Consider the following 72,089-nt stretch of genomic DNA (forward strand, 5'->3'; position numbering starts at 1 on the left):
CTATGTCCACACTGGAAAACCCCATGCTTGTACTTAGCCTTCTGCTCTGTGTGTTCAAGCTCATCCAACTAGTACAAACAGAGAAGGGGAAATTTAAACGATCAAACCTATGTCAGAGGTCTTACATGCTTCTCTGGAGGAACAACCTCTTCTACTTGTTGGGTATACGACCAAAGTCCCACATTGACTATAAGTGGGGAGGATCATGGGTATATAAGGATGGACAAATATCTACATTGGTATGAGGTCTTTTGGGGTAAAGCCCAAAAACAAATCCATGAGGGCTTAGGCCCAAAGTGGACAATATCATACCATTGTAGACATATGTGGTGTCAAGAGTCCTTACAAGTGGTATCAGAGCCACATTCTAAGTTAGCCAAGTGGATGAATCCTCGGAATGTCGAACGAAGGTGGTGGGCCCCGGTAATACAAGTGTTGTTCTCTGGATTCTTCATGGACGTGTCCTGGTCCCAACACGATGAAGAGGAGTTGACCTGGGATAAAGCAAGCTCTCGAGGAAGGTGGTGCTTCCATGTAAGGTGTGTGCTTCCAACGCATTGGAGCGGATAATCCTGGTTGGTAGAGAGTGGACGGATGGATAATCATTCGAGGGGAGGCTCGATGGTCCTTTGTTCGAGGGGAGGATTGTTGGGTATACGACCAAAGTCCCACATTGACTATAAGTGGGGAGGATCATGGGTATATAAGGATGGACAAATATCTCCATTGGTATGAGGCTTTTTGGGGTAAAGCCCAAAAACAAATCCATGAGGGCTTAGGTCCAAAGTGGACAATATCATACCATTGTGGAGATATGTGGTGTCAAGAGTCCTTACACTACTCTCAATAATTTGGGATACCTCTTCTACCCAAAAATAAATAAGTTCCTATGCACAGTCCTATTTAAAAAAAATACAAAGGCGAAAGAAGAGAAAGGCTTCCTGTGTAGAGAGGTGAAGCATGCAACTCCACCTGGGTACTGACCAGGCTCACTGGCTGTGGAGCAATGCATGTGTTCCTGCGTGACTCCTATGGGGTACTGTCCAGGCCTTTTGGTAGTGGAGAAACACCAGAGATGAAAATTTATACTTTGAAAATTTTTAACTTGCGAGCCAGCTACCCTTCCCAATTTCAAAACACTATGATCAAGTTGAAACTTTTTGTTGTGTTTGACTGAGTTGGCAAAAGGTGAACCATGTCTACCCATGGGGTAAATGGGGAGGCCAAAGCAACCCGCACAATGATTCAATACTCCCTGAAAGACCAAGGCCCTGTGCTGTCAATGGACCAAAACAAAGAAGTTGGAGTTCAACCAGTGTATTGCCAAGTGTTGTAGCAGCTGCAACACCCTCCAGAATTTTGGCATGCATCCAATTTCAAAGCCTCGCTTGGGTTTTTACTTGATTTTTGCAAGCACTCAGGCTCATCCTGTGAGCTCATGTAGATTATTTTCACCCTCCTCGCTTGACCATTCAAAGGACATCTTTTTCCATGTTGGTCACAATGTCATGCTTGAAGCCATGCTTTGGTCATGCAAAAGGTCCCTCTTCATGTGTAAAAGTTGTAATCGCTATGTAAACATCTGTCGCACTCACACATGAAGTTGTATGCACTGTCGTGCAAGCATCATCGCAATCGTTCAACAATCTATCACAAGTGTCGCGCTTCTTGCTCGCACCATCGGCTAGTCACACTGAGTATATGTTATCTTGATGGTTTGCGGCATCTTATTGTCATGTCGTGTTGAGTGTGTATTTGCAAGATCACGTATGCACGAGTTCACTCACTCACACACTTAGTCATTTTCTGAAGTGCTTACGACCCGATCACCCTCCAACAATCGAACCCTCAGTAAGCTGCATTGTGCAGTGTTAGCGCTCAATGAACACGTACTGCTACCCAGAATTGTGCGAAGCTTGAGGTTGTCTCCCAAGCAGCCTGCATAGTGCAATCTTGGAATCGACCAAACCGGCTATCACCCAAAACATCACAGAAGTTTCTTAGCAAGTGATCTAAATTTGCACTGCCCGCAAGCTAATAAACCAACCATCCTGCTGGTCAACCGGAGAGTTTGACCGGGTAGTGAACCTAGGCCTCACTCCCCTCAAAAATTGCGTAAAAGTTGTAGAACTTGCCCACTCTGTTGAATAAGGAAATTGCACATATAGGTCGAACAGACACCTAATGTCTGTCCCTATCTCCCTCAAAAAATTGCGCAACTTTTCCAGCCAACCACCTAGTTAGTCGACCGGCTCCTCACCCAAAAAACTGTGCATATTTCATGAGCAATCCCCTTAGCTTCCTAGCATCCCACTCAACTCAAAAACTAAACAGAAGTGTTTAGGAGGTCACCCTCCTAGCAATTGTGTAGTTTTTTTCACCTGCAACCCCACAGCCAACTAACTCCAGGAATTGCCAGTTTTTGCTGCCAAGCATCCCACAACCTGTTGTCGGCTCCTTCTAGGAATTGTGTAGTTTTTGTTGCTAAGATTCCTGCAGCTTGCTGCAAGATCCCTCCAGGAATTTCACAGTTTTTGCTACCAAGCCTCTCTGTAGCCCACACTAATTCCCTCCAAAAATTACATAAATCTTCCCTCCAGCCGAGCCAGATCCCACAGACAGTCACTATTGATCCAAATTGTCCATCTCAGTCTCCTAGTGACTTCTGCATAATTTTCACAGTACCTGGAGCCCACATCCCACCTTGAAACTTGGCTTGCACAGTTTCATAGTCTTGTCCTCTCTCACGGTCACCTGCATCCGAAAGCGAACAACCATGCATCATGGTAGACTAGGAGGTTTATGGATTTGATGTCATCTCACTATGAGTGATTCCAGATACACTCACATGAATAATACATGACGCGACGATGGAAAATATGAACAAGGAGGACACATGCAAGGAGATGTGTTTGAAAATGGATGAATGAACAATGCATGCAAGGATATGTGTTCACAAACGGGCAAACAAACGATGCATGCAAGTAGATGTGTTTGTGAATGGACGAGGAGAATTTTTTGCGCATGGACGAACATGTCAAGTATGCCAAAGTAAAAGCAATTGAGAAACACACACATGCAACATCAAGTGAACACCAATGACCATCGAGGAATTTGCACACCTTGCCATGCGGAGGTGAAGCTATGATAGAGAAAGAGGACATCCATCACTCAACAGCACTGTAGCTTGACATGCACACCACCACTAGCATGAACATACCATCATTGTCATGTCGAGTCGTGTCATGAGTCATGTCAACCACATCATGATTGTGGTCCATACTGTTGTAAATCAATGTAATGTAATGTGGAAGTCCAAGAGACCCACTTGTAATCTAAACAGTCTTGAGGGAAGTCGAACAGCCATGAGGGAAGTCGAACAGTCACAAGGGCTAGTTTTACCCTTGGCTATAAATAGCCCTCATTTGTACATGCAAAATACTTTTCACCTTGGATCCTCCCACATAGCCTTGAGACTCCAACACCCCACCTACAGGGTTAGTGATGTATGGTGTGACAATGTATCTTGGAATTTTCGCTTAATTTAGAATCCTGATAATAGGCCAGCACGTCTTCACACATGTGTTGTAACTGTTTGTAAGATTAATCTTATAGACTTGTAATACATGTTGCTTTAACTTGTGCTAAATAATTGAACTCATTTAGTTTCTCTAATACATATATTTATGAAAATGTGTTGTATAAGTTGTTAATGATGTCCTTCCCATGTTGGTTACCTCCCCGAACATTAGACAGAGTTTTTCACGTAAAATTCTTAGAATGATCGTCACACTTGGGCAAACTGTTTGTTGGGTGTTGTACATGCTATCTTCCCTTGTGTGTTGTGTTTGTTGCATTCCATGTGGATTGATCCTCCAGAAGTTGTTCATGTCCTTAGTTGTGTGTTGTGTCTCTAATAGTGTTGGGACTTCCTCCCTTTCGACTACAGACTCACTTCCACCCTCTCTTTTTGCGGTGAAAGAACCTTGATACAAGTAAAACTAGCACTCACCAGGCACGCAAACCTCATTGTTCGAAGACAAAGAATACCACTCTCATGTGCTGAAAAGTAAGAGCTAAGGCATATATTTAAGATAATGGAAACCAAGCCATCGTACGGGATGGGAATCCTACACCAAACAATGTGAGTTCTAGTTGGGACTTCATACCAAGGAGATCCCCTGATGTTGGCAGGTTCAACACCATTAACAGAAGGATATACATGCCATCAGATGAAGAAATGTGCCAATTGATCTTGAGTGAAGCTCATTGAGAAGTTTGCATGACACACCCAGGTGTTAAGAAGATGAGTTCTGACATAAAACCATTATTCTCTTGGTAGGGGATGAAGAAGGACATTTTAAATTTTGTGGTAGGGTATTTAGACTTACAACGAGTAAAGGGTGAGCATAGACATTTAACAAGGTTATTTCCAAAACCATTAAATACTGGAACATACAATACTAGCCAATAGTTATACTGTAGTACCTTGTGGATGTCTCCCTTTTGTTGCCAACTATAGGTGACCCTCTTCTAGTTCAAACTATAGGCACCAATTGTGATCTTACAACTGACAATACTATGCACTTTGCTTGTTCTTGTTGAAAATTGGTAGCTATGGGATGAATTTCCTTGAATAAAATTTCATTTCCAAGTTTTCTAAAGTGACTTTCTGAAAATAGAAAGTGTGTCTATCTTTGCAACCATGACTTTTAGAAAATGGTAAATCACCTTCCATCAATTCATAATCACTTAACTTGTCCTTAATCAATCTCAATTATTTAATTTTTAACTTAATCATCATCATAATTATTATTATTATTATTATCCTCTTTATGATATTATTATATTATTATTAAAAATAAATTCAAGTCTCTTAATCATGAGACTCAATCATGTCATATGTAACTCCCCTCAATTAATGCATATGTTACTCTCGCCACCGTTGGTCTCTTTTGTAATTTCACTATCTATGCAGTAAGCTTCTCATTTTTCTCAATCATCTGATACACCAACCATTGTAAGGCAACAAGTTGATCATCAAATTTGATTGGATTATTGATATTAGCTTTTTCTGCCCCCTGATGCTGATATTCCAGCCAAATCTCTCTTTCTTGTTCTTGTTTCTATTGTAGCTTGGTGGTGTCCTTATTTGTCTTTTTCAACCTTTTCTTAGTTATTTTTACGATATGCTCAATAACTTCAAAAACCTGCTTGTCACTGGAAAGATTTATGTCAATATACTTGGTGCATATATCAACACATTCTTTCTTGATTCGAGTGACTTGTGTGCTAATTGATGTTAGCTCAGAAGACATTGTAGTAATCACAGATCGATGAGTCACTGATGGATTTTTAGATGGATGAGTATAGTTGTTCGATAGATTATTGGATGGATTGGATAATGGATTGGTTGATGGATTAGTCGATGAATTAGTGGATGGTTAATTAGTCGACACTATTTGTTGTTGCTTTGTAAACATAGTCGGTGTTTGCTGATCTTGTATGTTGGGTTCTAGCCATGTCATGAGACTGGGTGTATTCTGATGAATTATCTTGGGAGTTCTATTGATCTGACACATCTTCATCTGACTAATGTTGGTCCTCCTCTTCAATTTGAGTCAAGGAAGTTGGTGTACTATCCTTTGTTAAATTAATTTCAGTGAGTTGGGATTTACCATATGAAATTGTAGCTTGCTTCGACTGATTTTCATACTTGTCTGAATTATCATTATGCTCCTTAGTGGAATTTCCATTTTGATGATTAGAAACATAACCATTTTGCACATAGATTCGACTTAGTGAAGTTTCATATATTTCATACATTTTCTATTGAATACTTTCCTTAAAATCATCCTTAGGATTTCCTATTGCATGTTGTATATGCACATCGACATATGACATTGTTGTTTTCAACTTGTGCAATTGTTTAATTGCCTTTTCTTTTTCTTTAGTAGACTCAACTACCTATCGAACAACTTCATCAAACTAATATTAATGCTCAAAGTCATGAAGGAGAATTTATCATAGTACCTCCTCCAACCTAATTTCTTCAACGGTAGTCATCATGGTTTTCGGATTCTAAAATCCCTTCTGGCTGGACTTTTGTCATTATTCAACCAAGGGAAATGACAAGGAAGCTTTTGTTTCCTCCTTTTTCTCTACATCAGATAGTGGGGTAATAATGTCCTTAGTTGCTTCTAGGAATCCAGGTGGAATAGTGAAATTCATATTAGACTGTCAGTGTAATTCATCAAAGATTTGCATGATAGTGGGTTGATAGGGAAACTCCTAAGGGTCAACTTTGGCAGAGATTTTGTACCAAACTTTAGTGACATCCAAACATAATTGAATATGAGAACAAGGTGGAAAATCTCGATGAATATGCTAAGGGAATATCCACTTATTACAAGAGGACTTAATATGCAATAGATAACTCATCTCCATTATAACATTTACCGTAATACTCTTTAGTATTATTATCATATTAACTTATTAGTATATATGATAATAGTACTAAAGAGTATGTATCAAAATTACTCCTCCTCTCTCTTCATATTAGTAATTGTGATACACACTTGGAAGAAGTCATTGAATACCCTCTTTTTTAGACGTGAAGACCTTCGCAGTAAAAACTTTAAAACTCTTTGTTGGAGTAGTTTTTAATAATCTTGTTGTAGCAGACTTGAAGCATACTTAGACTAGGTTTTGTAGACTTCTTTTGAATTATATTTGAAACTTATTTTAGATAAGTCTTTTTGAATTTTTTGAAGTCTATTTAGAAAGGTTAGACCCTTGGAGTCCTAATTTTGACCAAGTTGGTGCTTGGGTCCATTGAGAGTATTGGAGTATTCATTTCTGACCAAGTTGGTGCATGGATTTGTTCAAAGTTGGAGCCTTGAAGGAGTAAAATATTTTGTTGTATAAGTTGGTGCATGTAACTTGCTTTAGAGGATTTGATTTCTCACTATATTCAATTATAAAATCATTTTTTTTCCATCAATTGTGTTCTAGTTTAATTTGTGAAAAATAATATTACCTAGCATAATATAACAATTGAAATAAATAATGATTCAAACCCCAGCCCCACTAAGTATTTCCATCAAAGGAACATGAAGAAAAATATCTATTGGTGAAATATGAAAAAGAATAAGGCCCTAAATAATAACTGATATATACTTTATCCCTAAATAATTATATTATAACTAGTTGGACATTGGATAAACCAGCGATCCCTATGTGTTTTGTGACATGTGCTTAACTGCCTCTCATGGATCTCTTAACTCTAGCGATGCATCTGTTTACTAACACCTACGGGTTTTGGTTCAACGAAAATTGTGATTCCAACAAGTGGTATCAAATCCAAAGGTATCGAGTTCGAATCACACCTAGTTCGCATTGGGGGGAGATTCTTGGACATTGGATAAACCAGTGCTCCCCATGTGTTTCGTGACATGTGCTTAACCGCCTCTTCTGGTTCCTTTAACTCTGGCGTGCATCCATTTACTACCACATGCAGGTTTTGGTGTAATGAAAATCGTAATTCCAACATATATATATATATATATATATATAGATATAGATATAGATATAGATATAGATATAGATATATAGATAGATAGATAGATAGATAGATATTTGAATCTTCATAGTATTTATAATACATACTATTCACTACAATCTTTATGATTAGGTATCTAAAAATACACTTAGTTTTAAAATGTCAATTTTGATAGACTAATAAAATAATTAATTTTAACTACACTAAATTTAATTATAATCAACTCTTACATATTTAATAATAAGTTATATGAGTTAGTGTAAGGATGATATTGATGATGACCATGATACCTGTCTAAACTAGAACTATTGTAGAACCCATATCCACTACCTTCCCCTATCAGGTGTATGCAAGAACCTTCAATCTCTAACTGTGTCATCCCTATCTGACTTGTTCCCACCATGAGACCTACTTCCATATGCCCCACTAGTCCTGTCCTCCTATCCATAACTGATCTATGGTTTTCCATGTCTCTGAAAGTCTGACAAACTCTAAACGATAACTGCATTAACCTTTTCTTGTTTCTTATGTGCCCTGGCAAGTATTTCCTGTGACTAAATGATCGTGTCATTATCTTCTTTACAACGTTTGATTTATGCCTGTAAACTTGTCAATGTCTTTTATATGTCTGTAAAGTACCCTTCTCTTGGATGCTCATTTGATTTGTAATAAGATTCTTGTGAACTATAATCGAGCGTTTTGCTAGTCATCTTTGGTCTTGTTCTTCTTGCGAACGCACCATGTCATATAAAAAATATATATACATAACGAACATACCTTAGTGAAGTTCAGGGGAGGCTAACTCATTTGCAAAATTAGTCTAGATTAGCACGATACATGTATATACATAATCATATCAATATACCACAATATTTCAAAACTACACAATTTAATTAAAGTTCAAATTAAAAAAATAGAGTATATATCTGTAATTATTTTTACTCACCCGAAGAGGTATTTGATCAGTGTACAATACACAGAGAATGCTATCTCTATGTTCATTCTGCAGCAAGATAAATGTTATTAGAAAATTGTGTAAAATATAACATAACAATAACAATATAACATAATAAATGGTGCAAAAATTTATAGATGTAGTTAGATAGGAAAGTACTTGAAATTTGTGGATTGTTGGAGGATTGACGTAATTGAGATATTCGTTAATATCCATGTTATGCATGTCAATAGAAAATGCGGCAGTAGTAAGAGATAAGAACAATAACCAAATGAGAGTCCATTGACTCCATACCTAACTGAGCCCATCCTCTTTCAAGTACAATATGTCAAAGTGATCTGATGAGGCAACCTGTGTCCTCAGTAATGAACACCATGTCAAATGTTAGCGAAAGTTCTTCAAACTTAAGCTGTGAAATGTATACCTGAAGAAAAATGTTGATATTTTCATTGACCTCTTCCAAACTCTCCCTAATTGACATTGGTAATTGATCTAAGAGCTTTGCAAGTTCCACTTCTTCTTCTTTTATTACTGTTACATACTTAAACTTTTCAATTAAAGAAAATAATCAGCATAGCTCAATGTCACCCATTGTGAGATTTAGATGTTCATTATAAGTAGCCATTGTAAAATGAGTAATCTAGTAATAATTTGTTATGGGTCTTAGATCAGTAACTTTTAAATATCCACTCTTTCGATCATATTTCAAAAAATTGGTTTTTTCCATTGGAAAAAATCTTATGCCTCTGAGGAGGCTTCTTCCACTTGATAATGTATTCTTTAATTACTCGAGATCAAAACTTCCTTTCCCTGGTGGTAACAATTCCTTCTGGTTCTTAGATGAACTTTCCTTCATCATCTAATATCAGAAGTGTTATCTATGTTGATTGGTGTATTCCCAATGCCTTTTGAAGACAAGATACATGGAAAATGTTGTGAAATCCAATAAAGTAAACCCATGGTTCTTGAAAGTGATTGAGAATAGTAAGGGCCTCGACTACTACATAATTAGGAGATGATGATTTTTCATAAAATATGGCTTTGTTTCATGCCAGCCACACCCCCTATGATTAGAGAGAATTCCTTAAAACAATGTGAAATTGTATCTGAAAGCCACCTTCTCTAAGGTTCTTCTAGTGCCGCTACTTCAAGACATTGACCAAGTTGGTCTATTATTGCTTGGCATAATTCCTATATTTGTTTGGTGAAAGAGCAATCCTGGAAAATGTTTATGATCATTTCCTCATTGTTTTTGTCATAAGGAGCACTATCCTAGCCCAATCACATACATTCTTTGAAGCACATCCTAGGTTGGTGTTATAAACATATTTGGGCACTGCAACCCCAATCGTATATGTCCATAAACCAAGGGCTTATAATTCCCTAAAAGTGTTTTTTTCATACCCTAAAGGAGAAAGGTCAGCTGATTACATCATCTCCCAGAAGTTCTCCATAAAAAACTACTCAGAACTAGTCAAAGCAGGACCATACAAATTGCCGAGTGCTAAGGGTGTGATGCATCTCACCTTCAACATGAAAAAAGTGCGATGCATACTAGAAAGCCCTTCTATAGGGTGCGATGAGAGAGAGGAGAAAAATGGCACAAGCAATTTGCTAGGTGGAGACCCTGAGAATATTCTAGAAGCTGCTCATTTGACACTTGCCTCTCTGAATTCGCCCAAGGATGAGTAAGAGATCATGAAATCTCCAAGTGGAACCAAGAACTATCAGAGATATGACACTAATCAAAATCCCAGAAGCTGACTCACCCCCCTGCAAACATCTACATATGGATCCCTCATCCCAGAGATCCAAGGGCTGGAATTTTGGAATTTGAAAGGAAGTGTTGTTGGTTTCTCTTTGAAGACATTGTTGGGTGATCTTGCTTTGTATGAAGTGGAGAGGGCTTTCATGCTGGGAGGATGGTGCTGGGTCAGACCAAGTGGTTGTAATCCTCTCTTCTACTACTTCTATCAATAAAGCTATTTGAGTTTTCCTCCATATTCTTGTATATCTCTGAATCTTTCATTGATATATGTATTTGTATGGTTAATATATATTTGATCCTATATTGTTTATGGTGATATATCTCTATGATTTGATGGTATTATGCTGCTTTGACTCTACAAGTGCTCTTTGAAGTGGGACAAGTAAGGAAGGAGCGGCGAGATTATGTCAAAGGGGAAAGAAAACAAGCAAGAAGCCAAGCAAAAGACTAAGGTTGGTACTCTTTGCTTCTTTCTCATCTATCTCTCGTAGAGAAAAACACAAGTGACTTTAGTTTGTTTGTTTCTAAGATAGCTACCCATCTTAGTGGGACTAGCAGCTCTAAATAGACACTAGTTTTCCCAATAACAAAATGGTGACTTTGCTGGGGAGCGAATAGTTTGATTTCTTGTCTCTATTTGTTTGCTTCATAAACTACAAACGAAGCCTGAAGTTAAGCCATCTAGCCTTTGAACTGCATTTGCTATGCAGGTGCAAAGTAGATCAACGCTTCTTCAGTTAATCTCTGGGTTTGTTTATGAACTGAACAACTGACTTTCAAACATCCTAATTGCCCTAGAGGTAGCTCAAGTAACCTCATTAGATCAGCCCCTATACTTTGTATTTACTGACTATCATTAGCTCGGCCTAAATCCCTGAACTAAGCTGCAAACTGTGACCAAAAACCAAGTTAAAGTCTCATCCCTGGACCATCGCATTGTCTCCTTTTGGCAGACTGGATGCATCGCACCTCTCGTGTGCAGTAGGTGGGATGCATCCCTGTTTCCCTATGTTACAGGTGCGATGATCAGGTAAGACTGTTTCTGCCTCCAGATTTTGGTTTTTTCTTCACTGTCTTCAGCTTTATTCAGGAGTTTTGCTGTCTGTGATCAGTAGACCACTGTTGAAACCCCCTTCCTTTGCATTATTCAGCCTCTATTGTACAAATAATTGTGAATGTTTTTATGTATTTTTCGCCATTTACAGTTCTCCTTTACAAAATAGTAGCTTAATCGCACTGTGGTCTTTTGATTTGAAAGTGTCACAAGTGCCGTTTTCAGTCAAAGAAAATAATCCTCATCTTTTTTATAATCGATTGCACTGTTACTCTTGTATTTGATCTGAATTAATAGTATTTCAAGTGTCGAAAGTAGTTTTCAATTCAAAATCGCAAAGTGTCGTTTTGTCTTCCTTTCCTTTTTTGAAAAGAAAATCGTTAGTATTGTCGCTTTGAAAGAAGAGATAATTCATATTTGTATTTAGCATTCTTTTTGTCATTCACACATTAAGAAAGCAGAAAACAAATACATGCATGTGCATTTGCATTTAGTCTGCTTGTTGATTTTGATTTATGACAATGTATCTAGTGTGTGCTCTCTGCTCTATGTTGAAAGGATTTCGCTTCTCTTTCCTTACTAGCTAGGATTTTCATTGCAAAAAGAAGAGTAAACGATTGTTTATCATCTTAGATTGCATATTTAGGAGTTGTATATCTACATCACGCAGTGAACCCTAAAGGCAAACTTCTTAAGAAAGATCAACTGTAAATAAATTCAATGAACATAAAAAAGCTTTGGAACCTAACGCACAACATCTAGAAGTCTAGGCTAGAGACGTATTCCGGCGTCGTAAAGCCTAGTAACTGTCGCTTTCATCGTAGGTTGGGTGATTCCTCCTCTTTGAGACAACAAGTGCCAGTACGAACTTGTGCTCCCATGTACCATCGAGTATATATTGGTAGACCACAATAGGTTATATCCTTTATCCTTAGGAAGCCATGTCTGCCACCCTATCGATCGCAATGCACTGAACACAGCATTCGGGAAGATTGACTGTTGTACCATAAAAAGTATTCTGCAGTTTTGCGATTGGTTTGTTAATCCCTCTGTCTAGATTTCTAGAGTAGTCTCTTTCATTCCTTTTCAGACTCATTAAATGAAAAGGTCCATCTGAGCACTTGTCACTTCAGGCTCATTAAAAATCGAAGGTGACTAGAGTCATCTTTAGCTTTGTCTCGACTCTTAAAAAATGAAAAAGCAAGTTGTGTCAAAGCGTCTAAAATTTATTTTAATCAGAATAACATCATTGTTCCCTTGTTGATCTTAGGTTGAGAAAATGGAGTCCACTAATCAAGGATTTCCCCTTGGGGGAAATCCTAGTCCTTTCTCCTCTTGGGGAGATGTTGGTGCGCCTCATATGGCCACATTGTCCCTTCCAGGATTGACAATTGGCCTGCCAGTATGGCTCTTCTCGACCTCTGTCGTTCAAAGCACCGTGATTCTTGAGCAATCAAATCAGCAACTAGATGATACTAGAGCTACCCCCCAACCTTCTACTTCGTTTGTTTATGCCTCTCCTTCTTCCTCTTCATTTCATGAAGCTAGTAAAACTAAAAACCAAGTAACCGAGAAGAAGAAGAAAGGGAAGGAGAAGAAGAAGAAGGAGCCAACGGCAAAAAGGGGCAATCGTACATCATCTAGCAGAAATCCACACACTGCACCGTCCAAACCTAAATCTCCATGTGTCATCTGCAAAGGGGACCACTATCATCAAGATTTTCCTTACATCCCACGGATCTTAAGGGACTGGTCTCCCCGCTTGCACAATCTGATGTCGTCAAACTCTGATGATCATGTTGAGAGTACACCGTCAACTAGTGAAAACGAAGTCACTGGACAAAAAGGAAGATATAAATTTCCTTGCAGACTGTGTGAAGGCAATCATGCCCTCCAATGTTGTCCCTTCATGGATGAAGCTAAATGAGTCTTGGATAACCGTCCTGCATCACCGCAGCGACTTCCTCCTGGATACAAGAAACTCTTGCCGAGTCCATTGCTAGTTGAAAATCTGACTGACACACTTTTGTTGTCGGTCAAAGCACATATCATTGAAGATAAACCCTCTGAGTCCACATCGGACCAAAGTCAACAGGTTGAGACGGCAGTGGATCCCATCTTGTCTTCAAAGGATTTACCTTCAGATGATACAATCACCAAAGAGAATGAGAACGACACCGTTCATTTTTCGTAAACACAGACTCCGATGAACATGGGGGCAATATAGTGCCCACTCTAGTTTCCTGACCCTAATACGACATTATCTTAGACACTCTATTCTTCGAGGACCTCAGATTGAGGATCTGGACCCAAGACACTATTATTAGTGATAGAGATATTCATGGTTGTGATGTTTATGAATGATTTCCATTGATATTATGGTAGCATGAATGGTTATGTATCTTATCTATCAGTATTCTGATGATTGCAATATTAAATAGTTAAGTTGGTCTCTATTTGAAATTATGATGAGGGTAGTAAAGAATATGTATGCGCTCTACTAAAAGCATAATGAGGATAAATTTTATGGATAGGTATATTTCTACGATGCTACGATGTTGATTAGCTTAATGAATATGTATGTTTCCATTGATGATTATTGATGATAGCCATGAGGGATGTGTCCCCTATGTTACCTACTTCCTTTAGTTCAGACTTACAATGGACAATGATGTGAATGACCAGGAATTGTTAATGATGCTATTATGATAATTGACTAACTATGAGAAACCTTGTTACTGATGATTATTGAGTATGGCAGGAAACCATCAGAGGCACTCGCATATGACATGTCGATGACACCTGGTTTGATGAAAATTTATATTACTTTATCTTTGAAAGTCTAAGTCGATCTTGGAATCTGCCATATATGTTTAACTATATTCTGATGATATATTAATGGTTGCAGGCACAGATTAGTTTCTTGACCGAATGACTCACATATGGGTGATGGGGCTGTACAAGTGGATGGAACTACATGGGAGGGGTGGGACAGAGTCCCTGATCTCACCCACTAGCACTCCCGCCGTGACTTGGGCTGGAAGGGTTGAAACACCTTCGCCTTGAAGATCACAATGCCATGAGGGCAGGTTCCAAAGTTGGTTCGCTCATGAGGACTTTACCGGGGGGTGTGCATCAAGGCGGATTCCTTGATCCCTGACACCATTAGTCTCACTATAGAAGGCAACATAAGATATGATAGTGGTCTATGATGTTGCACTATACTTTCCCCTCGTAATCACTGGATGCTTGAAGGGCATGTGGTGTGGCACCCTTGGAACTTTAGGGGAATTTCTTGAAGGGCACGACCAGCTTGGCACCCTTGGCATCATAAATAAACTATTAGGTGTGGCACCCTTGGAACTTCTAGGGAAGTTCTTGAAGGGCACAACCAAACTTGGCACCCTTGGCATCACAAATAAACTATTAGGTGTGGCACCCTTGGAACTTCTAGGGAAGTTCTTGAAGGGCACAACCAAACTGGCACCCTTGACATCACAAATAAGCTATTAGGTGTAGCACCCTTGGAACTTCTAGGGAAGTTCTTGAAGGGCACAACCAAACTTGGCATCCTTGGAATCATTAAAAATAAATAATAATAAGTAAATATAAGCAAGGAATGAAAACTAAGTAAATTTACATCAAGGGTAAATGATGATTAGAAACCAATGTAATTAAATCAAAAATAAAACTTGGAATAAGGAGGACCATAGGAAGAATCAAAATAGAGTACCTTAAAAACTCTACCCTTCCCATTTTGGAAAATAATAGGAAGATTATGTGGTTTAATTAGGAAAAAGGGGAAAGACAAACATAATGGTAAGGATAAAGATTAATCCTAAACTAATTTAAACCTAATTAAGAAAAGGGGAAGGTGAAATAAAATGAGAATAATAAATTAAATTTAGAGAAATGTAGAGAAGCTCCATGTGTCAACAACCAACATAAGAATATCCATCTAGGAGATAACCTGAGTTAAATTAGGGAGTAGATTGGGGATAAAATCTTGACTCATTAATTGACTTCAAGTAATGAACACAAATTAAGGAATAAAAGGGGGGAATAAAGAGACAACTAGGAGAAGAAATAGGAATCTTGTTGAGGTGAGGAAAATATTAGTTTTAAATAAAAATTTAAGTAAATAATTTTGGGAGACCCTTGATGTGAGAATGACACATGGGTGGGTGAATAATCAAGCTATTGAATTATAAAAAAATAATTAATTATGCATGACATGACAAGTGTCACCTATGAGGACTCCTATAAAAGAAGGGGCAAGCCATGGGAGAAGGGACTTTTGGGAACCCTATTATTGGATGGATGAGATGATGTCAGAGTAGTGATTACGAAGCTATAGTGAGTTTGGTGAGGTAGAGGATTTTAGAGAGGGGACTCTTGAGCCAAGGTGTGCTCTCCTCTACCAGCTAGTGCTTTCCTCCATTGTACAACCCCATTGCAGCTCGGGGGTCCGCGGGGAAGAAGAGTACCCAAGGAGTAGGCTGGGAGGTTAACCGGTGGGTCTTCGCATTCGTATCAATTGCATCATCATTCACTCGCGGAGGTGACCAGCTACAAGGGAATACCAGCAACAACAGAGCAAGTGGAGTCTCGCCTTCTAGTGAACGGTACATATGTATTTCATTACTATTGATCTTAGTTAAAAGTATGAAAATGTTATGATATGTTTCCTGAAATGAGTGGCAGGAATGTGTGTGCTAAATAAATTTGAATTTCAATGCGTTTCTTTTCTGGGTGTATTTGTTGTTTAAAAAAAAAAAAAAATGTATATAGTCTGGATTAGGTCCTCACAGGGAATCTACCCGTTCCTTTACTGTAGGAAGGAAGTTCATCAGAGATGTATCCAGCCATTTATTCGGTCCCACCTCCAAGCAACCTAGTCGTCTCCTTCGATTGGAATCTACTAGGCAGACCCTGTCTACCATCTAATGTACCATTTTGAATCATAGTGCAAACTTATAGAATGGTCATGGTTGGTACCATCATAGATGAAGGGGCTTCTATGAGTATCCTTTCCTCAACTACTTGGAAAGCGCTTGGTTCGCCATCGCTTTTGCCTGAGATGCGAAATCTGACAAGCTTCGACAAAGGAACCAGTCGACCATTAGGGATCCTTCCAAATTTTCCTATAAATTTGAGAAGGAAAATCATTTATCTGAATGTAATGGTAGTCCAAGGACCTTTAGATTACAATCTACTCCTTGGGCATGACTACATTTATAGCATGGGAGCTATTGTTTCCTCACTCTTTCGAGTGATGTGTTTTCCACATGAAGGCAGAGTGGTCCAGCTCGTAGACCAGATTTCATTCCCTGGTTCACACATAGCTAATAGTCAAATGCCATCCCTAACAGGTCTTTTTGTGCAAGGAATGTCTCATCAATCTCTAGTCTGTCCGCCTGATGAGCACGAGTGATTCGGTGGTTGTGACTGAAACCCATGGGGCATGCACCCTGGTTTGCTTCGGCAGGAAAACTTCAGGTATAGGGTGGGTGTTATAGACATTTTTGGGCCCTACAACCCCAAGCATGAAATGTCCATAAACCAAGGGCTCCTAAGTCCCTAAAATTGTTGTTCTAACCCCTAAAGGAACAAGGTCAACAGATTACAGCTTCTCCCAGAAGTTCTCCATGAGAAACTGCTCAGAATTGGTCAAAACAGGATCATTGCAGCTGCTCCACTGGCTAAGTGCGTTGCATCTCACCCAAATACACTGTGAGGGTGCGTTGCATTTCAAAATTCCCTTCTGTGGGGTGCGATGGGTGAGAAATGACAAATGGCAATGTCATTCCGCAAGGTGGAGAAGCAATGGAAGCTTCCAGAATCTTCTCCTATGACACTTGCCTCACTGAATTCGACCAAGGATGAGTAAGAGGCCATCAGTCTCCAAGTGGAAGCAAGAACTATCAGAGAGAAGACACTAATCAAATCACAAGTTGACTCATCCCCCTTACAGATATCTGTATATGGATCCCTCATCCCAGAGATCCAGAGGCTGGAATTTTGCATATTGTAAGGAATTGATGTTGGTTTTTTGAGACAAACATCAGATTGTTGGGTGATCTAAGCTTTGTTTGAGGTGAAGAGGGGCTTCTTTGCTGGGAGGTTGTTGCTAGGTCAGAACAACTGTTTATAACTCCTCTTGGCGTTTTTCTTGTTTATCAATAAAAGCTATTTGAGTTTTCCTCCATGCTTTTGTATCATTGATGCTTGTTACATTTGTATGGTCAATTTACATCTGATCCTAGATTGCTTATGATTATAGATCCATGTCTTTGTATAGTGCTATGCTTCTGTGATCTTACAGGTACTTTGTGAAGCTGGTCGTGCAAGGGAGCAGGTAGCTGAGGACTATCAAAGAAGAGAGGGATCGAATCAAGAGATTAGCACAAGACAAAGGTTGGTCTTTCTGTTCCTCTCTATCTATAATTCATAAAGGAAAAACAAAAGTAGCTTTTCTCTGTTTGTTTCTAAGGCAGCTGTCACACCTTAGTGGGATAGAGCAGTTCTATATAGATACTTTTCCCTGTAATAGTGGGTTTCCACGGATGATATATGACTAGTCTGACACAACCGTCCGTTTAGGAAAACAGGATTAGACTAGAATAAGATACCTCCGTCAGAAGGTATGCCTTTCCCAAGAAAACAAATGTTTTGTCTGCAAATTGAAGGGCAACCTGGAAACTCTACTTCACTATACTTGGGGGCATGCAAACCTTTGTGCATGAAATGGAAAAGCGATCATTTATTTTCTTAGTTTGTAGGTTCTTAACCCTTTAAACCCGTAGGATTGGTTGTTCCTAGCTTACATAATAAAAGGAGTCGAAGCAAAGTTTCGAATGGTGCAAGCTCCCTAAAAAATGAACCTATCGATGAGACATCCTTATTATATGACTAGCACGAGCAGTTTTACGTGAAGTTCAAGCTCGTTAAAAAATAAACCTAGCAATGAGCATATGTTCCACCAGAGTTTAAGCTTGTTAAAAATGAACCCACCTTCGGTAAATAACCATTGCGATCGCATTATTATCAGCTTTTGAGCCTTGGTCGTGTTCTTACCATCACCTCCACTGTTTTTTAGCCGATCATACGCCTCCATTTGATTGTTTACCCCTTTTTGAGGAACAGCTGCGATGAGTGATCCTATTATCCACCTTCTTTACACTGTCGTGATTGAAAAGTCCCAAACATCACTTGGAACCAGCTGCTATCCAAAAACATCACCCGTTCCTCAAGAAATGAGTCTCCTTTAAGCTCTTTTTATCTGACTCATAAAACATGAAAAGATTGCTGAGTAATTGGCTTCTCCAGCTCGTTAAAGTGATTGGAAGTGCCATCCCTCCTCTAGATTTTATTCTTTTTGGACCTGAGGGATTATTACACAAAAAGATCGAGTGTTTGTCTTGTTCGGCTCGTTAAAATTATCAAAAAGTCATCCCTTTCGCATTGTTTTATGCTTTTTCGGACTTAAGGGATTATATTACAAAAAAGGAATATTGGAGTTTCCTTTCTGTCTCTTTTCAGACTCTCTAAAATTGAAAAGAACCGAGTTATCCTTGTCGTTAAACTCGTTAAAACAATAGCGACAAACTTTTCCATTCAAACAAGAGCGAATCTCACTCTCGCTAGGCTCGTTAAAACATAGTGACGAGTTTTCCTGAAGGGAAAATTATAGAACAAGCATATGTTATCCTCCTCTAGCTTGACAAAAATAAAGAGGTACTGGTCAGAAATGACTAGGGAAAATTGGGAAGAAAACTTGAAGAAATTTTATTGGTCGGAGGTCGCTCTTGAACATGACACTTTCGCTCCATCACCATGATTGAGTCGGGTTGGGTTATTCCGTTCACCAGTCATATCACCATTGGTCCACCTTACCATCCACTTTTGGGGTTAACGCTACCAATCCATTTCAGTGTCACTGATACGTTAAAGAGAAGTCGCACAGAGAATTCGCCTACCCAGCTTGTGTGTCATCCACTGCAATACCTTCACGCTTCATTCTTTCATGACCGCCACCCTGAACCTTGTATCATCAGATCATTTTAACCTCCACAAAATCATTTGCTCTGTTCCGTGTCGTAGATGTGGTATTCATTAATGCCCTCCTACGACGGGTCACTTCTTTTCAACATCAACTCATTATCCAAGAAGTCAACCTAGGAACAACCCTTTCAGTACTTTGAAGCTTGCATGCCTCAATGGCAAGTTTCTCACTTCCGGTGACAAGTTTACATTAATGGTCTTCAACCAAAATATTTTGCGTGGTGTTTGACATCGACTCATGTATTCACACCACGTGAATTGTACTGCGGTACCCTGAGGGTCATCATCATCATCGGTGATTCCTCTCACACCTGTTAACAGCTTACATCATTAGCTAGTAATCAGGCAATGTCTTTCCATGTTCGACATCAGAACATCTTTTCACATGGACCGACTTGTACTTTCAGGTGAAGATTGAACGAGTTTTGAAGACCCTGGATCTAGTTTCATCCATCCGGGCTGCGATATATTCAGGAAAATAAAGACATCAAATGTACATCATTGCTGCATAGATAATCATCTAAACTAAAGGATGATGGCTCTACCAGAATCATCAGTCTACTACACAGACGGTTATCTATCCTATGTACATAAAAATGAATTTATAAAGCTGAGCTTGGGAATGCCCGCCTCAGCTAGATCATGAAAATATTATGAAGATAATGTATTGTATTGTATCTTATTACAGGTCACCTTCCAGTTCGAAAAACCTCAGATCCTCATTATAAAGCATTTCACCCGACATCAGAATATTTACGACCTCACACTTTAGGGGGCAATTGTTATAGACATATTTAGGCACTGCGACCCCAACCGTATATGTCCATAAACCAAGGGCTTCTAAGTCCATAAAAGTGTTGTTTCATACCCTAAGGGAGCAAGGTCAGCTGATTACATCATCTCCCATAAGTTCTCCATGAAAAACAACTCATAACTAGTCAAAGCAAGGCCATACAGACTGCCCAGTGCTAAGGGTGCGATGCATCTCACCTGCCACATGCAAAAAGTGCAATACATACTGGAAAGCCCTTCTGTAGGGTGCGATGAGCGAGAGCAGACAAATGGCACAAGTAGTTTGCTAGGTGGAGACCCTAAGAATCTTCTAGAAGTTGCTCATTTGACACTTGCCTCTCTGAATTCGCCCAAGGATGAGTAAGATATCATGAAATCTCCAAGTGGAACCAAGAACTATCAGAGAGATGACACTAATCAAAATCCCAGAAGCTAACTCACCCCCCTGCAAACATCTACATATGGATCCCTCATCCCAGAGATCCAAGGGCTGGAATTTTGGAATTTGCAAGGAAGTGTTGTTGGTTTCTCTTTGAAGACATTGTTGGGTGATCTTGATTTGTATGAGGTGAAGAGGGCTTTCATGCTGGGAGGATGGCGTTGGGTCAGACCAAGTGGTTGTAATCCTCTCTTCTACTACTTCTATCAATAAAGTTATTTGAGTTTTCCTCCATATTCTTGTATATCTCCGAATCTTGCATTGATATATGTATTTGTATGGTTAATATATATCTGATCCTATATTGTTTATGGTGATAGATCTCTATGCTTTGATGGTATTATGCTGCTTTGACTCTACAGGTGCTCTTTGAAGCGGGACAAGTAAGGAAGGAGTGGCGAGATTCTGTCAAAGGGGAAAGGAAACAAGCAAGGAGCCAAGTGAAAGACTGAGGTTGGTACTCTCTGCTTCTTTCTCATCTATCTCTCGTAAAGGAAAACAAAAGTGACTTTAGTTTGTTTGTTTCTAAGATAGCTACCCGTCTTAGTGGGACTAGCAGCTCTGAATAGACACTAGTTTTCCCGATAACAGTTGGGATCTTTATCTCTATTAGGCACCACATGAGAAGTTTTTCCTTGGATGGGCACTTAGATTTCCAAATTGTTTTCCACCACCACTTTAATTCTTCAGTGACTTAATTTGCAATTAATGTGGTGTATCCAAACATGGGGACATAGAATCCAAAATTGAGAGGTACTCTAGATAAGTTTGTCCTCTCTGTCAATTAGTCTAATATGCTTAAATTTGCAAGGAAGCTCCAACCCCCACAAATTTTATGCAGGCTACAACCCATAGGAGGCTCCTTCTTCAACAAGCTCTAACATGTTCTTTATTAAGATACAACTTGAAATGGACTACAATCCCTGATACATACAAGAAACAATATATTGGTTTACTTGGTCTATAACTCTACATACCTCTGTCTCTACCTCTACTTCTTGTTTTCCTCAAATTTGTTTCACATTTTCTCTATATGTGCCAAGTAACTAACAATTCAATTATCTCTCGCATTCTCTAATTCTCTAACTTTTATTTTCAATCTTCCAACCTCACACGCTTTTATAGAAAATCTTTAATGGTCATTAGTATTCCATACAAGAATCTGAAACGATAAGCCTTGTCTCTTCATTCCAAGGGTGTCTATTCAATTTCAACCCTCTTTTAACCTTTGAATAATATAATCCATAATATGAATTTGAAACATGCATTATCACGAGCCAATTTTAATAATTACAACAACCAACAAAAACCAGCACACAGGAACATGGTTTATCTAAAAAAGTATATATCCCTAACTATAATATTAATATAGTATACTTTATCCTTAACTAATAACTTATAGATACTTGAGCATCTATTATTTTAACTTGAGACTACATGAGGAGTATAGCTGGCAAAATTGTGTCTGCAAACTGAAGAGTTATAAGGAAATGTTCAAAATCCATACACATCTCCCTACAAATCATGTGTGAATAAGCAGTAACAAACAATTCCAACAAAGCATCCACAAAATATAGGAAAACAAATTGTAGTGGATATCAACCATATGGTACAATGTTTAAGAGAAGTATGCATTTAGGCTACAAAGTATCCAATTTAAACAAATCAACATTTCAGCTTAGAACAGAGCATCAAGGCATAATGTAATTATTGATTATCACCAGAAAATAATGTGTAATTTGGCTAAGTGCGGGGACAAAATGGATTTGATATAATATATAGTAACATGTTTTAAAACTCGGAATGGTTGAATTCGTTTTTAAAAAAATGATTTTAAAAAATATAAACTTTAGGTTTACATTAAAAAAAAAAAAGAGGTCCACAGGGTCTTGGATAGATGGTGATTGGGTTCTCCCTTGATGTGGAGTCACTGGCTCAATTCCCCACCCCGATCATGGTGATATATTGGACATGATGAATATGAACAATTATCATGATTCATTCCTCAAAATCTTAATTTCATAGATTATTTTTTATTTTTTTAAAGATCAGTAAATTTCATGGGAACATTCTAACATTTTTACAAACCATAAACTATAAAGTTATGTGAGACACCATAGCTCATTGTAAGCCATAGTTCAGATATTTATGTAAAAACTAGAAATTCATAATAAACACATATATGTATTTATGTAAATGAAAACAATATTGTGATTGATACAAACCTAGTAACAATTATCATCGTGATTAATTCCTCAAACATTGTTTGTGGTTTCAACTTGAATGATATTACTTTGTGCTTTCATCTTTAGATTCCCCAACTGAAAGTCACTCAAAGTATCCTCACTCAATGAAGCACTCAACAACAATCACTCCCATCCACATAACATTTTGTTTCAAAAAAATTGTGCGCCACTACTAAGCTTTTAATTTTGGACGTGGAGGTGACATTAAATGCATGAAATAGAACTTGAGGGTGGAAAAACATGAGAAAGTAGATACGAGCCAAATAAAGTAAGGTGTAATGGAGACAGAGTTGGGGGCAGTAAGAGAGATAGAACAGACCCATCAAAGTACTCAAGATAGAAATAAGTAGCAGGATAGCCACTGACAAATAACAAGCGCAAAAAACATAAAATAAATAGTCAACTTGTTAAACTACACCAAAACAAACATTAAAATAACTTCCATAAATTTGTTGATCCAATCATTGACTCATCATTTGAATATAGTAACGAAGAAAGAACAATAGTACAAAACATTAGATATTTTCACAAACCATGTATAGTATTTTGCTAAACATTAAATTAAATATATGAGTTTGTTGTTAGGATTTTCCAAAAAATAATCATTCTATTAATAATAAAAAATAAGCATATTTAACTTCTAAAGCTTATGTTTGGATATTCCCACACATAGTAAATAGTTAAGTATAACTTGGTCTAGTGTAGGGTTAGGTAAAGTGTGTTTGTTTACTATGTACCTTTGTAAATTACAATCCGATGGTCACGATATGTTCTAAACATGAAGTGATCCGACAGTTCATTCTCTCATCGTTATTACCGAAACTTGATTCGTGGCTTAACACCCAATTGATTCATGATCTGTATTTAAAGAGCGTGGAGGGTCATTTGTAAGGTGACGATTAATGAGAGAAGATTATGTGAATTTTCTTTCTTTTACATTAATAAATTTCCTGAAGTGGCCATGTTGGCTCAGGCCATGGACTGTTTCCCTCTTTGAGGGTTTTAATCACGTTAAGAATACTATTATATTGATCTATGATCTGTTTTTGAGTGGTGTCCTTTGGTGTTCTATCTAAGGAACTTACCTTGTAAATTCCTACATGGTATCAGAGCAATTTGAGGGCCACATCCATTGGTGATCCAAATCCGAAGCCATTACAACTGCATTCGACTGTCATTTCCTAGATCTATTGTTTATAAATTCTTTCAAGCTGAGAGGGCTGCTCTATTGTGTAAGGAGAATCTGTTCTAGTGAGTAACCACTTTCGTTTCACGCGAAAAGGTTTCCGGTAGCCCTAGCTACGTCATTTTTAAGATCTGGAGGTATACAGTCTTTATTTGCAGTTTTAGTTATTTATCTTTCTGTTTATTTTAGTTTATTTATCTCAATGTTTTTAATTACCGGATCCATACCTTTCATTTCTGCATATGCTCTTTTCCCCGCAATTTTGTGTGATCTGAGAAAATCAGAAACAAAAAGGAAGAATTTTTCTCATGCATATGCTCTTTTCCGTCGCTCTTTAGTGTGATCTCAGAAAATCAGAAACATTGAGGAAAATATTTAATTTTCGACGAGATCTAACTTCAAGCCGTGAGGTTTGGTTTTTTTTGCATGTCCGTTTTGGGTTGTGTAGTTTTTGTTTTGTTGGAAAAAATGGTTTTCTCAAGTAAGCACGCACTCCAAAGCTTCAGTGATGAAAAAAAAAACTCCCGTCCTATTTTCCAAAAATTATTAACATTTTAAACTAGCTCACTTGGTCCAAAGTTATTTTAAGAGAGTAAAGGTCTTGGGTTCAAGTCTTTGCTTTTGTTGAGTTACTTTTTCAAAAAGCACATGTAACTTATGTTTAAAGTTACTTTATGTAAAAGTGTTATGAGCCATTATAAAAAGTGAGTCACTTATAATTCTAAAGTCTCTTTATCTTTTATTTAAGTTACAATTTAGTGAGTAGTTCATAAAGCACCATTGTCAAAGTCACTTTCACTTATCTATAAAAGTGGGCCACATTTTTTTTTTAAATGAGCTAATTAGATTAAGTTTTGAAACAGCGGGTTTTTTTTTTAAATATAGCATTATCATTCACTTCCGCACATTCACTACTTCGTCAGCATCTTCAATAACTTTTCTTCAAAAAGCCATAACTTCTTCATCCAAAAGCCGTTTTCAGAGCCGTTTTTTTTAATCGGCCTAATTTTTCAAGATCTTTCCATTGAAACACTTAGTTTCAACATCTACAGCTTCATTTTATGTTAAAACAGAAATTCCATGCCAAGTTATTCTTGGAAGCACCCACTACTTCCAATGGGTGTCCTACATGGAGCATTTACTTAGAAGTAAAGGTCTGTATAGAATAGCCTGAGGCCAAGAGTCTAAACCTAAAGATGAAGATAAGCAAGTCAAATGGGAAAATAGAAAAGATCAAGCACGTGGGTTGATAGAGATGTCTATTTCTCCAAACCTTAAGTTCTATATCACAAAACTTGATACCCCTAATGAAGCAATGAAACAATTCAATAAAGTTTTTGGAATTAAAAATGAAACTAGATCCTATCAACTCGAAAATGAGTTGCTTATATTGGACCCCAATAATTTTTCTTCCACTGAAGATTTTTTTTCCAAATTCAATACCCTTAGACTTCTCTTGGAATGTGTTAAGGTTAAGAAAAAAGTTGGTAGCCTTATCTATTCCATTCTTACCAAGTTGGGACCAACCTACACTATGTTTGTTTCCACCTTCCATTCTACTAGAGAAGCCTTTATTTCTCAAGCATAAGACTACAAGTTCCCCTCTTTTGATGCCTTTTGTGATTCTTTAATAAGAGAACAAGAAAAATTCTTACATCTTGGTCTTCTTAATCTTCGAAACTCTTCTAAGAAAGTCTTATCCGCCCAACAACAACCAAGTTCAAAGAATCCTAAGAAGCAACATCCTAAAAAGAATGGTCCTAAACCAACCAAGGGTCCTAAGCACTTTCAGTCTCAAAATAAAAAATCAATTCACAAAAATGATAAGGAAAATAAAAACAGAGGGAAAAACACTGATAGACATTGCAACTTTTGTAATCGAGATGGCCACTTAGAATCCAAATGCTTTAAGAAGATGGAAGCCTTGGAAGCACCAATGAAGAAGCATAACATCCATTTGGAGCACTCTTCAACTTCAACTTCATCTTCAGGAATAACACTTTCTGCATGTGGTTGTCAAGCATCTCGGTCTGGTTATGCACTAAATGTATCTTCTTCTTCTCATTCTCATGAGTGGCTCATTGATTCTAGAGCTTATTATCACATGGCCAAAAATAAAGCCATGTTTTCTTCTTTATATGATTGTAACACCAAAAATATATATGTTGGTGATGATATATCTCTTAGTGTTGTAGGGGTTGGAACTGTTTATGTAGACAATGGTCAATTTAATGATGTATTATGTGTTCCAACCTTATCCTGCAACCTTCTATCTGTATATCAGATAAACTCATTCAAGTGAAGATAAAACCATTGAATTTTCACCTCACGATGTTGTAATTAAGGACCTAAGAGATCCTAGACATATTTTAGCTACTGGAATTGTTGATGATTCTACAAGGTTGTATAAGTTTAACAACATTAGGTAATCAACTCTTCCCTCGGTATTTGTTGCTCATAATGATGAAGTGAGAAAACTTTGACATGAATGATTTTGTCACTTAAACTATCCCTCCCTTCAAAATCTATGTAAATAAAATATGGTGGCATGATTTCCTATGGTATCTTGTAGAGATGGTGTTTTTTCCGGATGTGTACTCGGAAAAAATCATCATGATAGATTTGAAAAATGTGCCTCTTGGCACGCCTCAACCCCTTTACAACTTGTGCATAGTGATTTATGTGGTCCAATCCCAGTTGTTTCATTCTCTAGCTACAAGTATTTCTTAACTTTCATTGATGATTTCTCCATACTCCCTTGGGTATACTTCTTAAAACTCAAGAGTGAATTATTTAACATGCTTTTGGCCTTTAAGGGCTTTGTTAAAAAACAATATGGACATTAAATTCTTAAGCTAAGATCTAATAATGGCGGAGAATATTCAACAACAAATTCATCAACTTTTGCATTGAGCATGGAATTCAAATGCTACATATTTTTCCATATACTACACAAAAAAATGGTGTAGCCGAAAGGAAGAATGACACCTTAAAGGAAATGGTTAATTGTATGCTTAAATCTAAAGGACTTAGTCTTAATTTTTGGGCAGAAGCAATTAACTATGAAAATTACATAGTAAATTACACTCCTACTAAGGTTTTAAAGAATATCACTATAGAAGAAGCATGGAACTCAATTAAACCATATGTAAGTCACTTTTATGTTTTTGGAAGTGAAGCATGGGCCCATATTCCAGATGAGAAACATAAATCCTTAGAACCTAAGAGTGAAAAAGTTATTTTTGTTGGATATTCTGAAGATGTCAAAGGATATAGACTTCTTCCACCTAAATCCAAAAATGTTATCATTAGAAGAGATGTAAAGTTTACTAAAAATACATCGGCCTACAATCTTAGTTCAGTAGATGTGCCACCTCTCTCTATCCCTTCTACTTATGGAAATTATAATTCTTCAGATGATGACAGTGAGGATGGAAATCCTCCCCCACCTTCTCAGGATCCTCCTTTAGCTCCTCAGCTTCCAAAATGGTTTTGTGCTACTCAGGATGTAGCAGGTGCTCTTGCAGATGATCCTACAGATCAATGTCACACACCTTTTCAGTTTGATAAAGCCTCTTCTTTACTGGCTCAAGCTTCAGCGAATTATGATCCTGACACCTTTGTAGAAGCTTCGGGCCATCCAGATTGGGACACAACTTTAATGAAGAATATCGTTCATTATTGGCAAATGATACATGGGATCCTATTCCTCTTCCAAAGGGATGAAAACTTGTTAGATGCAAATGGGTTTACATAACCAAATTTGGACCATATGGAAAACTTTATAAACATAAAGCTTGTCTTGTTGCTAATGGTTTTTCACAAGTTGAAGGAATTGACTATACTGAAACCTTCTCCCCTGTTGCAAAAATAAACTCTATTCACCTTGTTCTTTCCCTTGCTGCCTCTTTCAAATGGGAAGTCCATCAAATGGATGTTAAATTTGCCTTCTTGCATGGGGACTTGCATGAAGAAATATATATGGAGCAACCCCCTGGCTTTATACAAACAGAATCCAGCCTTATATGTTGGCTTAAGAAATCCCTTTATGGTCTCAAGCAAGCCCCTTGGGCTTGGTATCCCAAAATGGATAGCTTTCTTTTAGATACTGGCTTTTCTAGGTGTTATTCTGACAATAATGTCTACACCAAGAAAGTGGGTAAGGCTCTTATCATTCTTGTTCTTCAGGTTGATGATCTTATCCTTACTGGTAGTGATCCCAACCTTATAAACCATGTGAAGTCCAGCCTTAAAAATAGTTTGAAATGATAGACGTAGGACACTTGCATTATTTTATTAGTCTTCAAGTCTTGCAATCCAAGGAAAGTATTTCCCTTTCCTGGTTCAAGTATACCTGTGATCTTCTACGCCAATTTCACATGGAAGACTGTAAACTAACCCCTTCTCCCTTTCAGTCTAGTGCAAAAATTTAAATCACTTGTACTTCCCCTAAAGTTGATGCTATCTTATACTATCAGCTTGTGGGAAAACTTTTGTATCTGACCCATACCCATCGTGAACTTTCCTTTGTTGTTGGCCTTATTGCTCAGTTTATGCAAAACCCACATGAAAGTCATTGGAAAGCAACTAAAAGAATAAGTCATTATGTTCGAGTTACAATTCAGTTTGAGATTCATTACAGTGCAGAACCATCTCCTCTATTAGTTGGTTTCACTGATTCCAATTGGGCAGGTGACCCTGATGATCAGAAGTCTACTGCAGGTTATGTCTTCACTCTTGGTTTTGGACCTATTACATGGGATTGCAAGAAACAAAGTTCGGTTTCTCTTTTTTTAGCAAAATCAAAGTAGCGTGGCACCATAGAAGCTAGTAAGGAATCCCTGTGGCTTTGTCAAATCCTGTCAGAGTTTGGATTTCAGTAGCTGCATCCGACTACACTTCGATGTGATAATCAAAGTTCCATTCAAATATGAAAAGATCCAGTCTAACATCAGCATAGAAAACACATTTAACTACGCATGCACTTCATTATAAAGCTCATTTACGACCATGTTCTTGAACTGCAATAGTGTTCAACCGATAATCAAGTTGCAGACATCTTTACAAAGGCTCTCAAAGAGGCGAAGTTTACTAAACTTTGATTTATGGTTGGAGTTCAGGAAGTTGTCACTAAGGGGGGATAAGCTCTAATGCCTCCTTCCTTCTCCTATTGTGTGATATTTGTACATCCTTCAATCCTATCCTAAGTTGTTCTTAAGGGGGGATGTTAAGATATTCCGACACATAGGAAATAGCTGAGTATAACTTGGTCTAGTGTAGAGTCAGGTAAAGTGTGTTTCTTTACTATGTACCTTTGTAGCTTACAAGACAGTCACAATATGTTATAGACATGAAGTGATCTGGTGGTTCATTCTGTCCTCGGTATTACCGACACTTGATCTATGGCTTAACACCTGATTGGTTCATGATCTCTATTTAAAGAGCATGGAGGGTCATTTGTAAGGTGACCATTCATGAGAGAAGCTTATGTAAATTTTATTTATTTTACATTCATAAATTGCCTGAAGTGGTTGTGTTGGCTCAAGCTATGGACTGTTTTCTTCTTTGAATATTTTAACCATGTCAATAATATTAGTGTATTGATCTGTGATCTGTTTGTGAGTGGTGTCCTTGTTAGCCCTACCACATACATTGATGTCTTGAGGGTCAAATGCAAGCTTGGCTGTATGGTTCATACTCAAAGAAGAATTTCCATCGGTCATCTTCATGCTTCTCCTTTATCCCACCCACTCTCTTCCACCCACGCTGCCTCCGTTTTCCTCTAAAACTCTGCATAAACCCATATCCCCTTAGACCCAGAGCATGGAGCTTAAACCATCATGTAACCATGTCCACATGAACCCACACTCCCGCAACCCTCTGTTGTGATCTTAGCCGTTGATCTCCGACACCATGATCCAACAGCCCTCCCGTCACATCAAACGAACTAACCCACGCACTTAAATACCCACCGTTCAATTGCATCCACCACAATCAAACGGCATCCGCTTCCCCCGCGACCACAACATGTCGGCGCTTTAACGCGCGATGGGAGGGTGGTTTCCCTTTCCCCGTCGCCATGCGTTGCGCTCCGAGTGGGATCGCTCGCCCTCGTACGATTACCGCCCAACCCTCAATAGTGGTGCGAGCAATACCGCTTATCGCTCAAGCCCGCTTTTCCTGCCCGATAAACTTTGTGCATCTTTGGCACCCGGTGACCGTCGGATCTGCCTGCCCAAGATCCAACGGCCTGTGATCACCCCACTCCCACCTCCTCTGATCTCCCTGTTGGCTCATCTCCGCCATTTATCCGCCTGATCCAACAACCAATATTGCTCTGCCATCTGACTACTTCACCCACTGTGCAATCCACGTACTATAACCATTCTATGCTCTCGAAAGGACGAAGGTAATCAATTTTTCAGTACCAGATGCATTTCATCTTCAACAACTACGTCCCATGGACAACATGGCCGAGAAGGAAAAGGATAGAGCAGAGCAGGGAAATGCATTCAACAGTTATGGGACTTCATCCCATATAATACTCCACCTGCCCGAGAAGGACAGCAGAGCACCCGAGAAGACCAAATCATTCACTGAAGCAGGAAAATTGCACCAGAGACTCCATCAGGCAGTTAAAGCGGTTAGTGGTTGATTATGACCTCCTCATACTTAGAATGGACCAGTGCCTTTGTATTCAAACTCTATGAATACCCAGAAACAAGATGTAATCAAGGCTGATGGTTGTTGTTTTGATGTGAGGTTCAACTTCTGGAGACTATAACTGCTTTGATACTTACAGTGTCTCGTCTTCATTTTCAGCTAATACAAGCTTCTTTTGTTGTTAATTGCTCACTTTCCATTCCTATTCTATTCCAGGTTGTGCCTGATATGCAGTCTTCCTGAACTCTTGATGTATGGCATTAGAGGAGCTGTCATCCTACCTTTGTGTTTAAATCTTGCATGTATCATTGAATGTGTTAATCAGGTTTCTTTTCACTTAGAGACGGAGAGTTGTCATCCTGTCTGTACACTAGGGAATTAGATTTGCAGACCTCTTTACTGGTTGTAGCCGACCATCACAAGGTCTTGTGCATCTGCTGGTATGGTCAGTATTCTCCATATTCACCCAATCTCTGAACTATGAGTAATTGGTGGTCTAAAGCCTTGTAGTCTGGGGGTGTTCATGCATGTCTGAAGTCAAGCAAACTAGAAGTGGTTATCTGGCTTGAACAAGCATCATTCCTTCCATTCATCCATTTCCATCATTAAGTTGAGTTTGTAATGTTCCCGAGCATCTCCGAGCTACAACCTAAGAGAGTTTCTTGGGGTGATAAAATTAATTGGTACCGCTGCCGGGGAGAGGAGATTGAAGCTCAGCTTCCCTGGGAGAACGACACAGTTCCATGCTTTGCTGATAGACAAGGCCTGGACACATTTCTAGTTGTAATAATCTATCTGGCGACTCTACTGGAGAACCAACCTAGTGGCGACTCCACATTTCAGTTCTGCCTCAATTTGTGAGGCATACCCGGAGAAATCATCAAAAATCACCAACTGACCCAGTGCCTAACCCTGAGAAGATTGGTAAGAAAAGGAAAACATCACAGAAAGGAGCATCAAGATTAGGTAAGCCTAAGAAACCTTATGCATCTCTAAAAGAGAAAGTTATAGTTGAGGATGTACAGTTTGAAGATTTAGAGCCTAGCATTGTTAGTAAAGAAATACCTTCGGAGATTCATAAGGCTCCTTGTTCAGTCAGTTCCCCTTTGGATATCGGTCCAAAGAAAGCCTCCCATATAGCCCATCATATTCCTGTGTGTCTGTCATCTATTTCATTACTTCCTACCATTCAATGTGCCAGTATCCTTCCACCTATCCTAGTCATGGTAGGCCAACAAGCTCCCACGAAGCTGGAAAGAATCATAGCTGCTAGGTATGGACCCCTGGTCTTGCCTGTTCCTTTGAATGCCATGCCTGCAGGAGAATATCATAAATAGATGCCCAAGTTCACTGCTACAGAGGGAGTAACAGCTAAAGAACACCTTGAGTCTTTTTATAGCTATGCTGATAACCTAGATATCAGTGAGGATGATGTGTGGATGAGAGTGTTTGTCCAAAGCCTTGATGGAGAGGCTAGAAAGTGGTTTAGAGAATTTCCCCATAGGTCCATTGCAGACACTAAAGCTTTGGATGATGCATTTCTGAAGCAATGGGGGGATAGGAAAGATTTGCTCTATTACCATACAGAGTTTGGAAACCTAAAGAGGGAAAATGGGGAATCATTACTTGATTTTAATAAAAGATTTAACCATATGTATAGTAAGATACCAGCTGAAGTAAAGCTTACCCCCACCTCTACCAAACTCACTTATGCCAATGCTTTTGACTTAGATTTTTGCCTACTTTTGCGAGAAAGAAGATGTGCCACTCTCGCTGATATGAAAGATGCAGCACTGGAGGTGGAATCAAATATTATGTTTGTAGAGAAGCTTAAAAGTCACGCTGATAGAGGAAGGCAGAGAGGTGAGGCTTCTTCTTCCTCTGCTTCATCTTCAGAACCTAAATTAGATAAGATGACTAAAATGAGTCATTGGTTGCTGAGATATCTAAGCTGAAAGTTGCGCAGAGCTTTGGAAAAGCAAGGCTTCCAAACACATTTGCTCCACAAAATCCAAACCCATTCAAAAGAGCAAAAGAACAATTACAAATCATTCAAAGGGGTAAAGAAGCAAATGAAGAACATAAGTTTAAGGCTCCGTTCTAGAATGTAGTCATGGAGGAGGAACAGTTTGAAGAAGAGGATGAAATTCATTGCATGGAAGATAAAGGTAGTGCTACCTTTTTGACATTGACTGCATATGAAGAATCATTGCTATAGGACCAAAACAGTCAAAGGTGGGACAGAGAGGTTGTTCTACAAACTAATGAGCAGCAAAGATACAATCTAAGATCGAAAGAAAACAATGTCAAGGAGAATCCTACCCAAAAAGCTTCTGTCCAGACAGAGTCAGAGAATATCAGACAGAAAAGACCAGCAGCTGATCCAGTCATCCTCAAAGCACCAGCTCAAGAGGTAAGAGGTCCTGACAAGTCCCCTTCCCCTTTCAGCTTTGAATCAGAAGTCCAGAAGTTAAAAATATCTGTACCTCTGATAGAACTGGTAAAGAGTGAAGTTTTTAGAAAGCCTATCCTTGAGGCTCTTGAGCTGAAAGCCTTACAAGCCCCCACTGACTATGTCAATTTGCAAGATGATAAGCCTACAGTTGTGCTTAGCCCGATGACTGAACCTGCAGATAATAATTCACCATCATTCTATGTATCCTTGACCATTCATGACAAAGTCCTCCACAATTGCCTGCTAGACACCGGGGCCAGCCACAAATTGATGCCTAAAGTTGTCATGGAAGAGTTAGGCCTTGATATCACCAGACCATATCATGATTTATTCTCATTTTATTCCAGGAAGATAAAATTCCTAGGATTAATCAAAGACCTGGCCACTACCATGAGTCAACTGCCCATGAAAAGTATGATGATGGATATTGTGGTAGCAGATGTCCCTCCTAAGTTTGGCATGTTGTTGTCTAGAGGATGGATTAAGAGACTAGGTGGGACACTACATAATGATCTATCTTATGCCACTATCCCAGTTTTTTGAGGAGAATGCAGGAGATTGTACAGAGAAGCATAGCTGGCCTACATCATCAGTGATGAGAGGAATCCCTCTAATCATCCCATATATGTTGTGGACATTGACTTTGGAGCTTGTATTCTCCACATTGAAGAATCCTAGAAGGCTTCCATGCAGATCCAGAAACCATTGAATCGGGCCGAAGGAGAGGAAGGAAGTCAGGTTTGGGAAATGTTCTTTGATGGAGCATGTTCTAGGGAGACTGCAGGAGTAGGGGTGGTGCTGATATCTCCAAAACAAGAAAGCACAAATCTGTCTTTTAAGCTGGCCTTTCAAGTCACCAACAATATAGCAGAGTATGAGGCTCTGATATTGGGTCTCAATGCAGCTAAAGACAGAGGAATCAGAAACATAAAGGTGTTTGGAGATGTTGATCTTATCATTCAACAAGTAAATAAAACATTCCAAGCAAAGCACCCAAGGCTGAAAGCATGCAGAGATGAGGTATGAAGACTGAAAGATTCTTTTGATAATTTTTGCATCTCATATATCCCTAGAGTAAAAAATCAGCTTTCTGATTCCCTCGCTGTGTCTGCTAGCATGTTTATTCCTCCCATGCCTCCCAGACTAGTTTATGAAGTCCAGATGAAATACAGACCATCCTTGCCTGATAATGTCCAGCATTGGAAAGTTTTTGAAGATGATGATGAAGTGAATAGGTTTCTGCAAGTCATTGATGAATTTTCTAAAATGCAAATTTACCAAGAGAATGAAGCCTTGGAAGAAAATCCCCAATCCCAGCTTAGAAACAGAATTGGTAAAGATAGCATTGTCCAACTGCCCAGCAATCATATACCTAAGGGTTTGGTTTCATTAGAAAAGTTGTTTGACCAAAATGATGTGCCTTATAAGGCTGCCCAAAAAGAGGACCAATCTGTAGTCTGTAAGCATAATATAGGGAGTCCAGATCAGCCTAGATACATAAATCTGTCCAATCATCTATCTACGGCCCAAAGTGTTGAATATTGCAATTTAATGAAGCAATTTGTTGATGTCTTTGCCTGGGAATATAGTGACCTGAAAAATTATGACAAAAAGATCATCCAGCATAAAATTCCTTTAGATAAAGACACCATCCCTTTCAAGCAAAAGCTGAGACCAATAAAACCTTTGCTCCTCCCTCTGATTGAAAAAGAAATAAAGAAGTTACTGGCTTCCAAAATCATAGTCCCTCTCAGATATTCAAGATGGGTAGCCAATTTGGTAGTGGTGAGGAAGAAAGTGGAGAAATCAGGCTTTACGTTGATTTCATAAACTTAAACAAATGCTCTAAGAAAGATAATTATCCTCTGCCCAATATGGAGCATTTGCTATAGAAGGTCTCGGGAGCCAAAGTGATGTCTTTCCTGGATGCATTTTCAGGATATAACCAAGTTGTTGTACATCCATATGACCAAGAGAAGACTGCATTCACCACTCCTTGGGGCACTTTTATGTATTCCAAGATGTCTTTTAGGCTGATGAATGCTGGAGCCACCTTTCAGAGAGCTATGGATATAGCATTTGTGGGGTAGAAGGATAAGTTTTTTCTTATCTACCTAGATGATATAACAGTGTACTCCAGCAGCCATCATGACCATTTACAACATTTGAAGAAAGAGTTCCTGAAGTGCCGAAGGTTTGGGATTTCTGTCAATCCTAAAAAGTCACAGTTTGCTTTAGAGGAAGGCAAGCTGTTAGGACATGTTGTTTCTGCTAAAGGTGTTCGAATTGACCCAAAAAGAGTAAGAGCAATACAAACCTTGTCTGTCCCAAGATCAAAGAAAGATATCCAGTCCTTTCTGGGTAAGATAAATTTTGTGAGGAGGTTTATCCCAAATTTTGTAGAACTTGTAAAGCATATTACCTCCATGTTGAAAAAGGGGTCAGAGATTAAGTGGACTGATTCAGCAAGAAAATCCTTTGAGTCCATTAAGAAAGCTATTATGGAAGCTCCTACGTTAAGCAGTCCAGATTACAACAAGGAGTTCCATATATTTTCATTTTCCTCTGATGACACCCTTGCAGTAGTTTTATTGCAAGCAGATGAGGAAGGCTCAGAGCATCCAGTGGCATTCTTCAGAAAAACCTTAAGGGATACTGAGCTGAGGTATGATATCATTGAAAAACAAGCATATGCTCTTATCAAGTCTTTGAAAGCATTCAGAATTTACATTCTGCATTCCAAGATAATTGCATATGTGCCCTCTGCTTCAATAAAGGATGTCCTAATGTAGCCTGATGCTGATGGAAGAAGGGCTAAATGGATTGCAAGGCTTATTGAATTTAATATAGAACTGGAGCCCACCCAACGTGTCAGAGGTCAGTGCCTTGCCAAATTATTGGCTGAAGAAAATTGCAGAACGCTGGACATAAATCTCATGAGCGCAGATGCAGAAAATGGTCAAACAAAAGAAGAAACAGTTGAACAAGAAAAAAACAGTCCTTAGCAGAAAATCTAGCTTCTTGTGATTGGTACTCTATGATAGCCCAATTCTTGTTGAGGCTAGAAATCCCTTCAAGCTTTAGTTCAAACCAAGCCAGAACTATTAAGCTCAGGGCAGTAAGTTATTGCATTCATGAAAATCTGCTCTACTGGAGGGACCCTCTGGAATTCTTTTGAGGCGTCTGGACAAAGAACAATCCATCGAAGTCATGCAGCAGTTTCATTCCAGCATGTGTGGAGGACACCAATATTGAAAAACTACAGCCCATAAGATTCTCAGAGCTGGGTACTATTGGCCCACTTTATTTTCCAATGTCTTTTCATTTGTTAAATCTTGTAACAAGTGCCAAAGATTTGAAGGGAAACAGCAATTGAAGTCCCTGCCCTTAAAACCAATACATGCAAGTGGCCCTTTTCAGCAGTGGGACTTAGACTTCATTGGAAAAATCAATCCACATTCCAGTGGCCACTGATTATTTCACTAAATGGATTGAAGCAATCCCTACCAGAAAGGCTAATCATCATGTGGTCATGAAGTTCTTGACAGAGAATATCTTCACCAAATTTGGGTGTCCACATAAAATAATCACAGACAATGCAGCAGCCTTCAGGGCAAAAGAATTGGTGGGCATGTGTGACTCAATGGGCATTAAGCAAGTTCATTCCACCTCATACTACCCTCAAGGCAATAGTCTAGCAGAATCTTCCAACAAAAGCTTGATAAGGATAGTCAAAAAGCTATTGGAAGATAACAAAAAGAATTAGGATTCTAAGCTCAGGTATGCACTGTGGGCTGACAGAGTGACCACCAAGAAATCCATAGGTAATTCTCCTTTCAATCTTGTATATGGCATTGAGGCTGTATTCCTGATTCAGTTAACCCTCCCTGTGGCAAAGTTCCTACAACAAGAGCAGAATGAGGAAGAAGATATGGCAAAAAGGATCACTGATTTAGCAGAGGTACACCAAATTAGAGAATAGTTGGTTGAAATGTTTGCAGCACATCAAAAGAATATTAGGGAAGTCTTTGACAGAAGGACAAAAACAGATAATTTTCAGGTTGGAGACTTGGTTCTCAAGTGGGATGCACTGAAAGAGAAGAAAGGCAACCATGGGAAGTTTGATGCTTTCTGGACAGGGCCTTTTATCATTTCTCATATTCAAGGGAACAATACCTTCATACTGTGAAGTATGGAAGGGGAGACAGTTTTTGATGGCCCAGTTAATGGGAATTTTCTGAAAATTTATGTTATTTAAGGTCTTTTGGCCTTAAAATTGTAAATATGTTGTTTTATCAATTTTAGTGTAAGCTCAGTTAGACTCCATGCCCAATGGAACACTAGGAAATTGTGCTAATTTGTTTTTCACAATAAAGGAAATGATCTGAAGTTCTTGAGACCTCACAGGGAGGATCTCATCCCCAGAAGGAGCCAGTGTTAGCTTTGCCACATACATTGATGTCTTGAGGGTCAAATGCAAGCTTGGCTATATGGTTCATACTCAAATAAGAATTTCCACCGGTCATCTTCATGCTTCTCCTTTATCCCACCCACGCTGCCTCCGTTTTCCTTTAAAACTCTGCATAAACACATATCCCCTCAGACCCTGAGCGCGGAGCTTAAACCATCATGTAACCATGTCCACATGACCCCACGCTCCCGCAACCCTCTGCTGTGATCTTAGTCGTTGATCTCCGACACCATGATCCAACGGCCCTCCCATCACATCAAACGAACTAACCCGCGCACTTAAATACCCACCATTCGATCGCATCTGCCGCGATCGGATGGCATCCGCTTCCCCTGTGACCACAACATGTCGGCATGTTAATGCGCGATGGGAGGGTGGTTTTCCCTTTCCCCACCGCCACGTGTCGCGCTCCGAGTGGGATCGCTCTCCCTTGTACAATTACCGCCCGACCCTCAATAGCAGTGCGAGCAATACTTCTTACCGCTCAAGCCCGCTTTTCCCACCCGATAAACTCCGTGCATCTTCGGCGCCCGGCGACCGTCGGATCTGCCCGCCCAAGATCTAACGGCCTGTGATCACCCCACTCCCGCCTCCTCCAATCTCCCTGTTGGCTCATCTCTACCATTTATCTGCTCGATCCGACAACCGATATTGCTCCGCCATCTGACTGCTCCGCCCACTGTGCAATCTACGTACTGTAACCATTCTATGCTCCCGAAAGGACGAAGGTAATCAATTTTTGGTACCAGATGCATTTCCTCCTCAACAACTACGTTCCACGGACAACATGGCTGAGAAGGAAAAGGAAAAAGCAGAGCAGGTAAATGCATTCAAAAGTTATGGGACTTCATCCCATATAACACTCCACCTACCCGAGAAGGACAGCAGAGCACCTGAGAAGACCTAATCATTCACTGAAGCAGGCAAATTCCACTAGAGACTCCATCAGGCAGTTAAAGCGGTTGGTGGTCGATTATGACCTCCTCATACTTAGAATGGTTGAGTGCCTTTATATTCAAACTCTATAAATACCTAGAAACAAGATGTAATCAGGGTTGATGGTTTTTCTTTTGATGTGAGGTTCAACTTCTGGAGACTGTAATTGCTTTGATACTTGCAGTGCCTCATCTTCATTTTCAGCTAATACAAGCTTCTTTTGTTGTTAATTTCTCACTTTCCATTCCTATTTTGTTCCAAGTTGTGCCTGATATGCAGTCTTCCTGAACTCTTAACGTATGGCATTAGAGGAGCTGTCATCCTACCTCTTTGTTTAAATATTGCATGTATCAGTGAATGTGTTAATCAGGTTTCTTTTCACTTAGTGACAAAGAGTTGTCATCCTGTCTGTACACTAGGGAATTAGATTTACAGACCTCTTTACTAGTTGCAGCCAACCATCACAAGGTCTTGTGCCTCTGCTGGTGTGGTCAGTATTCTCCATATTCACCCAATCTCTGAACTGTGAGTAATTGGTGGTCTAAAGCCTTGTAGTCTGGGGATGTTCACGCATGTCTGGAGTCAAGCAAAGTAGAAGTGGTTATCTGGCTTGAACAAGCATCATTCCTTCCATTCATCCATTTCCAACATTAATTTGAGTTTGTAATGTTCCCGAGCATCTCTGAGCTACAACCTAGAAGAGTTTCTTGGGGTGATAATAGTCCTTTCATGTTCTATCTAAGAAACTTACCCTGTAAATTCCTACAGTTTAAGCCTATATTTATTACAAAACATTAAATATAATCACAAACCTAGTATAGTATTTTGCAAAACATTAAATTAAATATATGTTTGTTGTCACGATTTTCCATCATCTTTTGCGTTAAAAAAATGGAGTAAATAAATCAATCATTTTATTAATAATAATAAATTAAAACTTATTTAACTTTGACGTATAAGTTTGGAAATTTTATAGTAAATCTTTACTATTCAAAAGTCAAACAAGTTTGATTGTGAATGGGTTAAAATACACATTGCAAATATTAACTACGAAACACTAAATGCAATCATGAGAAGGCAGGTTAATAGTGTGATTACATGTAAACAATGATAATTAAAAAAATGTATTATATTATATTTTTTTTATTATATTATAAGGTTTAATGCGAAAGTGAGAAAATTAATAAATATAAAAATTATAATCAAGTTTATTTTTTCAATCATAAAAATTTTGTTGGGATCTCTTTTAGAAATTCTAATGACATTATTTTAAAATAAATCAAATTTGAAAAGTTAATTTTATATAAATAAATATATAGAGAGTAAAGAGATTAATTTAGAGTTCGTCTTTTTTTTTACTTAAAGAAATAGGTTAATGGCTCAAGACACAGAGACATCTCGCAAGAGTGAAAGCTTGCCATTTTATAGACTAATATTAGAGTAATTATAAGTGACATAGTTTTTCTTGAATAATAGTGATGAGTCAACGTACATTTGTGGATAACCCTACTATTGGTTTGAGCACTAAGTTATGATGGTTATCCAACTGTGTAAAGAAAAACATTAAAGTTGTAAAAAAAAAAAGCTAATTAAAAATATAGCTTCAATCATTTTTTTTTAACTTATATTATTTAAAAAGTACAAATTAAAAGGATAACTTCCATTGCTCTCTTAGTCTACTCTCTTGATTATCTTGGAACATCTTATCTTTAACAAATTGCAAATTTAAACCAACCTAGATCCATCTTAACCCTATATCTATTGAGTGTCAAGGAATCAAATTTCTCAATGTATAAACTTCTTTTTTAATATAAATTCGAAAAAAGAATCATAACTCCAAAAATTTGATCTAAATTAAAATGAATCTATGTTAATTCTTTATAATATTATTTATAACTTTATATAAAATTCAATATAAAATTCTTAAATATAATTACTACATATATAAATCATTTTCCATCATAATTCTAATTTATATAAAAAAATAGATTTATAATTTATACCCCCTCCCCCCCCACCACACAACACACACACACACACACATATATATTATATTTATCCATATAAAAATAGTTTTATTTCTATTGGTGTTAACAATTTCATTGTCAGGTTCTATTTTGGGAGTGTCAACCATAACAATATTTCACCAACTTTTAAAACATGTAAATAAAAAGAACAACATATTTAACAACATCATATTTCAAATTTGATAACATAATTCATAGGTATATTATTTCATTTAAAAGAATTTTTTATTTTTAATTTAATCATAATAACAAGAAGAAGAATAATTGGTAACGGTGGCTATGTTGTGGTGCTCTTGTTGGGAACTCCAAACTAAATATGCCACCCTACAAACTAGGTAATCCTATCTGACTTCCTAGCCTAGGGAACCTCCACAAGTTCTCTAGACCTTCAAGCCCAAGTTCAAACTATAACCATAATGTGTCTAAAATCCCCATGCCAATGCCCCTCTAGTGGTCAACACCAAAATCAATCCCTCCCTCTTTGTCCCACTCCATAACTTTTCCTATTAATACTTCACCCCAAATCTCTCCATTTACACATGTATGCCTACCCCTAGTTAATAGCACCAACCTCCCCATTATGTCACCAATCTCCATCCCACTCTGATAGCCACTCCGATAAATTACTAAATTAATAAAATAATAATATATACTTTTACAAGTTCGTCAAGTCAAAATAGACTCTCAGAAAGCCTAATTGGAGTTGTCTATATGTGAGACTTTTTGGAGTTTCCGATGGATTTATGCCTAGAATCCAACAAAAAATTTGTGGTGAAATAATGATTTGTGTTGTTTAAACTAGTTTTTTGACTGCAAATATGGATTCATGATTAATGATTAACCAATTAATTAACCACTACTCAAAATTAACTATTTATAAAGTTTAATATTAATCATAGGATACTAATGTACTATTGCAGAGGTGTGGGTATGATAACAATAAGTGATATAGGTAGGATAACAATATATTTTAAAATAATAGAATCAAGAATAGGACATTACATTCATAATACACATAGTTAATCAAAGTTTTACTAGATATATATAAAGCTTAAAAGATAATATACTTTATATTTTAAATTTGTATATGGTTACAAATTAAATTTAAACATAAATTCTAAAATATCAACCTTTTTTTTAAATTAAAAAACCTATGTTACCTCAAAAAACCAGAGTACATCATAGGCATCCAAGTGGCCAAAGAGTGGAATAGCATCTCGACCTATGTTGCCATATATAAACTAAAACTAAAACCCCAGACAAGACATATACGCTTTAATCCCAACATAGATAATGAAAACATTTTTTAAATTGACAAACTATATGAAGAAACCGAAGCAATGGAGAAAGTGAAGGCTCCAAGCTTGAGACTACCACCACAAAAAAACACGAGAAATTGGCTCAAAAGTCACACTAATAAAACCCTCAATCCATGTTTGATCTGCATTGAGCACTAGCATAGGAGGTGACCCTGATTCATCCAAAGCATCACACCATTCACCAGACTTCATCCATTTATCACTTTGGAGACAAGAATTGGCCTCCACGGATGAGACACGAGACTGCAAAAGGAAAATCAAAGCCCACAACCGTGAGCCCTTTAAGTCATCGTTATCCGTGAATAGGTATACTACCACAAATTTCATCAAAAAAATCGAGGAGAACCAACAATAATCCACCACCTTTTACCCTTGCTAATTATGCTCTAAGGAAGAGATGGTTTCCAAAGCTCGTGCACTAGAACACAGGGCATCTACTTGCTCCCCTGCCTCAAAATCATAGGGTATGTGGCTCTCCACAAGCACCAATCAGGTCAGTATATTGTCCACACAAAACCTCAGGTTCCTTAACATTCTTTTCATATCTTCAATGGAGGTGAAGATGTTATATTTTTCCATTTGCTTGTCTCTTAAAACCAACACCAGAAGCGTTTTCATCTGCCAGTGGAGCACCACTAAATTCAAGGATTGCTTGTGCCTTCATTGAGTGTTTCCAGGGTATGGAACCCATGTTCACATGTTTTCCGACAATTCTGAGTCTGAGAGAGATTGTCTCTCTTCACTTGCTTTAATCTCCAACTCACAAATCTCTCTGTACATATCGGGAGGAATGGCATTAAAATATGATGCCATTGAGTCATGAGCAAAACTCTTGGCACCATGTTGACCTAGTTGAGCTCTAGCTCCTCCTCCCCTCCTGCTCCTCTCCCTCTTCCTGGGCAACATAATAAGAACAAAGGAGGGGTATTTCGCTTCCTTAAAAGGGTTGCTTCTACTTGTAAAGAGAAAAAACCATCAACTCGACTTGACCCTGGAAAGACCTAAGTACCACCAAATAATTTCGTCACAAAAACATTAACCATAAGAAATGACTTTCGACACAAACCCACCAAGAAAGGAGATGGATAAATCCTTATCAACTAGAGACTTGACATTCTTTACCATTGATCACACTAGGTAAAACCCTAGGATCCTAACAATACAACACTCAAAACCCTGAATATATATAACCAAACGCCTCCTACAACACAAGGAAAACTTTGTAACCAAAGGCACCTAGAACACCCTTAGACTCAAGACTTCAAATTCAATTTCTCTAAGGGGACACCAACTCAACATCCAAGGCCCAAAATTGTTCACAGAGCCTCCAAAGACCCTTATAATAAAAATAAAAAACACATTCAATAGTTAAGACACTAAACTATGAATTCTTATTTTCTCACAAGAACTACACAAAATCATTAATTTAGAACCAAACGAGGCCAAGAGAAGCACACATAAGTAATTCCCACAAAAAAATTTCGTCTCCTCCCTTCGACGCAGTCGAGCCAAGAAACTCCCACCAAGTGACTAAATTCAATATGCTTAAGACTCCAGGCCTCCCTTTTGAAATTGAATTACTATGCAACATAAGCTAGGGATTCACCATCTTTTCTAGGGTTTTGCCACAAACACTTTCTACACAATACCTATGGAAAAACGACAAGAGACTCCCACCCTCGTCCCATACTTTGCAAATTCCTTCGATATCCTCCTCCATCAATTCATAATCCCCACACCAACTGGTGGGTTGTATGCTCCTACATGCCAAATTCAAAGTGAAAACACCCTTCATCAACGCACAATTAATATAATGAGGGTGGTGGGAATAAAGTGCCAAACCCCTCTCCTCTCATCATAACACCCCCATCGAGAAACCACACATCTCCATCCAATAAGTGATTGAGGCCCTCTTTCCAATCATAATCCATGTGGGGGGGGCAACAAACATCAATATCCACCTCTCTTCCTTGACAATCAATCTTAGCAATAAAATCTGCCACCTTTTCCCTAGACCTTATGAAATGATAAACGATGATGTACCCAAAAAACTAATCATCCTCTAAATACTCTAGATCAATGTTTGTAATCTCCATATCTTTCCTACCTTCTACAGGGGTTGACCTCTTATCAACTCTGTATGTAGTTAATTACTAATTGTGAATATCTATCCACTTGTAATGATTTGAAACCTTCTCTTAATGCTATTAGGATACCTCACTCAAGAGCTTGAAATTTCATCACGTTGTTGTTGGTGGACCCATAACTTTGGCTGAACAATCTCAGTTCATTTTCATTGCAATATCTAAGCACACCTACCAAACCTTCCAAAGCCAGGTTTCCTTTCAATGCCTCGTCAAAATTTATTTCAATAAAACCAACCAAAGTGGGTGAAAAGCTTCTCACATCACAACTGCTCATCTCCAGAGAAGGCCTCTTTCTGAGAGAAATTGTGCCTTGATTCAAGTCAAAATCCTCAAAATAATTGTGTCCCCGTCATTCATTTTCTAATCATAATTGAAAAATGAAGCCACAAAACAATTTCTATGATAATTTTTTTAATAGTGTTTCATAACTCTCATGCCCTTCTTCGTCTATCCTTAAAGATACTCACATTTCTCTCCTTCCAAATTGTCCAGAACCAAAAACCCCTTGCCAATTCCCATGCTCTATTGGCTATGGGATTTGAAACTTAATTCTCTTCAAATGACTGAGAAGGAGCACCACATCATCCTTCTTTCAACTCAATTGGCCAAATATTATTAAAAATGACCTCCAAACCTCCTTCGCAAATTGACAGACATTAAACAAGTGATCCATTGACTCCTCCTGTGATTGGAAAAGGAAGAAAAAATATGGGCCTAGGAATCCCTTCTTATGTGTTCCCATGTCAAAACTTTTCTGATCACCATCAACCAAAGGAAGTGCCTTATCTTAGGTCGAAGGTTACGATACCATGCCACCTTCCAAATCAAATCCTTCTCTATCTTCTTATGCCTTTCCAAGACAAAATAAGCTTACTTCAAATAAATCATACCAATAGGTTTATAACCCCATCTCAATTTGTCTTGATAATGTGTTTTCCATATTTTTCTCTCAAATATTTCTTCATTAAAACTTTCCCATGACAAGTCTACCTACTGGTATCCCCAGTCCTCCTTTAATTTCCCAATCCTCCATACTAGTAATCATGATTTTCTTTTGAGAAAGCTGCCACCTTAAGGACTCGCTTGACTTAGTAAAGTTTTCTATCGCCTCCCATTTAGGTCTTACCTTTAATATTGAACGTTGCTGCCATGATTCCTCCTAGAACCTAGCCATCTCTCCCCTCCTTACTTCTTAAAATTCATGATGTCTTACTGCCTTCCTACTTGCTTGCACCCACATCCAAATAGGGGATCCAAGACAATCATTGAGGTCTTGAAGATGATCTTCTTGAGAAGACTGAGGCTTGTACTTTCTCTCCTATATTTTCTTCTATATTTCTTTACCTCCCATTACCCATCTCCACCATAATTTTGCCCCAAGGGATTTACTCAACGTTTCAAGATCTCTTAACCCTAGGCCCCTTTCCTTTCTAGGAAATCATAATTTCTCCCACACCATCAACGCCCATTTCTTTGTTCTACTTGCCCTCCTCCAAAGAAAATTCCTCCAACAAGCAATGATTTCCTTGGCAATCTATTTCAGAATAGGCATCATTGCGATTGATATATAGTGGAATATCTTGTAACACTGATTTTGTGAGCACCACTCTCACATCAAGGTTTAGAGCTATGACAACCTAGTTTTGAACCTTATTTGATAATTTCACTATGACCTCATGCGAGAAAGATGATTTATTCGGATTTGGAGCAAGCGACACTCCCAAATATTTCGAGGGAAGGGCTACAACTTGAAAATCCATAATCCTTTCCAGGTAGCTTTGAACCAAGGCCTTGCAATTAAATATATATATATATATATATTTCTCCTTGTTTATCAATGTGCTTGAGCCTTCCATGAAGACTAACAACATAGTTTCAATTGATTTTGCTTCTCTGAGAGTTGGCCACCTAAAAACACACACATCATCAACAAATTGTTGATGAGTGATGGGGAGGTCTTCTCCAAAATCCCTCAAACCTTTATGAGAGCCTCTAGAGATTGCATATTTGAAAATCCTTCCTAGCCCTTCTACAACCAGAATAAAAAAAACAATGAGATAAAGAATCTCCTTGGTGGAGACATGTTGATGGATTAAAAGTGAAATATGGAGAACCATTAACGAGAATAGAGAAAAAAGGCGTAGAGTCAAGAGATCTGATCCAAGCAATCCACTGCCAAGAGAAGGAATAAGCATATAAAATCTAGAGAAGGTAGTCCCAACTTAACTTGTCATATGCTTTTGAGAAGTCAAGTTCAACCATCATACTTGGGACCTTACTAGATCTGAGAGAATGAACAACATCCTAAGCCTTAATTATTCCATCAGATATTTTTCAACCTTCGACAAACCCATTATGTTGAGGTCTTATTAGCAAATTTAGCATGTGATTCAATATAATCACAATAAAAGACCAAATTATTTTATAAATTAAATTACACATGTTATTGGTCTAAAGCCAATAGAATCTTCAGGCTTTCTAGCTTTAGCGGTAAGAGTTATAAAGGTAACATTTATCCCTTTCCAAACCTTTTGATATTTCCTGAATTCCTCCACCACCTCATAAACCTCTTCACCTATGAAGCTCCAACAAGCTTTGAAGAAATCTGAGGTGAATCCATATGGGTCTGGTGCTTTATTTCTCTACATTTTCTTCACCACATTTTCAACCTCCTCCAGAGTAGCCTTTCTCATTAAGGCCTCATTTTTCTCCTTAGTAACCATTCTTGGGATGCATGTTGTGATCTTGTTTATAACTTGTTGTCTATTTTTTGGTGGTTCCTATAGAATATCTTTGAAGCAATCCACTAATTCTTCTTCAATCTCTTCATTAAGGAGATTCCTCTTCCCATCCTTACCAGTGAAGGAGAATATCCTATTGTGATGTCTATATTTAACCATAGATTTTTGGAAGAAACTTTTATTTCTCTCCCCTTCTTTTAGCCATTGGACTCTTGATTTTGTTTGCATAATAGTTCTTCCTGCTTTCTTATTTGTTCAAGGTTGAAAAGAGTGGAGCCTTCTTCCTTTACTAACTCCTCTGATCTGCCTTCCATTATTATTATTATCTTTTGAATTTCTGTCATTTGATTTTCTAGGATTTTCTTCTCTTCTAAAATATCTTCGAACTCCTCCTTATTCCACTTCTTGATTTTAGCTTTCATCTCTTTTAACTTCAACTGAAACAAGTGCATCTTAATTCTTCTTATCACTCTTATCTCTTCCCACCAAGGCCTGACCTTCTCTATAAATTCACAATCCTGAAGTCAAAAACCTTCAAACCTGAAAGGTCTATTTTTTGGAGCTTCCTTCAAGTCAATGTCTAGGAAGATCGACCAATGGCCAGATCCCAAGCACGAAAAAATTGGGGCCTCCAAAAAAATGTATTTCCCTACCTCTTCTTCAGGGATTAGAAACTTATCCAACCTACATACGACCTAGTGCTTTCCCCCTCTTTGATTATTCCAAGTGAAATTGTCATTATTTGTAATGATATCTACTAAGCCCAAATCCTAGATACACTTTGCAAAAGCTATTTACTCTAATTCTAACCCTCTTATGCCTCCCTTCTTCTCTTCTAACAATTTAGAAATGCTGAAATACTCACCCCGACCATTTGAAGCCTTCATTTTTTTGTTCAATCCAATCAAATTCTAAAAGGTGGAAAAAATTGAGTGGAGAAAGTTAAGCGGTGATTTCACTTCGTGTACTTGCTAGCTTCGTGTACTTGTTGGTTGATAAGAAATTTTCATGTCACTATTGAGTTGTGCCATTTACACCCCCATCGCCTCTGCTCAACGCCTCTGTACCATCATCGTCGCTCCACCGACACCACTACTTCACCTGCAGTCAACTTTGTTTGCTTCTCTTATGTTGGAACAACTATAGATGGGAAATAAATGACCCTTTCATGAATTCAGAAGTATGAAATATGGGATCACTATAATATTTCCCCCACACCATCAGCTGGAAACTTACAAATTGAAAATATTCTTCGCTCCAATTCCATAACCAACCTAGACAACCCTCTACGAGTCGATCCACATTCCCTCTCTATAATGCCCTCCTCCCACATCTACCCAAGTAACTGGCCAACTAGGGTAAACATGTGACGAGAAGTTACTATGATATGATTTGACTCCCTAAGTTTTAGTTAAGGAAGTGGAATCAAAGGAAACCAACAACAAAAACCATTTATATCTACTACAGGACTCCTAGAAGCCTTCCTAGTCATCCTCGTGACAAGTCTGTGGGTCCCACTAAGTTTTAGACCATTAAATCCCTCAACACTCCCTTTATATGGACAATGGTGCATCTGGGAGGCTCCAGGTGCTTACACAACAAGGCATGCGTGCATTTGGGGACTTTTCTCCTCATACCTATGCTTGCGGCTTTGGGATTTGTGCCACTTTTCAAGCTCAGAATCCAGATCACTACCTAGAGACCCCTGTAGCTTTCAGAATCCATAATTTACATAATGACAAGACTTACAAATAAAAAACTAACTCTAGAACTAGGCCTGACCAACCCCAACCAGGACTGATATTCTGTCAAACACTTGGCATCAATGAAATCTACAGGACATGAATACAAGAATTAGCCATTTCACTAGTTATTCAGAAATAGATCTGTTAATAAAACAAACTACATAGAATTAAAGCCCATATCCTATTTCTATTTCACACATTGTGTCTTCTCAAATTCAATTTCTTGGGTTTCAAGAACAAAAAACACACAAAAAATGGAAAAAGATGATGAAAATCCCAAAATTATTGAAAATTGCCAATCCTGTTCCACATTCTCTCTGACAATTACAATGTTCCAAAAGCACGAAATAGGAAATTTGAGAAGAAGAGAGGATTGCCACAGATATACTCACTTCCCTTATCCTCTTATCTGCAAATTCAAAGCTACCTTGTTTTATTGTGCACTAAAATATTTGGAATTAGATTATACTATGAAGCTTGTGCTTATGGAATGAAGTTGTTGAATGCGTTTGTTGGATTTGGGCTAGGACTAAACTTAATGATTTTTGTGCCTAGATGCCTCCCACTTAAACTATCCAAAGCGTTAAACAAGAGCCACATGTAATCCATGCAGATAATCTCTCATATGCGCCACATGACACATTCACTCTATGTTACACCGAGGTTCTGAGAGGCATGACACATTTGAATTTGCATAAGAATTTGGGCATTTTTGGTTGAGGAAAGTGTGACACAAAAAATGGGGAGTATTATGTTTATTTATCATATTATTTTCTTGAACTTTACTGGGTCTACTCAATCAAAGAGATTTGTCGGTCAAATCCAATACTGCCCATATCAAAGAGATCAGGTAACCTACTCCAATACTACGCTTTTATCCGGTAAACAAACTCAATAAAATACCTGAGGAATGATTCTCACAATGTTACCAGATAAGCATACCTTAGTTAATTTCTGATTGAAATTACCTTGATATGATAACAAAACCTCTGACATTTATAAAGTTTTGTGAACAAAAATTTAACTTGTATTTCACCAAAATTCTACAAATTAAATAAAAATGCATTATATGTTCACTCTCTCTCATGTCGATTTGAGATTTTGAGTCGAATGGCATTTAATTATTTTTCCATAAATTTCTGCTCATTTTTCTAATGGTCCATCCCTTTCTATGATTAAAAGACAACCAGTGCATCCAGTGAACACATGCATCTCTTCATAGTAGTGGTTGGAGGAGAATATTCTCATGGTATATTGGATGATGTTCAAGTAAAGTGTGATTGCATTTCTTCAACAATCACTAAGACATGACATACTATTGTAACAGTTCATCTATGCAATTATGCTTATGATCATAGGTTCGGTGTTTTATTGTTAAGAGTCTATTTATCTTTAATCATTTCAAGCTTGATACATGTTTGAAAATTTGAACATGATTTGTTATAAAATTAATGAGCACATGTAAGTGCTCCATAAGGGAAAACTCTCTTACAAAGTTATTGGACCAACAACCCAAGCTCCTACTAAAGAGGATTTATCAAACGCAATACCACTTCACTGATTTCCTGAATTCAAAAGGAATAGTTGGTACATCCAATATATGGATATGCATTTCCTGAATCCAAAGGGAATAGTTGGTGCATCCAATATATGGAAATGCATTTGGTACACTATGCAGTACATGTGGACAGTAATGTTTTCAAAGTCAATAATTAGTTGGTTAAGGCGATGCACTTAGCTTTCAACATTTCAAAGAGTGTAATGTATTTGATATCTCTTGGATATTTCTTTTATCATATTTAAAATTTGTATTTATTTTCATTTAGTGTTAAATGTTTTCGAAGTGGACAATAATGTTTTCAAAGTCAATAATTAGTTGGTTAAGGCGGTGCACTGAACTTTCAACATTTCAAAGCATGTAATGTATTTGGTCTATCTTGTATATCGCTTTTTAGCATATTTAAAATTTTTATTTATTTTAATTTAGTGTTAAATGTGATAATAATCATCTTTTTCAATTAAGATAAGGAATAGTATTTCTAATAAATGTATTAATTATTTGATGTTTTTGTAATTTTTTTTAATATATTCTTTATTAGATTTTATTTAAATTTTACTGAATATTTTTTAAAATAGGAAATGTGAGTTCTATATGAAATATTTTTTAATATATTGTATTAATATACTATATTTTAAATAATAAAAATTCACAATTGAAAATTTATATTTTATAAAAATTCATAATTGAAAAATTATTAATGAAAAAATGGATTTCATCTTTGTGAAGTTTGGCGCAACTATTCTGAACAAGTCACTAGCGGGTCCCCATGGCCACTTTGGGCATGAGGTTTTTTTTGTCATCCAACTTTTATATTGGCCTCAGGATTGGGAATTTGTCTCATGTGTACATTCTCAAACAACATAATTAAGTGGTCCTTTGATTGGCCACATTGTTTTTCTGCAAACTAAACATAATTTGGAGCCAATCAGGTGGTTCTTGCTCTGCGCCGTCATCCTATCCACATTCCTTTGCACCTCTGGATGCAATTACTAGTTTATTTATTTCAACGGTTCTTACTCTGCACCATCCTCCTATCCACATTCCTTTCCACCTTTCAGTGAAATTGCTAATTTATTTAGTCATTTTTTTTGTTTTTTAAGATAGATTGATTCAGTGTTCCATTATAGCATCTTCTCTCATTCTGAAATAATAATAATAATAAAAAGTTCTAAACGCAGTAATAAAATGATTATAAATTGAAATTGCTAAAACCCTCAACCACTAAATTACCTTTTCAGCTCACGCTATCATGACAATGGAGGAATCTGCAATCGATTTAAACGAATATTTTTAGACTCAGCATGACTGGAAAACAGTAGAAACCTTAAATATTTTCTTATCTGGTGGAATCTACAATCAATTTAAACTCATATTTTTTAGCACAGAATGTTAGAATAATGTAGAAATGGAAGTGTCTAGTAATGTGATAGGTTTGTTGAGTTGTCTTCTTAGATGCATGTGAGTTATGAGATGTTCTAGAAGTCATCAATTTCCAGTGTAAGTGAGTTGTATCTGAGTCATAAACTCTACCTTCCATGTTGTTATAGTCTAGTGATCCCATCATTATATAATGGGACACATTGTGATGTATGTGCAAAAAGTGAGTGTGCAGGGTTAGGCCTCAATTAATCAAGTGTTCCATTGTGTCAACTATATATTTTCTAATATGGTATCAGAGATCATGGTGTGGAGTTGAGAAAAAGTTGAGGGAGATGTTTGTTACGATGTAAAGCTTGTGCTTGTTCTGGTAAGGAGGCACTATTGTGCGTGTGGTTGGGCCAGAAGTATAGCGCGTGTGGTTGGGCTAGAAGGCTAGGCGAGAATTATTGTGATTTGAATTTGTTGAAGAAATTTGAAGGCTCACAAATCTCAGTATGTGAAAGAACTGATCTGTTGCACGAGGAGTCACAAAGCTTGACGCTAGAGTTTAATCCTGTGACAAAGTGTGTAGATCAAGCAGCGTGGGGTGTGAGCATTGAACAAGCTAGAACTCACAACTTGAACAAAAGCCTAGGTCTCCACGGATAGATATCTGAGAGCGAAAGGATAGAGATCTAAGTTTGATCCATGTGTTGCCATTGTTAAAGGTCGTATATATGAATTGGTGTTTTGATCCGGAGCGGGCAAAGGAGTTAAATTTGGGACTAAAGTGTGGTTCATTGTTGGAGTTGTGGTGACTGAGATCATGTAAAAATATTTTGTTTGGCTGAGATCGATCTGCATACCAAATTGTGAAAATTTGTTGAGCCTTGATCATCTATAGTTGCTATCAAGTGAAGGAGCCATTGCAATTAGAGCTGAGCATATTGGTGTGAAGGTGTGTTTCGGTGCTAAATGTGGTTGAGTGTTAGAGCCGTGTGGATTATCATTGAATCTTGCTTGTGGCTATTGACATTATTGAGTGAGGTGGCTTCCTGTGATTTCGACAGGACTTCGTGTGAATTAAGCAGAACCGCAAAAGTCATCACAGAATAAGGAGATACACCTTACATCACTGGGGAAATGAACCAGTCATCCTCTTTGTTGTAATTGTTTTGTGGAATCTGGACATGAGCGAGAAGTTTCCGTGGAGTTCTTTTTTGTTTGTTTGTTTGTTTTTTTCTTTCAGACAAAGGAATCTGGGAAGAGAAGATCTGTTGATGAGGTGCGGATCTGAGGTGGAAGGGTTGTTCCAACCAGTGCAAGCCGTGGATTTTTTTTGGGGTGTGAAAGAATCGAATCAATCGATTGGTTGCATCATTTTTTTTAAACCAAACGAGCAGATGCAGAGTGTAACAATTTTCATTGGAGGCCCTGCATTACAGTTCATGGGAAAGTGAATATTTTATGCATTACAATTCACGTGAAAGTGAATATTTATTCACCACTATTCTTGCCTCGGTGTTGCCTGAGTTCAAAGGTATGATTCGATTTTTAAAGGAAGACAAGACAAATGTTCCAAGTTGTTTTTATGGAGTAAAATTGAGATTTTTTGTGCACATGGGTTAAAGGAGACATAAGGAGTTAATTTTGTGAAATATTTTTTTATTCTTAATTGGTCAAAAAGTATGTTTACCAGTTTTTTTGGGGGGGGGGGGGGGTGAAGAGAGTTTAAAAAATTGTTATAAAAAGTGTCGGGTAATTTTTTGGTGGAAGTATTTTTATGAAGTAAATTAAAATAAAAAATATGTATTTGATTAAAAAAGGGTGAAGAGCAGCAAAGGGGAGGAGTGCTAGAGCAAAACTATTTGGGTATTGTAGATGTGGTAAAATTTATGTGTATGATTTGGAAATATTGTGTAAATCAGAGTTGTGGAAGTGTGGTGAAAAAGTGTAAATCTGTAGGAGTGTGTTATGTTGAGGAAATAATTGATTGGTGAGTTGCCCATGAATTTGTAGTTGATTGTGGGCAAAGAAAATGTAAAAGTGAAAAGGAGCATGCATATCAGTCATGGGTCACCAAAGGAGAATTAAACAGTTCCAAAGAGAACTAAAGCGATTGAGGCGAAAGAATCAAAGGGAAGAAGTTGCAAAAAAAATTGGAATGTTTCCAACAAAAGAACCTATACATGAGGATCAAAATGCAGAATTGGGCCAAATCAATGAAGAATTTGAAGAAACTGATGCAATATTGAAACGATTAATGCCAGTTTTGCCATCTTTCTCAGGTAAAAATTTTGAGCTTTGGGCAATTAAAATGGAGGGTCTACTTGGTTCAGTAGATTTATGGGAATTTGTTCAAGAAACTTCTATAAATTCTCAAGATAAGAGTAGAGGTGCAATAGCATTGTTTCTTATTATATCAGCACTGGACGATAATATCTTGTCTAGTATTTTGCATGAATATGGTGAAATACATAATGCAAAAATATTTTGGGATATTCTTGAAATGAAGTACAATATGAAATGGGGTGAGAAAGCTTACAAAGATGAAGGTAGAGCTTTAGTAGCAGATCTACAAAAAAAAATTAATATTGCTGAGAGAAAAGTTTTGGACGACTTAGCAGCAACAGATGAGTTGAAGAAAGTGAATAACCTATTTGAAGTAGGCTTGGTGAATTCAACAACTATGGTTACTAATGTTAAAGAGGAATTTGCAAAATTTGATGATGGATGTTTGTTTTATGAAAATGAATTGCAGGTTATATTTGAAAATAATTTGATTGATAAACTATTGTTTGTTGTTGATAAAGTGGAAGAATATGAAGAGGAAATTGTAGCTGCAATTAAAGGGACAAGAAATTTTGAAGATGCCAAAACTGATTATGATGCCGAGATAAAGTTTATTGAAGAATGGGTTGAGAAACCTTTTGAACAAATTGATGCAGGTCTCAAAGCAGTAGCCGGAATAGTGAAGGCTCTTGAAAATGAGCACAATGGTAAATCAATGAATGATTCATATGATATGGAACTAGAACCAGTGGAGGACACACTTGAATAAGTTCCTGGTATTTTAAGATATTTGAGCCCAAAGGAAATAAAACATTATTATGGATTGATGAGGCAACAACCAAGTAAGCATGAAACTAGTGATTATGAAAATGAACTTGTTGAGAAAGGAGTTGAGATGGATTGGTTTCATCCTACTTGGAATAAGAAGAAATATCCATACTTCATGATCTAGAGCAAGAAGAAGACTAAACAGGTTGAAAGTGTCAGAGTTTGGATCAGCAAGTCAAAGAAGAAGTTTCATCAATATGTTGATGCAAAGAAAGTTAAAATGAAGTCATATTTGTAAGTCTAGATGAGACTCAGACCAACAGGTATTGTTATGCATTGTTGAAAATCCATTTCTCCATTAAGGGGGATGTTAGAATAATGTAGAAATGGAAGTGTCTAGTAATGTGATAGGTTTGTTGAGTTGTCTTCTTAGATGTATGTGAGTTACGAGATGTTCTAGAAGTCATTGATTTCCAGTGTAAGTGAGTTGTATCTGAGTCATAGACTCTACCTTCCATGTTGTTATGTTGATTGAGTCTAGTGATCCCATCATTATATAATGGGACACATTGTGATGTATGTGAAAAAATTCAGTGTGTAGGCTTAGGCCTGGATTAAGAAAATGTTCCATTGTGTCAACTTTGCATTTTCTAATACAACATGCCTCGCAAACAGTGGAAACCTTAAATATTCACTTATCCAAAGTAATTTTGAATAAATTAAACTGCACTATATGGCGTGCTGTCAGAACAAATGGTGTGGCCATGATGGGACATGGATCAGACCAGAGGGGTTGAATGATGGGTTCCCTTTTCTTTGGCTGCAACTTGCCACGTTATATTAACCTTTCGGCACAGTAAAGGGGCATGCCTCTTACACAGTAACATGATGCCAAAAGAAGTTGAAAAAACATGGGCTGAAGATGTTATTAAAGATCAATTGGCCTCCATTTTCTCTCGTTGACACCCTATAGGATTCATCCAGGATCGAGAGTTAGTCCGAGAGCTGAGCATCAATTCTCAAGTATCTTTCTTTCCTCCTCATCCTCGGTGTCAAGTGATCATATTTACTCATTCAATTCAATGCATTTCAAAGCCTAGAGAAATTTGAAGACCCAGGGTGTCAATGTAAGATGACATTGATGTCATTATTGCATTTGGATGGACATTGCAAAGATTGGTTGTTGTTGCTAGAATAGGAGGGGTAGGAAAGATATGTGTGATTGCTTCAGAGGATATGGATGCCTCCTCCATCTTCTGAAAGGCATGGAATTCATGGAAGACTTGAAATACTTCATTTATATTGTTAAGTACCTGGTGACGAATTGGAACATTTTGGGCATCTAACACTCCTGCTACTACTAAAGCTTTTAAACATGGTGGGATTGTTCCTACAAAAGCAAAGGCTGTTCATTGATTCTACATTGGTCCAAATTCAGGTTGTGGTTTGATGACCAGGTCATCAGGTTTTATGCTTGCACAGCGCATCGGATATGTGACCAAATTCCTTACTGGATGAGGAGGGAAGCAGGTGTGCTCTTTGGGGACCTAGGTGGAAAATTTGAAGCCCCGTATGGTTGTGAAGGGAAATGTATGGCAAGTCATAGGTAGATGATAATTATTTCATGGTACTGGTGTTAGATTACAATGTTTCTAGTGCAGATCAAAGGGGATTGGAAAGGATTTCTAATCTAAGATGCATGTGCTTGTCAAAGGACAAAATGTGCGCTGGGGAGTTCCCATAACCTATAGGGCTTTCTAGAAGTAGTTTATAACTGTTTAAAAACATCTCATCTCTGATAGTTGGAGGGTGAAACAATGCCAATGTGGAAGAATTTGTGATTGAGAATGTGCAATCGGCTACAAGTTATGCCCTAAGCATTACAAAGGTTGAAGAGCCTAGTGGTAACTTGCCGATGATAGGAAGAGGGTCTGCAAAGAGTAAGTGGCAAAGTTAGTCAGAATAATGTAATCTAAGGAAAGAGATCGGCTGGTGAGATCGTTCAAGTGGTTAAATGCTTTGGGTCTCATGTAAAATGGTATCAGGACCTATTCTCCAAGTTAGCTACTTAATACAGGTATTATTTAGTGTCCTTATTAACATAGATGCTACATGTACTACAAGTCTTATGTATTGTCCTTATTCAAGTAGATGTCACAATACTAGTAGATGCTACCAGGTCTTATTTATTGTCCTTATTAAAGTAGATGCTACACTACTAGCAGATGCTAGCATTGGTAGTGGTACCCTTCCCCAATACCGGAAAGTACACTAAATTTTCCCATGAGCTTCTCCCTGATATTTTCCCCAAAAAAGGTTAAAAGAGAAAATTTTATAACTCTTTATATCTATCTTCTACTTGTCATTATTTTACATGATAAACTAGACCATTATTTCCCTTTAATGTAAAGAGATTTTCTTCATCCATATTATTTGCCTCAAAAGGTTGAGACATTTGCTATGCAGATAGTGTTATTGTTTTGTATATGTGATCTTTGAGAAAAAACTCATTTTGAAACAATTTGCTTTTCAAATCTTTTGTCATTTCATTTCCTCATGGGACCATCCCTAGCCTCTTTGGTGGCTATAATTGCTTTTTGTGTCTTTATCTTTAAGTTTTTGGTTAAGTAAATCAAAGTCACTTTGTTAATCTTGGACCCACTTTAATGCGATGACTTTTTAGCTACATGTTCTATGTAAATTTTAAAATAATAAAACAAGCTATGATATGGGAAACTATAATATAAAGTTATAATATACTATATATATTTATAATGAGTTAAGGTGGAAATGTGAGATGGAATGAATATAACTTATTATTTATAGGTATTATAACATAATGGAATTTTGAAGTTAATCTCAAACATATACATAATAATGATGATCTAAAAATGTGACATTGTTGCACTCAATTGGAACCAACTTAGATCCATCTAACACCAAATCTATCATGCGTCGAGAGGGATCAAATCCCTCGAGGCGCAAACCTTTCCTCAAGTTCTACATTCCAAAAATAAGGTTTTCACCTCAAGGATTGCTTTCCTTGAATGGTTTGTACATTTGTTTTTGGATGTTTTGAGTGGTTTGTATTTACATGTTTGGATTTGGATGGTAGTGTTTGTGAATGTTACAATTGTTGTGGAATATTTTTATATGTGTATGTAATGATCTATTTATAACTAGTTGATGATGAAGAAGAGAGAGAATATTTTCAATAATTTGCAAGAGGATTGATAATAAAAATCTATTTCATTTAATTTTAGGTATCACAACTTCTCACAAATAACTAATTCTTAATAGTGTCCCTCTAGGTATTACTAAATATATCTTGATGAGTAATTTTAAGAGTTTAATGCATCAAGATTACCCTTGAAATAATTTGTTTCTTTGCTAATATTAAGGTATACATGATGATATATGACATAGAGGTTGTGATTGTCCACTAGGTATCTGAGCTGGTGTGTTGTGAGGAGGTGTGAGTTACGTTGAAGGAGAAAAGAGCCATAACTCCATTTGAGATGGTGACTTGAGAAGGAGGTCCACCAAACCGTGCCACCATTTGAAATTTTGCGATAGAAGTCCACCTTTTCCTACTATTTTCAAGGTCTGTGAGAGCACCAAGACCATCGGTGATAACACATGTCCAAGGATATCTCCTGTGAATCGTTGGTTTACAACAGTCTCGTTTAGGCTCAATGGGAGACTGCAATCAGTGGATTGCTAGAGTGCTTCGCTAGAAGAGAAGTGGTAGTTGTGGCGATCAATGCCTAAGATCTGATTTAGCTGGAGAAATATGGTTCGACCTACCGGATGTAGAAAAATATATGGTATAAGTTGTGAAAGGAGCTATTGTATGAGATCGATGGAAGTGAGTGTGTTAGTGGCGAGATTATTCTTTTGATCACTCTGCTTGTGTGATAAAAAAGTTGTAGAAGATGAGCCACCATGAGATAAGTTGCTAAATTACAACTGAGATCTAGTGACTGAGAGGTGAAAAAATGTGTTACTTATACCTTGATGTTGTACAGAACTGGTGACAGAAAGATGAAGTTGTGGAACCCGTGCCAGAGCTCGTGTGATAAAAAAAAATCAAAACCATTTTGTTTATGTAGGTAAATTTGATACCCATGGTAAATTTTCCCTTGTTATGACTTTTACATTGGACATGTGGTTGAAAAGTCAAGTGGTACAAGTAATATGTTATTACTATGTACATATTTATTTTGATTAATAAAAAAAATGTTTTATGTATTATTACATTTGGAAATATATTTAAAGGTTGTGATGTGAGAGATTATAGTCCTGAGTGCCATGAAAATAGTTGGAATGAATTATGTTGAAGAAGGGGGCAAGAATTAAAAATAAAAATCATCCATTTTCCATATTGTTGAACTTTTGGATAAGCAAAACACTAAAAAGAATACATGGCTAGAGATATTTCATGGGTGGAAGTTGTTTTAGGAAGGACCGTGGGAGATAAACGCAATTAGAACAAAAGAATTTATATATAGATATAATAATACGTTGATATGAATGGGGTGCTTTCACATCAAGAATGTGCTTGACATGTTTAATATGAAGGATTCCAAGCCAGTTGGTACACCCCTTGCAACCCACTTCAAGTTGAGTATTGAGTTATGTCCTAGTGATGAAAAGGAGAATGAAGAGATGAGAAAGATGGCTCCCTACAGAATGTTGATCTACACACAAAGACAACAAATTTCACACACTGAACTAATCTATATACAAATAACCAACCCTCAAGGCTCCCTCATCATCCTAGCTCTCCTGTGAAGGAGTTAAGCTAGTACTAGCCCTTATACCATGTTAGAAAATAGAGAGATCAGATAGTGATTACACACAACACCAAAAAAATTCATTGTATTTTATTGATCTCAATGGTTACATATTTATAGTATATAGATCACTGACTATGACACATCTAGAAAGCTATTAAAACTCAGACATAGGAAAACAACTAGTTCTAGATTGATGCCTAGGGACTCATGATGACAACCTACAAATCACATGACACACATGAGATGGAAGAATTATTTCCAATACCTAGTAATACATAGATCATATATGTTTCAAACTCCAGAAACTCTTCACCATTTAACTGGATGCACCTAGTAATACAAGGATCATATATGTTTCAAACTGAGGCTCGAAAACTATGACGAAACAAAGGTGAGCTTTTAATACATGTATGAATGGTAGTGTTTCATAAAATACAAGGGTTGATAGATTTCTTTCCTTTTCTGAAGATCTGAGCAATGTTATTTCATGAGAAAAACATAACGTAGACAACTTTGTATTAAAAAAAATATATATGGTGTGGAACTACTACTCTCATATGTTCAACCTCAATGGTCCATAGCAATAATGGTCCCTCTAATTTACTATGATAAAGTATATTTGGAATATGGAAATAATTGTCCTGGCCTTCATGTTCTCTATGTAATCATGTAACTCAAAGAACTTCTTTATCCCAAGTAACCATGTCTCTGCATCTTGTGGTTTTTTGAACTCTCCATCGAATCTAGGTGGCCTGGCTTTATTGAACTCATCTGGAAAATATCCCCTGTGAATCCTCCTATAAGGATGATATCGATGATGACCATGATACCTGTCTAAACCAGAATTAGCGTAGAACCCATATCCACTTCCTCTCCTATCAAGTGTATCCAAGAACCTTCAATCTCTAATTGTGTCATCCCTGTCTGACTTGTTCACACCATGAGACCTGCTACCATATGCCCCATTGCTCTTGTCCTCCTGCCCATAACTGATCTGTGGTTGTCCATGTCTCAGAAAGTCTGACAAAATCTGAAGGATAGTTGCATTAACCTATTCTTATTTCTCATGTGCCCTGACAAGTATTTCCTGTGACTAAATGATCTTGTCATTAAAGAACATTTTGCTTTCATTAACATAGATTTAATTACTTAACATTTGATATGTTGTGTATCTTTCATTTTATATGAAATGTGTATACATATGATGGAGGTTATGTCCTAATCAACTTTGTTTCTAGTACAAATAATAGACAAATAATAAAAAAAACACAAAAAAATATTAGAAACTTCAACAATAATGATAGGAAAAGCACCCAAAACAAATAAACTAAGATCCTAGAAACATCTATGTGAATCACGTACCCTTAAACCTAGTTATGGTAATCTTGGTGAGTCATAAGTTACAACTAAACCCATTCATGTCCATTTTGTCTCAATGCCACCAAGGAGGAAGATAGTCACCAAAATAGACTAGAAACGACAATTATGCCTAATAGGAGAAGGGAAAGGAACCAATGAAAAGAATTTAATCTCATATTACAGTTAGTCAACCCAAGGCGACCTATAGATGAGGCAAATGTAGGAAACAATCGTACAAGAGGCTAAGAACTGGAAGCATATAGATTGCAAGGTTCTAGAAATGGAGAACAACACTTTATCGGAAAACATTTCTAAAGTATTTGACCTACTTGTGGATGACAACAAGGATATATAATATATTAAATAAGTTAGGGATATATTATATTATGGTAGACAATTATCTATACTTGAACATTAATAATTTATTAATAATATTATCCATAGACCTTATATATATCTATTATTAAGCATTTATAAGTTAGTGATATGTGTTCTAGATTGTGAATTGAATTCTGTAGAACAGTACCGTAGATTTGAGTATTGTGATTTAGTAAAATTCATGAGCAGTTCCAGATCTACACATAAATTCTATACATTGGTGGATCATCCTAATATTCTATTTTTGAAACCATGAAAGTGAATTACTTAAAGTGTGAAGAAAATATAATATCTTAATCCTAGAATTTTAGTGGAGACTTATTTGAAATGTTTAACATTTAGATATAAAATGTCACAGTCAATTTTAAAGGAATTTATTTGATGTATGTAGGAGGTTCCCCCAAATTATCTTTTCGAATGATGATAATTAGTGTATAGACTGTAGTTGGGTAAAGAAATTTATGGCATCGATATAAGTATTTCTATGTAGTATATTACACTATCGTGTGCTATGGTTTGAACCACTAAATGATAAGTTTAAGCTACATCAAAGGTTAATCTTGACTTCTACATGGTTTTTGAATTTCCTCTAATAAATTTTCAAGTGAATGCCTCTCTACATCACTTACCTAACAAATGAATTGTAGTAGATTAATGTAGAGCTTGGAGAGGAAGTTATGTTTAAATGTCATGGTCATGTACTTTTCATGAATAGCCATCAATAAATTATGAGCTTACTTATGAACCTTGCTTACAAACTAGCAAGTAATTATGGGTACTATTTCCAAGAAGATTCTTTGGATGATTGCACCATAGTTTAGAGATATAGAATGTTGGTTACATTATTGAGAACCCTTGGGATAGGGAACTCAAGCACTACCACAGTAACCATGTTATACCTCTTTTAATATCAGTTCATGAGTTTTTTGAGTGACATCGATATAGATACATATATTGCTTTATACATGATCCATGTGTGCCAAGTGTTGAATGACATGTAAGAAATAGGTTAAAACTTATCTAAATATTTATATGGAAAAGAATTCAAAAATCCTATTAAGGGTTTTTTCTTAAATTGGACTTGTTTGAGATTTACATACTAAGAATCCTTTGAGTTGGAAGGCTAACTTGAAAATCTTTAGATAAGTAAATTTTACAGTAGAAGATAAGGTTCTAAATGGTTTCTATGGTCTTTTGTCCCTTGGAATTTCTAGATTTTCTTTCGAAGGACATACATATATATACATATATGTATGTATGCATGTATATATATCTTATAAGCTTGAATCCTTAGAAACATGACCACTCTTCTTAAATGAAAACCTCATTTTATGCCTTACAGGGGTCAAGGGGAGAATTATAATAGTGTTATCCTGAGAGAAAAACACTTGCTTCCAAGAGAAGCCTTGGTTGAGGCTAAATGAACAATTGAATGTTATGTTTGAGATCCATCGTGGCTACATTTTTTATGTTGCACTAGTTGTTGATACTTATATGAAGAAACTAGAATGACTAAGAATCCCCTTAAAGAGAGATTATTGATTACATAACATCATGGTTAGACCATCTCCTGTAGGTTGTGTACTATGATACATTGTTGTCTGGGAGATGTATTGATGATTCCCCCTGTAGGTTGTGTGTCGTGAGGCATTGTTGTCCGGAAGATGTACTAATGATTCCTTTTGTAGGTTGTGTCATGAGACGTTATTGTTCGGGAGATGTATTTATGATTCCTCCTATAAAGTGTGACATGAGATCTTGTGGTCTGGGAGATGCTTTGTTGGTTCCTCCCTTGGGTTGTGTGCCATGAGACCTCGTGGTCAGATAGATACTTTGAGATGGATGCTATGTATCTTTCCTTATGATGAGTTTGAGAGAGAGAGTGAAACTTGGATTTTTTTCTCTTCCTTAGGTTGTGGGCCATGAGACCTATGGATTGGTCAGGAAGATTAATTTTAAAAAAGAGTGAAAAAAAACCTCCCTAGCTAAGAGTGAGTGTTGAAAAATAAAGTAGCTATTGTTGACATTTTTCATTAGAAACATGGAGGAAAAATGATTTTTTGACACTTACAAGTCGAATCCAAGAAATCTTCATGTCAGCCCCATTAGTGCTAAGTAGCCTTGACATAATGCCTATATATTAGAGGTCATTCATCTCTCTATAGATGTTTCATGGATTGGTATTGTTCAAGGTGTTGTGTAATGATAAACAAACTAACTTTCACACATAATCACTTAGTTCAAGGAAATCTCTCAACCAAACCAACTAGGCCTAAACAACCTCCTAAATAATAGGAACAAACTCATTAACACACTTTGAGACAAGTGGGAATTACATATTAAGTATCTTCGTGGTAAAGTGTGGGTAAATATCTATGGTTAAGAATCTTGTTCCAAAAGCCAAAATGGATCAAATCTTTTGAGGTATAAACCTCGTTTAGAGTTTACAACTTGAAAAAAGGTTTGCACATAAGATATTTGATTCCTTTATATATATATATATCATTGTTTAAAGTGAATTTGTCAATTTCATAAATGGATTCAACATCTTAGAAATCCCTATGGACAATTAGATTGTGTAACACACCCCATGTAGAATGGGACAGTGGCCATGTGTCTCCCCATATGTTACTACCCTAACACCCCATCCAACGATAATAATTTTAATTGTTATAAAAAACTTACAATGGATTTTAAGGGTTCACTCATGGTGATTTTTGAACATCCCATTTGATCTTGTTAGGGTTAGCCTATCTGTAGAAACCCCTTTGAAGTGCCATTTATTTTATTTTAGTTGAGAGGAGTTTTATAATTGTTGTTTAAATACAAGTTTTATTTTTTATCTTTAATGTTGGTGGTGTTTATAAATATAGTTTAATCTCTATTAGTCCCTACCAAGGCATAATTATAGCAATTGATTTTCCCTTTCACTAAAATTAATTTTTCTTTGAAATATACAATCTATATTGTTTAACATTGAAAATAACTTTATATACTAACGTTAATTCTCTTAATATAACAAAGATATACTTTCCTCCATTGTCAAAGTTATATTACACCATATTCTTGAAAGAGTAAAGTTATTTTCCATAATAATACACCTATATTAGTTGTGCCATGTCATAATATATATAGTTAAAACCTTTAAAGTCCTTAGGGATTATAAATTGTGATGAGCTAGAGTTGAGAAAGTGGAAGGCTCACTTGGCTAGAGCTAGGGTGTTATCCTATCTCATTGCATTTAAGTCATGTTTAAAGAGATATTGTTAACTAATTAAGTGAAAGAGTAAACATTGTTAGGTCAATAGTTGGTTTCATGTGGTATTAGCGACCACCTCCAGGTATTAAATGTAGTTAACACCTTTAAAAGGCTTACAAATTCTCCATTACAATGGGTGATCTCACATTGTGGGATTGACTGCATTTAGGTGAGAAGTGAATAAATATACTATTAAGATGAATTTTTCTAATTGAGGTTTTTGAAAGTAAATCATAATATCTTGTCATTTATTTCTGTCTCATTTCTCTTTTTTTCCACTTTAAAGAAGTATGACTAAAAAATTCATCTAATCTCACTTCTTTTTTTTATAAGACATATCATTTTGAAAACTTCCAAAAATAAATTTATTAAACTACATGATTTTTTACTAAATTTAATAGTTCATTGGGAGTATAATAACTAGCATTTGCACCAGATGTTGCAAAGGAAACGCCGTAAGCCATAAATTGAAGAACACAAATACAACAAAAGAATACTTTGATAAAGAATAAAAATATATTGAACGCTCAAATCAATGTCCCATTAACTGGAACCACTTAGTAGACATATCTATCAACATTAGGATTATACACAATGATCAAGAAATTTCCCATATACAAACAACACCTTCCACAACAACCTTTTGTCACATCCACATTTTAAAAAATGCCTTGGAACGTTATTGGAATCTCCCATATTGCCTTTTTCATTATGTAGATAAATATTCCATATTGCTATTTTCATCATGAATATTGTTAGTTCATTGTTGTAAAGTGTTAGTGTGTTAAATTCAATAATATAAGTTCGACAAGCGAAAAACATTCTTCAATTAGCATAATATGCATTTTTCTCTCACCGCGTATTTTTCAGACAAAGAGCACAAGTAACAGATTAACATGTATATTCCCTTCATTATTTTCATCACAGAGCCAAGAAATATACGTCTTATCTACAAAGTAACAAAAACATTTTGGAATAAGTTTCATATTTCAAGCTAGTGTCTAACCTATAAAGTAACAAAAACTTTTTGAAATAAATTTAATATTTTAAGCAATTGACTAACCTAATTTAATAATTGAAAAATTCTCAAAGATGAAGTATACTCCATAATAAGAGAGCCAACATTGAAGCCCATACTTTCACTAAAACCAAAAGAAACACAAACACTTGTTAAGAAGAAATTCAAGTAATAATAATAAAACAAAAATAATAAACATTAAAGTATAAAATGGTATTTCTGCAGCAGTATCATTTGATACTTCTCGTCTAACTCTTTGGCTTTTCTTTAAGTATCTTTTCCTAAGGTATAACTTTTTGATAGGATTGTTGTAACCACTTTTACTGCCTGATCAGCAAAATGGAACAAAATAAAACAAAAATAATAAACATTAAAGTATAAAATGGTATTTCTGTAGCACTGTCCATCACTTGATACTTCTCGTCTAACTCTTTGGTTTTGCTTTAAGTATGTTTTCCTAAGGTATAACCTTTTGATAGCATTGTTGTAATCACTTTTACTGCCTAGTCAGCAAAATGGAACAAAAAATCTCAGTTGCTTATCAAGGACTTCAAACTGTCCAATAACAACAATGTTAATATCCTCAATATACCATAGGCTAATTGAGAAAATCATTTTTCAGTCTAAGAAGTATGACTTTCTAAATTTTGATGTAATATCTAAATTTTACTTTTCTACATTGGTAAGGTAGGTGGCCTTTTTAAGCTACTTCTATTCTACAAAACTACAGGAATAAGTAGAATTTGAAGGGTAGGATCTTCCTTCTTTGCAAATAGTTAAGTAGAATTTAAAGAGTAGGATCTTCCTTCCTTGCAAATAGTTATTTACAGACAATTTGTAAAGAAAGATTACATTTAAGACTTTTTCTTACAAAAAAGTGAAAATAAATGAAATTTGTTTTTCATTATTTTCCTTTCCTTTCACAACTAAAATCTTATTCTAGGTTACTCTCAATATCCTTGACCAAAATGGCCTTTGAGGTAATCTACATGATCCAATCTTGATCTTGGAACTATACAACAGGAAAAAAGTATTGTCGTTTACCCATCAATGGTATTCATTTATCAAAGACCTCAAAACAAAATTGAAAGATCAGACATTTAAACACATATACAGAGACCATAAAATTGATTTGATATAAGAACGACTATAGCAGGGTAAGCAAGGTCTAGATCTAAGTGCAGTATTAATGCTATTTTGAGGAAACAAATTTCTTCTTAAATTTATTTGAACATTGTTCACCACATATAAAAATAAATAATAAATATAAAAGAGTAAAAATAAGTAAATGAAAATACTCCTAATGCGTTGCCCTCTTCATGAAATTTTTGCATTTGCTTTTCCCACTAATTAACTTCCTCCTCTGATCCTCCCCATGACACTATATACACCTCCTGATTTAGGATTGTTGCTCCCTGGTTAAAAAACACCAAAAACATCAGAAACCTACAATTTTTTTCAGTTTTTGTATTTTTACCAGAAAACCAAAACTATATTAGTAAAGTTACATCTTGAATTCCATCTCTTTATAGCAAATTCAAATTCCAACCCAAATCCACTTGTAACAAAATCACAGCAGAGAATTTACCCTTTAAACCTTACAATTGCAAACACTGATAAACTAAGAAAACCATGCTTACACTAAGAAGGATAGCAGCTTCTAAAGCATGGGGCTCCTTGATAGTCACTAAAGCAACTTGTGTCCACTGCCCCGTCCTATCACCACCCAAAAAATATAATCAGGCACTGGTTTTGGCCCGTTAAGGTCTGCTGTTACACAGACCTTAAGTATGTATATCAATGCAAATCCTCTAGTGTTATCCAATTTTATCAGGAAAAATACACACTAGGGCTACTGCCTGGCTTGATATTTCCTGAGTCATTGATGTCAAGTCTTACTACATCCAACAAGTTTTCCATGAATCACTTCTCTAATTTTGATAGCACAAAAATAATATTTTGACTGCGCTCTATTTCTCAACCAATTCTTAATAGAACACTTCTCTACAACTCTGATAAAACACAAGTTGACAACTATAATGCTCAATAGATATTGCAACACAAAAATAATATTGTGACTACACGCTATTTCTCAACATATTCTTAATAGAACACTTCTCTGCAACTTTGATAATACACAAGTTGACAACTATTATGCTCAAAAGATATTGCAGAAATTGGAAATCAACACTTTCACATAAAACTCAGTCAAGAAATCCAACACCCACCTCTCTAATTTTATGTTCTTTACTATGCCACGGTATGAGAAAAATTGATTAACGTCCTTAATTGTTGCTTTGGCAGACAAATTACGGACCTGGACTGTGTAACCATCTGTAATGGCCATTGACAACACTTGGAAGTATCTGTTATGCTATGATTCACAATCTTCTTCTCAGAATTTTAGGTGAATAGCAAACACACGGATATGATATATATACTGTGACACTAAATAGTAACCAAAGGAAGATTGATTAAATTAACATTAGTTGTTTTATTCATTATCAAAAGTTTTGATTCAATGCAGTATTGGGCCTCCAAATCTTTTTTTTCCTCAGTCTAAAGTGTATCCATCGATCATTGTGCAATCTTTGCAGATGCGTTGTTGAATGTCATCGTTCAAAATGAAAAGTGCAAAGCATCACAGCATCACAGTGAGCTGCTTTTTTTGCAGCGTCTGATAGGGAAATGGATAAATATTATTTATATTGGTTGGCAGTAAGAGGGAAATTATGAAATTATGTGTTTAGAATACGGTTGTGTTTTGATAGATGAATCCATAGAGGCGATATTTGCACCGTAACGATGTTTTATTTTCCCTATTTCTTAAATTTCATTTCCATAACATATATTTGAAACCAATTTATCTAATAAATTTCATTTACACTACCTAAATAATTTAAAGGGAATCCTTAATCTATGTGATCTTGCCATTTGAACCATCCTTATTTATGTAATTTGAAAATCATTTTACGGGAATGAGGTTGAATTAGCATGTTTGGTTAATCGAGATGATGAGGTTGAAGCGGATTTTGTGAGGGAATAACATGAATTAACCTGTTTGGTTAATGGGGAAGAAAGGATTGAAAGAGATCTTGTTGGGGATGACCTTGAATCACCCTATTTGGTTAATGGGGAAGAAAGTATTGAAAGAGATCTTGTGGAGGACAAGCTTGAATCCGCCAGTTTGGTTAATGGGAATGAAAGTATTGAAAGGGATCTTGTGGGGGAAATCTTGAATCACCCTGTTCCATTAATAAAGATGGAGCTGAAAGGAATTTTGTGGGAAGCAATGAATTGGAGCAGAGATCACATCTGGTTGCGGAGGCTCAGGAGATCAATTCACCAGAGGTAATGACAGGGAATGATGAGAAGTATGTGCAGTGTTCGTCAAGTGGAGATTTTGTGGAGAACAAAAAATTGGAGCAGGGATCACAGCCGGTTGCTGAGCCCCGAGAGATCAATTCAAATGGACAGAATCTAGCCTGTGATTATGAGTTCTAGTGTTTAATTGATAAAACCCGTGAGTTTGAATCTGAGAGCATTCCAGTGGAGCAACAGAAGCTAGAATTGCCAGCGTTAGATGGTAAACTTGAAGAAATAGAGTCTATGGTGAGTGAGGACAACAAGGCAGAGCAAAATAGTGAATCTAGATGCCAGAACTTGGAAAATGAGGACGATGCATGTGGCCATATAATAGTTGAGGAGAAGCAATCTGAACCTACAAACAAGGGGCAAAATGATGAGATTGAAATGGACTGTTTTCCAAATGGGGACAGTGAGTTGGAACCTCATTTTCATTTAAATGATGACAATGAGCTTGAATCAGGGTGTTTTGATAATGAGGATAATGGTATTCTCACTGAAGACATGGATGGACAACAGGTTGACAAGGTGCATCATGGGAAAGATGAAATATATGATCCAGAGTTAAGTGACTGCAATGTGTCTAACAGTGGTGGGTCTTATGACGTGGTAGATAAAAATTTTGGAGGCTGTAATCACACAGTGCAACTAGACATGCAAGAGGGTGTTGCTGTTAGTGCCTCTGATTTGGTATCTACAGGTGTTCTTGCTGGTTCAAATGGTCTGTTTACCCCTGTTTCAGAGAATGAGCAAAAGCCTGAAGCAGAGGTCACTAAGAAGAAGCTCCCATGCTTAGTGAAAATACCAAGGCACTTGGACAACAAAATTAGAACTCACATTCGACTTGTGCAGCTACATTTGGATGAGAAAACCCAAATCAGGGACTTCATCAAAGCAGCCATACAGATGAAGCGGGTAACATGCTTATATATCTTCGCAAGTCTTTTAATTGAATATTCTTTGTTGTTTTGAGCATCTAGTACATCTGCTTTAGTCTCTTGAAAATTGTTTCTTCTTCTTACTCTGCTATATTTCATATGGGCTTTTGTGTAGTCCAACAAAGAACAAATGATAGAGAGGTTGAGAGGTTGAGAGCTGCAAGCCAGGAAGGGAGGGCATTTCGTGAGGCAATCAAGTCCATTGAGAAAAAATTTGGTGCCTTGAACTCTGATTTGAGGCAATTGCAAGATGAATGGAATGATGCAGATTCTGTTCGGAAAGAAGCCTATGAAGCATTGAAGGCTCTAAAAAAATAGGAGTATGAGCGAGTAAGAAAATCACACTCTTTTACATTAACTGACTAAACTTTGTAAGATAGTGTTAACTACTGTCAGACCTTTTTTTCTACTCATTTTTATTGTTGTGCAAAAAACAAATCAGATCAGAACAAAATTCCTCATTTGTATATTCTTTCTTTTGGTTATAATGGAAAATTATGTCCACGCTATATCGAAATGTATGAATTTTGAAAGTCTTGTTGTGGTGTTCTTTTACCTATTGAAATCAGGTTATATATTCAACGTATTTCTGCCAGTTCTGACCAACGGATATCAAGATTTGAAACTGCTAGGAATCTTGATGACAGGTGTAGGCTTCTGAATAATTAATGGTGACGGGTATTCGAATGGCCTCCAATAATCTTTGAACAGTTGACATAGTTTTGGCTATTCTTGAAGTAGTTAACAAATATCTCCATGTTTAGAGGTTTTTAGGTTTGGTTGGGCGGCCATTTATATAGGGAAATGGCTCAAGCTACCTGTCATGAGCATGGAATCTGTAGCAAAGGGCATTGCAACAATTTTATTTTCATTCAAATTGTCTTTTATGATAGGCTCCATCATTTATCATATGATACACTGTGCACATTTATCATATAATACACTGATTTATGTGCAAAATAAGAGTTGGAGAGTTTCTAGTCCTGAACATTGAAAACATGGTAGCCACTTATATCAAGATCATTGGTAATATCTTGAGGTGCCAAATTTACTGTAAGGTTAACAGGTAGCTTGTTCATCTAGTACTGGCATCCTCATTTATTTCTTTTTGGCAATTAATAATTTAATGGCCTTTCAGTTTATGGTCATCCCCAAAACCACTAGATTTAAAGAGCGGATTGAGCCATTGGAAGTTGTACTTCATCTCTCTGCATAATCATTACGAACACCCCTTCCAATTAAAGGGGGTGTTGATAGACACCTAATCCTTAAGAATTTGGTAATTTGTAAATATTTAAAATAGAGGAAATCTGAACAGTTAGAATAGGAAGAGATATAGCACCTTGGAAGACAAAACCAAAGGTCATGAAATCTTGTATATATGAATGTTTGAGTAATGGAAAATCAATGTAACTTGGGGTTAATTTCTGTGTCCAACAGTTACAATATAATTCTAACACTAACATGTGATTTCTAATTAAATAAATGTATATATGATTTGGGAAAATAAGAAATTCAAATAGTTCCTATATGAAATAGGAAATTCACATTCCATTATAATCTAGAAAGCAAAAGAAAAGGCTATACAATTTCAGGTAAGTGACACGAGTGGGTGACACAACTATAGTATGTAAGGCTTAAGTAGATCTACCATTTCCAATTTCCACTCTTTGAGGAAGTTGCTTCTTCTTCACTGATTCTTCTTTTTGGCGTGACCTTTGCATAAACTGTTTCACCAAAACATTACGAATAGGAAAGGCATGAGATTGCAGTAAAACTTTCTCAAACAGTAAAATTCCAACATAGTACAGTAACACCTCCTTCACAATCAACACTGTAAGGTGGAAGACAGAAGTTTCTCATAATGGGAAAAACACTTCCACACTTTAGGATCCTTCCCAGTTAGTCTCTAAAAGTGGGAAAAAGACATCCACACTTTAGGATCCTTCCCAATTCTCTGAAAGTGGTCCCCAGATGTATGGACAATGTGCAAAAATAGCATGATTCAAAAAAAATGAAAATATGTCAAATGGTCCATCTTTACCTGTCTCATGGTCTATACATACTAAAAAAGTCAAAGCAATTAAAAGTTCAAGAAACAATCTACCTCCATTAGAAAAAATAGTTAGAAGGAAAAAAAACCCTGTGATGCTGCACTGATACACCTTCATATACATGAAAAAAGAAATAATGTTCCAATGACATGGGTTACTTGTCAAACACCTCCTTGGTTTGGTGTTTTGGTTAAGGATCCGTATCCATGGGTAAAAAGTTATGAGTTCCAATCCCCTCGGTGGTGCTGCATCATTACATCTACATGTACGAGAAAAGAGAAAATGGGGTTCTAGTGATGTCAAACACCTTAGTTTGATGTTATGGATCCATATCCACAGGTAAAAGGTTCTGAATTCAGGAGTAACATA

The sequence above is a fragment of the Pinus tabuliformis genome, chromosome 8 (assembly GCF_031772625.1).
Source record: "Pinus tabuliformis cultivar Carrire ecotype Pingquan chromosome 8, CPIR1, whole genome shotgun sequence".
NCBI lineage: Eukaryota > Viridiplantae > Streptophyta > Pinopsida > Pinales > Pinaceae > Pinus > Pinus tabuliformis.